Source organism: Magnolia sinica, chromosome 6 (genome assembly GCF_029962835.1).
Source record: "Magnolia sinica isolate HGM2019 chromosome 6, MsV1, whole genome shotgun sequence".
NCBI classification, from domain to species: Eukaryota; Viridiplantae; Streptophyta; class Magnoliopsida; order Magnoliales; family Magnoliaceae; genus Magnolia; species Magnolia sinica.
The window spans coordinates 5,228,874-5,299,678 of NC_080578.1; the positions used below are offsets into that span (position 1 = coordinate 5,228,874).

Below are 70,805 nucleotides of genomic sequence, written 5' to 3' on the forward strand. Positions count from 1 at the left end.
ACAGTGAGATCTTCTAGAGAAACGAATTTTAAAATAGTTTTCAGTTTGGACAAGTTGGACCCATGGTTGAATGATCTGAACCATTGGTATATTACGGTCCACCGTGTATGGACCTTTCCCTTAAAATTACCTCCTTAGGATGATCCCAAATAACAAATTCTCAATCTAATATGATTGTCCAATAGTTCCAAATTTTAGGATGTGCTCTATCCACAATGGGATCCATGGTTAGGACGGCCTGGATCGATGGATGCACATGCTGAGGTTGGATGAGGGAATTGGCACTGCATAACGACCGTGTAAGGTGGAAATTGGGAAATACACCATAGTGAACCCCATGTGGCTAAAATGCTTTAGTAGCACTCTTCTACTGGTTAAAAGAATCAGTGACTCAGATCGATTAGTTCGTTCCCAAAGTCGAGTTGGGACTCGCGAGAGCCGGGGCTGAATCCGCCCGACTCGATTGGAATTACTGGATCCGAGTCCATTTCGGCTTAGAGCTCAGGTGGGCCAGATAAAGCCAGGTTGCGCTTGGCAAAACATGGGTTGTTCTTGGACTCTGCAACTGGGCTGGGCCAGGAAGTAAGTATGGCCCTACATTCAGGATAGATTGTAAAACGGGCCGAACTAGTGCTTTTCCGTAAAAGCTATTTATATGGAGGCCCATCTAAGCCACATACAGGGAAGGAGAGTCTATGTTCAGAGCCGTGCATCTGTTGGGCCTCATTGAATATGGGCAGTGGTAGAAAAGTAGAAAATAATTTGACATTTTGATGAGCTAAGTGATGGCGACCCATGGCTTGGACCCGGGCCTGAATTTTACTTCATGGACTAGTATGGGCCAAGACTCTGTCCTCGGCTAATATGATGGGCTTGGACACAATTCAGACCGGCCCGGTTTGGTTATGATTCCTTGAGTGGATAGAAACCTAAAAGCCAATTGATTTGATTATGTTTAAGGGCTACGATGTTTCTTAATCTTTCCTTTGTGCCTTTTGGGCTTTGGTACATCCAGGGTGTGGTCCAGTTGATGGACCGTCCAGATCTTATCTTTCTGTGTGTGGAGAAATAAGTCCTCACATAGCTATGAAACCGTGGATTTAGCTACTCCGCGTTGGAGGGACGCGGATTAGATACCGACAGGTTGAGTAGCGAGTTGGCTACTGAAGTGACGTCACCAAGTTCTGTGGGCCCCACTATGATGTATGTGTTGTATCCACACCGTCCATCCATTTTGAGATATCATTTCAGGGCATGAGAGAAAGAATGAGGCAGATAAAAAGTTGCAGTGGAACCCAGCACAAAAACAGTGGGGAGAGTGATTACCACCGTTGAAACTATCCTAAGGCCCACCATAATGTTTATTTGAAATCCAAACAGCTCAAAAGTTAAAAAAGACATGAAATAAGGAAAACACAAATATCAGCTTGATCTAAAACTTTTATGACCTTTAGAAGATTTTAATGGTGGGGTCACTGTCCCCACTGTTTTCTGTGCTGCGGTCCATTGGAGCTTTGGATTTAACTCATTCTTTGGATATTTACCTAAAATAATCCCTCCAAGTGGATGGAAGGCGTGGATACATAACATACATCATGGTGGGGCCCACGAAACTTGGTGACGTCACTTCAGTAGCGAGTCTCGCTACTCAACCTGTCAGTAGCTAGCATGTCACGTAGCATTTATGAGTTGGTATAGGTCAATTTTGCCAGGCTAACCATGGCACGTGCCAATGCCGTATATGGTTTGTTCATTAGATGGGTACCCACCTCTCAAATGGCAGGCGCTTAAGGGATAAGTTCTCTTGTTTAGCAAAGTCAAGCTCTTGGGAAATATCCAGTGGGTCGCATTTCTTCTGGCACCTCCTTTCACACGCGGCGATTTGCTCATGTGCAAGATCCCCGCAGCCCATCAAGCGGCACCGGGCTGAAAAAATCAGGCCGATCATCCTTCCTGGGGGGCACCCATGTACGTAGATATAGGTATTCGCTGGCCGGTTATGCCGCCAACGCAGGGCCATCCGAACCGTCCATTTCTTTGCTACATGTGAAACCCAACTAATGGGACGCGGATTAGCTGCTGACAGATTCAGTAAGCGAGAATAGCTACTGAAGTGACGTCACCGTATTATGTGGGCCCGACCATGATGTATGTGTCGTATCAATACGTCCATCCATTTGGAGAGATCATTTTATGGCATGAAGCAAAGAATGAGGTAGATGGAAAGCTCGAGTGGAACCTACCACAGAAAACTGTGTGGAGAGTGACGCCCACCGTTGAAACCTTCTGAGGGTCCACCTTGATATTTCTTTGAGATCCAACCTGCTCATAAGTTAACAAGTACATGGAAAAAGGGAAATCATAAATATTATCTTAATGGAAAACTTTTGTGGACCGTTAAAGTTTTTAATGGTAGGCGTTCAATCTACACAGTTTTCTGTGGTGAGGTCCACTCGAGCTTTCGATCTGGCTCATGCCGATCTCTCCAAATGGATGGACGGTGGGGATACAGCACATACATCATGTTAGGTCCGACAGAACATGGTGACGTCACTTAATTAGGAGTCGCGCTACTCAAAAGTAGGTAATCCACGTCTCATCTAATGGTCACCTCAGCTTAAATTTTCTTTTTTCTTTACATTGATCTGCACAGTGGCACATGGTCACCGACAGGCTTGGATCTTGGAAATGCCGCTACATCGATTGAATATGCAGATGAAGGTCTACAGCTATAAATGCCACTTCGATTGGATGCATGTTTAACAGCTATAATCCTTTGCAACCAATTTTGGCTGCCCAACAAAACGAAGGATCGTTGAAAGAGAAAAGATCGGCTCTCCAAAATCAACGAGTAAATGGTTGACAGGTCCAATGTAATAAGCCGCGACGAAAGTGGTGCCAACAATGTAGACCGCTGATTCCTGTGGTGTGGTTCACTTGAGCCTTGTATCAGCCCTATAATTACTCTATTAATCTAAAATAATATGAAAAAAATGGATGAACGGTGTGGATAAAATCCATACGTAAAGGTGGCCCCTTGGTTGACCCTCATAGCCTCCGCCTGCCCCGAGCTTGGCACAGCCGGGGTGCCCCTTCGTATTTTGTATCCAGGGGCGACGAACCAAACAGGTTCATCCACCAAGAAGAGATGACCTCATCTTCTAATCATCACCACGTGTTGATGCTGAAACTGACCCTTCCTACTGTAGGGTCCATTGAGTTGCCATCTCATGAACGGATGATCCTGTCCATCCGATCAACTCCCTTCAATTTCACAAGTTAATGCTGGATTGACTGCAAAGCTTTTTAAGCTAGTCTTAACCGAAATGTGTAGGGCCACCGTGTTGGGCACAAAAAATCCAACCCGTCCACTTCTACGTGTCCAAAATTCAGGTCGATTCAAAACTCAGGTGGGCCACACCACAGGGAACAGTTGAGATAGGGAAAGCCCAGCATTGAAAAAGCCTTCCACATCATGTTTTTATCTACCATCAAACCCATTCAGCTAAACCAGTTTGAATAGACATCCCCAACATTAGGCCATTCCAAAACTGAGGTGAGCCAACCACATGATTGGAGAGGTTCTGGGCATGATTTTTCGTGGTGTGGTCAATCTGAGCTTGTATGGGCCTGATTTTTGGGTGCCAATTGGAACACGAGAGTGCGCACATGATGGACTGATCGATTGTCAAGCACACATTACGGTGGGCCCACACACCGTGATATGGGTTAACCTTAACCTACAATGCTTTGCAGTGGTTCCGGAAAATATAAAACGGTCAACGGATAATACACTAGGAATAATATCATCCGCGTAACTTTTTCACGTGCCCATTTTTGGTTAATTGCTTTCTCACCAAGATCGTTGACTACTCACCACGGCCTTTTATACATCCACTAATAATTAAAAGATAGACGACTACAGGCCGTTGAAAACGCGACACAATATAAAATAATAAATGGAAAAACAAAAAACAAAAAACCAAAGGCAAATGCGAATGCAAATGCAAATTTGAAAATTCCCACAGCCAAGCATACTTATATAAGGACCCTGCACTCCATCTTCCTCATTCCATTCCCATTCCTTCATTTGGGTCTTCTTCTTTAAATTTTTGTGCTTGTTTACCTCACCGAAAAGGAGCCATGGCACACGCATTTCAGGCTACACAGACTCTTGCCATTCTCCTTCTATTTCTTTTAAGCAACGCAGTCGCCGAGGAATTGCTCTTCAGTGGTGAGGGCCTCAACACAGGAGAGTTCCTCGAAAACGGGCCCTACCGGTTTATAATGCAGAATGATTGCAACCTGGTGTTGTACGTGAATCGCACGAGGGCGCTTTGGTCTTCCAGGACGAATGGAAGGGGAACGACGTGCCGCGCCACGCTGCAGAACAATGGCAACCTCGTCGTGTTGTCTGGGACAGATGTCGTGTGGACCAGCAACACGGCCCGTGGGTCGAACAATTACCGTCTCATCGTTCAAGGGGATGGGAATGTTGTGATCTATGGCGCAGCTCTGTGGGCCACCAACACTGTACAGAGCAATAGACGGTTGCTTTGAGGATTTGCAAGTGAGTCTTGTGTGATGGATGCAACATACAAGGAGGCATGTTGTTGCATCAGATTTATGTGTTAAATAACTTTAATTAAAGATCATCTCATTCTAGTGAGAGATTATGGTGTTTTTTCAATGGCCAATGGTCGCAAGAAATAAAATCAATCCAAGCTTGCTATCTCTCTCTCTCTCTCCATAAGTCTGGTCAGCTGGTGTGGACTTATTTATTTATTTATTTTCACACACGCACCCAACACACATCCACCCATGCGTAGTGGGATTTCGCCACCTATGGGTATCGAACCCAAGACCTCGTGTTGAAACTCCTCAGAGTCTACCACTGCGGTAAGGACTAGAACCTCAGCTGGTGTTGACTTCACGTCAATGCCATAATTTGCACTTATCAGGATCATGCGATGGATGTGTATTTTTCAGTCCGCATAATCCTCATTGTTTCATGTGTTGAGGTCCACTTGAGATTTCCATCTACCTCAGTTTTGGGCTCGTGCCTTAAAATGAGCTGGAAAAACGAATGGACAGCGTGGATAACATACATAAACCATGTTGGAGCCCACTGAGCTTTTACACAAGCTAGCTGGTTGTTGGGATGGCTCATGTACTGCTTTAAGCTTAAGCGGAAAAAAATAATAATAATGAAATCTCTGGTCTGATGATGCCCAAAAATTCACTCGACTGGATGGCCGGCCATAGATGTACCGGAACAGGATCGGACCCATCCATAACAAGGGTGCACTTCGATGGTTTGAGCGTTGGGATGCCCTTGGCACTGAACATGTTGGGCCTTAACATGCATGGCATATCCAAGACGCGTGCTAGATGGAGCTCCTGTGCAGATTCTCTATATACTGCTAAAATCAGGCTGGAGACACGGTTCAGACCGGCCCACTTGAATGGGTAGAAATCTAAAAGCCAATTGATTTATCAATGGTTAAGGGTTAGGATGTTTCCTAATTAATCTTTCCTTTGTGATTTTTGGGTTTTGGTTCATCTAGTGTGTTGTTCAGTCGATGGACCGTCCGGATCTTATCTTTCTGCATGTGGAGATGGAATTTGTCTGTACATAGCTATGAAACCATGGGGCAAGCTACTCCCTGTTGTATCATGTCATGAGGCATTTATGAGTTGGTATAGGTCAATTTTTCCAACCCAACCATGGCACATGGCAAAGGCATACACATGTTTGATCTATGGCCATTGATTAGATGGGACCCACCTCTGGCATCGTGGGCTCTTAAAGGATAAAGTTACCACCTTTCTGACGTGGCGATGTGATCATGTGCAACATCCATTCAACTCATCAAGCGAAACCGGATGAAAACAATCAGTCCGATCACCTTATCTTTTGGGGCACACATGTACGTAGATGTGGGTCTTTGTTAGCCGGCCACGCTACCAATGTAGGGTTATCCAAACCGTCCATTTCTTTGACATAAGGGCCTGTTTGGCCGGGATTAGATTAGGAGGGAAGGGATCTATTTTAAGGTAATGATAGCATGGTCAATGGATTGGTGTAAGATCCATGGTAATATTGGTGTATCCCGGACAAAAAAGGAACTCTGTTGGGGACGTTTGGCTTATCCCGGGATCACAAAAGCGTGTCCCGTTTGGCCGGGCATGGGATGACATGAAATTTCATGGTGTCAAACGAACATGATCATTTGGGCAGGTTGGGTGTGCGTGGGGTGGGATTGAAAGCTTCAATCTCATTGGCACAAATAACAGCTCGTCCGGGCAGGGCTCTGTGGGGCCTACAGTGATGTAATTATCTTATCCACGCCCGTTCATCGCTGTACTCAATTGATGTAAATATATTTGAAAAAAAATGAAGCAGGTCCATATCTCCAGTGGACCACACCAAAGGAAGGTGTGTTGATAATGAAAGCACCGTTGAAACCATTCCAGAAACTTCTGAGAGAGAACGTTTGATGGAGCACTTCAAATACAAGAGTGCGTTTCATCGAGCACTTCAAATGCATTACAGAGACTTCCGAGAGAGAGTGACAAAAACCTTCGAAAGTTTTTCAAATCTTAAAAAAAAAAAAAATAATAATAAATAAAAATAAAAATAAAAATAAATAAATAAATCTGTAAGCAGTTATTTACTCTCTTTTTAGATGAAGCATTAAATCTCATTTCCTGAAAAACTAAGTTCTCTTCCTTTCAAGAAAAAAAAAAAAAAGAGCTATTTAAATCTTGTTTCCTAAAAGCTATTTTTTCTTCCTTCCAAAAAAAAAAAAAAAGAAGCTATTTGAATCTTCTTTCCGTGTAAGAACTAGAAAGGCAATGCAGAGTGGATTGATGGAAGCAGCCAAGACTAACATGGTAGAAAAACAAGATGGTCGGAAGCATCGGAATCTCTTGCCCGATTCTGAATCAGAGCCTTCAGAAACATTCGCCTGGAAGTACTATTCCTCAGCGCAAAAAATCCGTCAGCTCGTGATGGTAATGCCCCTTCACTAAATCAGCTTCGTGACCAACATGCAACCTAAATAACATCCAATTTCGCAATGAAAAAATCGATCCTCGTCATCTCTCCCGCAAGCACGACGGTTGAGAAATCTCATCCTGCAGTCCGTACGATGAATTGTGGAGGGTAGAGGGATGGGCTCAATACGGGATCGGAGAAGGGCAATGAATCCAAGGAGGGATTTCGCAATCCCTCTGCATCTCGTCCTAATCCATTATAAGACGGAAGACATCTCTCATCCATCGCCACTCCAACAGGCCCTGTTTAAGGACATGAGGGATTTTACAATCATATCCCTTCTAATGCCGCGGGCCAAATTGATTTTTTGAGCTCGAAAATGAGTTCGAGCGGGCCTCAACTCGACTCGGATCGAATTGAACTTGGATTGAACCAGTTCGGTGACTTGATTACTTTCATATTAATGTTTCTCACCAAGTGTTTGATGAAATGACTCAACGAAGTATGGCTGGTGGCATTTTATGCCGAAAAAAATGTTTATTTTGTACCGCATTTTAAAATTTAGCAATTGTGGACATTCAATCCCTGACTAGTGTTTTAGGATGTATGTCATATGTGAATATTCAATCCCTAGCCCGTGTTCCAGGATGCAAGTTATTTTTTTTTAATGTAAGGTTAAGTAAATCTATATATTGGTGCTTTGCCCTGGCCAAGTCCACAAAGGGATTAGAAGTCATTTTGTTTTATTTGAGTTCTTTATTAGAATTTCAGTTGTTATTATTAAAATGTTAATATTCTCTTATATTTAGGTTGTGGATGCCTAAATAAAATTTTGGTATACACATTTATAGGCCACGATTCCCAATAGGTATGAGACTATTCGGAATCGGAAGTCTATCATCCTCGAATCATTTTGTGCGTTACGTATGGGACTAACATCAATTGTGGTCCTTGATGCGAGGCCCCTACTAGCCTGTGATACCATGCACTATGACTCGACCTTTTGGTATATTTTCTTTCGTAACATGCCTACTTATGATAAATCATGTTGACTTTATTTATTTTATCAAGCGATTCTTGATTCCAATATAGTATTTCCAACTTTGGGAATGATTTGACCCTACTGTCGTCACACTCACACCTCTGTAAATTGTTTTGCAGATATAAAGATGTAATAATGCAAGCAAGGTAGACAAGATGCTATTTTTATTTTTTAAGGATTAATTTGCATTTTGAAATAATTTATTTTTATTCCAATGTGATAAAGATTTGATGACGATTTAGTAAGCATGCAATTAATGAAAATGATTTATTATTTATTTTCTCTTTTAGTTTAAATCTAATTATCTTGAAAATGCATTGAAATTATGTGTATTGCATTGTATACTTTGTTCAAGTACAACTTATAGTCCTGAAATTGGAGTTCCCACCTAGCCAACTCAAGTACCGAATTTCGGGCGCAACATTGGATCTAGCTGATTATTTGTCTCATGCACTGAAATAATATCGGCATATGGATAGACAATCGGAAACATCATATATATCATGTTGGGCCTGACAGAACACGGTGATGTCACTTCATTACGTCTCCCGCAGTTCAACCAGTAAGTAGCTAATCCGCGTCCCATCTAATGGTCACCCCAGCTTGGTTTTTTTAGTTTTCCTTCTTCTGCCCCGTGGCACATGCTCACCAACAAGCTTAGATCTTGGAAATGCAGCTACTTTGATTGAATATGTCAGGTGAAGGTCGCCAGCTATAAATGCCACTTTAACAGGAAGAAAGTTTAACAGCTATAATCCTTAGCAACCAATTTTTGGGGCCTAACAAGACGAACTGTCGTTGAAAGAGAAAAGATCCGCTCTCCAAAATCAACGGGTAAATGATTGACAGGTCCAATGTAATAAGCCGCTTCCAAAGTGGTGCCAACAATGTAGACCGCTGGTTCCTGTGGTGTGGTCCACTTGAGCCTTGGATCAGCCCTATGTTTCGGCTACTAATCCGAGATAATACGGAAAAAAAAAAAAAAAAAAAAAAGCCATACATAAAGGTGGCCCCTCGTAGCCTCTTCCTGTCCTGAGTTCGGAACAGCCGGGGTAGTGCCTAATCCGCGCCCATTCGTATTTTGTATACAGGGGCGACAAACCAATCAAGTTCAGCCACCAATAAGAGATGACCTCATCTTCTGACCATTATCACGTGTTGGTGCTGAAATTGACCCTTCCTACTGTAAGGTCCAATGAGTTTTCATCTCATGAACATATGATCCTGTTCATCCGATCAACTCCCTTCGATTTGACAATTTAAAGCTGGATTGGCTGCAAAGCTTTTTAGGCAAGTCTTAACCGTAATGTGTAGGGCCACCGTGTTGGGCACGAAAAATCCAACCTGTCCACTTCTTCGCCCCCTCACGTTATGTTAGGTGTCCAAAATTCACGTAGATTCAAAACTCAGGTGGGCCACATCAAAGGGAACAGTCGATGGGAAAGCCCAACATTAAAAAAGCCTTCCACATCGTGAATGAGGCCATTGTGTTTTTATCTACCATCAAACCCATTCAACCAAACCAGTTTGAATAGAAATTCCCAACATCAGGCCATTCCAAAACTAAGGTGGGCCAACAACATGATTGTAGAGGTTCTAGGCATAATTTTTCATGGTGTGGTCAATCTAAGTTTATATGGGCCTGGTTTTTAGGTGCCAAATGGAACATGAGGTGCACATATGATGGACTGATCAATTGTCAAGCACACATTACGGTGGGCCCACACACCGTGATATTGGTTAACCTTAACCCACAAAGCTTTGCAGTGGTTCCCGAGAATAGAAAACGGTCAACGGATAATACACTAGGAATAATATCATCCGTGTAAAAGTTACACGGTGCCCATTTTTATTTAACTGCTTTCTCACCAAGATCGTTGACTAGTCATCATGGCATTTTATACATCCACCAATAATTAAAAGATAAAGACACAAAATAAAATAAAAAAATGGAAAAACAAAAAACAAAAAACCAAAGGCAAATGCAAATTTGAAAATTCCCACAGCCAAGCACACTTATATAGGGACCCTGCACTCCATCTTCCTCATTCCATTCCCATCCCTTCATTTGGGTCTTCTTCTTTGAATTTTTCTGCTAGTTTACCTCACCGAAAAAGGAGCCATGGCACACGCATTTCAGGCTACACAGACTCTTGCCATTCTCCTTCTCTTTCTTTTCGGCAATGCAGTTTCCGAGGAATTGCTCTTCAGTGGTGAGAGCCTCAACATGGGAGAGTTCCTCGAAAACGGACCCTACCGGTTTATAATGCAGAATGACTGCAACCTGGTGTTGTATGTGAATCGCACGAGGGCGCTTTGGTCTTCTAGGACGAATGGAAGGAGAACGACGTGCCGCGCCACACTGCAGAACAATGGCAACCTCGTCGTGTTGGCTGGGACAGATGTCGTGTGGACCAGCAACACGGCCCGTGGGTCGAACAATTACCGTCTCATCGTTCAAGGGGATGGCAATGTTGTGATCTATGGCGCAGCTCTGTGGGCTACCAACACTGTACAGAGCAATTGACGGTTGCTTTGAGGATTTGCAAGTGAGTCTTGTGTGATGGATGCAACATACAAGGAGGCATGTTGTTGCACCAGAGTTATGTGTTTAATAAGTTTAATTAAAGATAATCTCAATCTAGTGAGAGATTACGGTGTTTTTTCAATGGTCAATGGTCGCAAGAAATAAAATCAATCTAAGTTTGCTCTCTCTCTCTCTCTCCAGAAGTCCGGTCAGCTGGTGTGGACTTTTGATTATTATTATTATTATTATTATTATTATTTTTTTTTTTTACACACCACCCAACACACACCCACGCATGCGTAGTGGGATTTCACCACCGTTGGGTATCGAACCTAACCCAAGACCTCGTGTTGAAACTCCTCGGAGTCTACCACAGAGGTGAGGACTCGAACCCGAGCTGGTGTGGACTTTACGTCAATGCCATAATTTGCACTTATCAGGATCATGCGATGGATGTGTATTTTTCAGTCAGTATAATCCTCATTGTTTCATGTGGTGTGGTCCATCTACGTTAGTTTTGGGCTCGTGCCCTAAAATGAGCTGGAAAAACGAACGGACAGCGTGGATAACATACATAAACCATGTTGGAGCCCACTGAGCTTTGACACAAGCTAGCTGGCTGCTGGGATGGCTCATGTACTACTCTAAGCAAAGACTTGATTAGGGTAAAAAAATAATAATAACGAAATCTCTGGCAGCGTAATGCTTTGCACTCACACATGAGAAATTGTAAGATGACATACCTTCAACTTCAATCAGACTATCCAAATTGTCTCCTGCTTCGGATTGGAAATTAACACATTCTCAGAATTATATCAGCCGATGATGACAATTCAATGGACAGTTAAATGAATGATACCAACAACCAGAATAGAAACTAATCAACAGTAAGCATGCAACAAGAAAATGACCATTAATAGGCAGTTAACATAGTCAACATTTCCTTTTTCCATGATAACCTATCTAAATGGTCCGGTAGTTTGGATGCTTCGCCTTGAGTCGAAGCTTGCTGCTTGTGCAGATGGTGCGTCACGGGGGGACTGTTTATGCCAATTTTTTTTCTAACTAACGTGGACCAATGAAAAGCCACCACGTGTTGATACAATTAGAGTTAATACTGTCATAAATCTTACTTACAAGGCAGAATATCGTCATTTGATCTTTCTTCAGCATGATGCATTTCATCTATCATATATCTTCGGAAGAGTACAAATTGGTGGATGCCATGTGGCCACGTTCATTATGGCGTAGGCATTGGCCGCCTTTTATACCCTTAAATCCGTTCTTCCCATGTGAGAGATCTAACGTTTCTTGCTAGTACACTCACACTTTTTTAATGGACCTATGATCTAAAGATAACTTCAAATCCGGATGCATTCAAGCAATCCTCATACTTTTGTAATTAGTTCCCAATTCAGTGCAGGTGGGGTCCACATTTAAGGATATAGACCTTTGATCTGATGAACACTGCTATTATCTGATGTTGCCCAAAAATTCACTCGACTGGATGGACGGCCATAGGTGTACCGGAACAGGATCGGACCCATCCATAACAAGGGTGCACTTCGATGGTTTGAGCCTTGAGAGGCCCTTGGAACTGCACATGTGGCGCCGTAAAATGCATGGCAAATCCAAGACGCGCGCTAGATGGAGCTCCTCTGCAAATTCTCTATTGCTAAAATCAGGCTAGAGACACGGTTCAGACGGGCCCATGTGAATGGGTAGAAATCTAAAAGCCAATTGATTTGTCAATGGTTTAGGGTTAGGATGTTTCCTAATTAATCTTCTCTTTGTCATTTTTGAGCTTTGGTTCATCTAGTGTGTTGTTCAGTTGATGGACTGTCCGGATCTTATCTTCCTGTATGTGGAGATGGAATTTGTCGGCACATAGCTATGAAACCATGGAGCGAGCTACTCCCTGTTGTAGCATGTCATGTGGCATTTATGAGTTGGTATAGGTCATGAATTTTGCCAACCCAACCATGGCACTTGGCAATGGCATACACATGTTTGATATATTGCCCATTTATTAGATGGGACCCACCTCTCGCATCGTGGGTTCCTAAAGGATAAAGTTACCACCTTTCAGACGTGGTAACGTGCTCATGTGCAACATCCATTCAACTCATCAAGCGAAACCAGATGAAAACAATCAGGCCGATCATCTTATCTTTTGGGGCACACATGTACATAGACGTGGGTCTTTGCTAGCCGGCCATGCAACCAATGTAAGGTTATCCAAACCGTCAATTTCTTTGACATGAGGTATCTGCAAAGTGCTACATGCTCGAAGACAGGCTAGCTTGCATCTTCGACATGATCATGCGGCTACTTCGATTGGACACGCGAGATGAACCTCCGCAGCTATAAATTCCACTTTGACTGGATAAATGTCTAACAGCTATAATCCAAGCCAATCAATTCTTGCGGCAAATCAAAATGAAAAATCGTTGCAAAGGAAAAGATCAGATTTCAAAGTCAACGAGTAAATGGTTGACAGGTCGAATGGTATATGCCACGTCGAACCACTTGGATTGCCTGTGAATATGGTCCACCATCTTCGTATTGTGTATTGACCAGCTCAAACCAATCGGCTGGTTCATCCACTAAGAAGAGAAGACTCCGGATCATTACTACGTGTTGATGCTGACTTTGACACGTCCAACTGTAGGGTCCACTGAGTGGCCATCTCATGAACGGATGATCCTGCCATCCGATCAACAGCATTCAATTTAATAATTTGAGGCCAGATCGACTGGAAAACTTTCTACGCTAGTTAGTCTTAACTGACAATGCAATGTGTAGGGCCATCGTGATGGGCACAAAACATCCAACCCATCCACTTGTGCGGCCCCTCACGTTCTGTTTGGAGAGGCGGATTGCGTCCTACCCCACCCTTCTCTAGCCACGAATGGGCAGTTTTGTTGGCAGGCCCATTGTGATGTATCTGTTTATCCACGCAGTCCATCCCTTAGATCATTTTAATCCTAGGAGGACAAAAATGAAGTAGATCCCACGAACCAAATATGACTTTTGCATTTAATGCAACAAAGTATTTAATACTTTATGCATTTAATATAACCCAAGCTTATTATTTGGCGTGGTCCACTTGAGCGTTGGATCTACTTCATTTTTATGCACATGCTTAAAATGATACGATATAAGGGATGGATAAACAGATACATCACGGTGGGACTGCCAACAGAACTGCCGGTTCGTGGCTAGAGACGGGCTAGAAGCAATCCGCGCCCTCTTTTTATTGTCTAAAAATCGGGCGATTCAAAACTCAGGTGCGCCATTCCAAAGGAAATAGTTGAGATTGGGAAGCCCAAAAAATATCCTTTCAGGTCGTGCATGGGACCATTGTGTTTCTATCTACCTACAAATCCATTCAGTCCAACCAGTATGAATGGACACCCCAAACATCAGCCCATTTCAAGATTAAGGTGGGCCACACCACATGATTTTAGAGGTTCTAGGCATGATTTTTCGTGGTGTGGTCAATCTGAATTTGGATCGGCCAGATTGTTTGGTACCAAGGAGAACTCGAGGAAGCCCAGGTGATTGACGGATTGATTGTCTTGCACATTACTGTGCGTCTAACACCCTGTTGTCGGTTAACCTTTAACATACAGGATCCGGAAATTATTAAACGGGCAACGGATCATGCAGTAGGAATAATATCATCCGTGTATAACTTTTCCACAGTGCCTCACCGACGGTGGGGCCCAACCAATGTTCGGTCCCTATTATCTCAGCATGCATCCAAATGCCCGATGATTGTGGAGGCCAAAACAACGGTCCTCATCCGACGCTGAAAAAACCTCTGCGATCCCATTTTTATATAGCTGCTTAATTAATTTATCACCGAATCGTTGACTAGTCACCACGTTTTGCTACACCCACCAATAATTAAAAGATAGAAGACTACGGGCCGTTGAATACGCGACACAAAATAAAATAAAATAAAAAAACAAAATCAGTTACAAATTTGAATATTTCCACAGCCAAGCACATTTAAATAAGGACACTGCCCTCTTATCTTACTCATTCTATTCCTATTCCTTCAATTGTGTCTTCTTCTTTGAAATTTTGTACTTGTTTACCTCACCCAAAAAAGGCCATGGCACATGCATTGCAGGCTACACAGACTCTTGCCATTCTCCTTCTCTTTCTTATCGGCAATGCAGTCTCGGAGGAATTACTCTTCAGTGGTGAGAGCCTTAACACAGGAGAGTTCCTCGAGAATGGACCCTACCGGTTTATAATGCAGGCTGACTGCAACCTGGTGTTATATGTGAATCGCACGAGGGCGCTTTGGTCTTCTAGGACGAATGGAAGGGGCGCGACGTGCCGCGCCACACTGCAGAACAATGGCAACCTCGTCGTGTTGTCGGGGACAAATGTCGTGTGGACCAGCAACACGGCCCGTGGGTCGAACAATTACCGCCTAATCGTTCAAGGGGATGGGAATGTGGTGATCTATGGCGCAGCTATGTGGGCCACCAACACTGTACAGAGTAACAGACGGTTGCTTTGAGGATTTGCAAGTAAGCCTTGTGTGATGGATGTAACACACTAGGGGGCATGTTGTTGCATCAGATTTATGTGTTTAATAACTTTAATTAAAGATCATCTCATTCTAGTGAGAGATTATGGTGTTTTTTTAATAGTCAATGGTTACAAGAAATAAAATCAATATAAGTTTGCTCTCTCTCTCTCTCTCTCTCTCTCTCTCTCTCTCCAGAAGTCTGGTGAGCTGGTGTGGACTCTTCGTCAATGCCATAATTTGCACTTATAATCAGGTGGCTAGGATCATTCGATATGGATGTGTATTTTTCAGTCCGAATAATCCTCACTGTTTCATGTGGTGTGGTCCACTTGAACTTTCGGTCCGAATAATTAATCCTCACTGTTTCAAGTGGTGTGGCCCACTTAAACTTTCGATCTGCCTCAGTTTTGAGCTGTTGCCTTAAAATGAGCTGGAAAAATGAATAGACAACATGGATAAAACACATACACCATGGTGGAGCCCACAGAGCTTTGACACAAGTTGGCTGGTTGTTGTTGGGGTCACCAGCCAAACCGCGTTCGCCTTCCAAGGCACGAGAAAATGGATGGACCGCTCCTTTTGATAAATGACCCTGAACTGCTGTGCATGGATGGCTCTGTTACTGTTCCAAGCCAAGACTTTGTCAGGGAAAAAAAAAAATAATACTCTGGTAGCACAGTGCTTCGCAGTCGCGCATTGAGAAATTTTGTACAAGGCATATGTTCAACTTAAATCAGACCACGAAAATCGTCTCCTGCTTCAGATCGGAAATTAACACATTATTAGATTTATGTAGTGTTATAACTAGCCGATGATGACAATTAAATGAATGATATCAACAGCCAGGATAGAAACTAATCAAATGTAAGCGTGCAACAAGAAAATGGCCATTAATATGCAGTTAACATAGTCAATAAAATGTGGGGCCTACCTTAGGATTTAATAATGGATTGTGGTATGGAATATCCCCCTTCAAAAGGACGCGGATTGCCTATTGACAGCGTTGCCTATCGACAGCGTCGTAGCGATGTGGCATCTTGACGTATGTGTCCTATCAACGCATTTCATCCACCTTTTCAAGCGATTTTATTGCATCAGCCTGAAATAAGAAAGAGGTCATTGAACACTCCCTATTAAAAACTTTTTAGGAGTTATAAAAGTTTTAGATTAATCATGATTTGTGTGTTTTCTATTTATTAGTGTGCATGACATAACCAACAGGTGGAACACAAATAAACATTACAGTAAGTCCCAGGAAGTATTTAATAATGATGGCATTCAATAGCCACTATTTTGTTGTGATGTGGTCTACTGGAAATTTGGATCTCCCTCATTTTTCCGCTCATGCATTATTACGATATGTAGACGGCTTGGATAAAACACATATACTATGTGGGACCTATAGAGCATTGCAGTAACCGCCTGGCTACTGACACTGTCAGTGAGCAATCCACGTCCCCGTCGAAAGTGGTGCCGCGTAACGTAGACTGCTGGGATTGTACGTGAATACGGTCCACCATCTTCGTATTGTGTATTGACCGGATCGAACCAATCAGGTTCATCCACCAAGAAGAGAAGACCTCATCTTCAGATCATTACCACAGGTTGATGCTGACTTTGACACGTCCAACTGCAGGGTCCATTGAGTGGCCCTCTCATGAACGGATGATCCTGTCCATCCGATCAACCGGTCAATTTGACAATTTGAAGCCGGATGGACTGCAAAGCTTTCTAGGCTAGTCTTAACTGACAATGTAATGTGATGGGCATAAAACATCTAACCCGTTCACTCGTGCGCCCCTTACATTAGTTTTGGTGTCCAAAATTCAGGCCGATTCAAAACTCAGGTGGGCCACACTACAAGGAATAGTTGAGATGAGGAAGCCCAAAAAAAAAAAAAACTTGGAGATTGTGCATCGGGCCCATTGTGTTTTTATCCACCAACAAATCTATTCAGCCCAACCAGTATGAATGGACACTCGGAACATCAGGCCATTCCAAAATTAAGGTGGGCCACACCACATGATTTTAGAGGTTCTAGGCATGATTTTTCCTGGTACGGTCAATCTGAATTTGTATCGGCCAGATTTTTGGACAGATTGATTGTGGTGCACACATTACGGTTTGCCCCACACCGCGTTGTGAGTTAAGCTCAACTTACAGGATCCGATAAATATAAAACGGGCAACGGATCATGCACTAGGAATAATATCATCCGTGTAACTTATCCATAGTGCCTCACTGATGGTGGGGCCCAATGAATGTTCGGTCCCTATTATCTCAGCATGCATCCATATGGCCCGAAGATTGTGGTGCCAAAACAACGGTCCTCGTTCGACGCTAACAAATTCTCCGCGCCCCTATTTTTGGATAGCCGCTTTCTCACCGAGATCGTTGACAAGTCCTCGCAGCCTCTTCTACACCCACCGATAGAAGACTAGAGGCCGTTGAAAACGCGGCACAAAATAAAATAAAAAACAAAACCAAACGCAAATTTGAAAATTTCCACAGCCAAGCACACATAAATAAGGACCCTACCCTCCATGTTCCTCATTCCATTTCCCATTCCTTCATTTGGGTCTTCTTCTTCGAATTTTTGTGCTTGTTTACCTCACCCGAAAAAGGAGCCATGGCACGTGCAATTCAGGCCACACAGACTCTTGCCATTCTCCTTCTCTTTCTTATCGGCAATGCAGTCGCCGAGGAATTGCTCTTCAGTGGCGAGAGCCTCAACACAGGAGAGTTCCTCGAAAATGGGCCCTACAGGTTTATAATGCAGACGGACTGCAACCTGGTGTTGTATGTGAATCGCACGAGAGCGCTTTGGTCTTCTAGGACGAATGGAAGGGGCACGACGTGCCGTGCCACACTGCAGAACAATGGCAACCTCGTCGTGTTGTCTGGGACAGATGTCGTATGGACCAGCAACACAGCTGTTGGGTCAAACAATTACCGCCTCATCGTTCAAGGAGATGGGAATGTGGTGATCTACGGCGGAGCTATGTGGGCCACCAATACTGTACAGAGCAACAGACGGTTGCTTTGAGGATTTGCAAGTGAGTCTTGTGTGATGGATGCAACATACAAGGAGGCATGTTGTTGCACCAGATTTATGTGTTTAATAAGTTTAATTAAAGATTATCTCATTCTAATATGAGATTATGGTTTTTTTTTTTTTTAAATGGCCAATGGTCACAAGAAATAAAATCAATCTAAGTTTGCTCTCTCTCTCTCTCTCTCTCTCTCTCTCTCTCTCTCTCTCTCTCTCTATCTTTTCTCTTGAAGTCTGATCTCGATCTAATGGACAGTTAAATGAATAATATCAACAGCCAGAATAGAAACTAATCAACAGTAAGCATGCAACAAGAAAATGGCTATTTATCTGGGGTTAGCCTAGACAATATTTCCTTTTTAGATGATAATCGATCTAAAGTGGTCCACTAGTTCGGACGCTCTGCCTTGAGTGCCTTGTGTTGATAGTGGGTCATGTGGGGCCTACCCTTCAGAATCATAAAGGGATTGTGAACTACTTAATAAATTCTAGAACTACCTTACTAAGATGTGCTAAATAATTGTCGCATTAGAAATAGGGAAACTGAAGGTGAATGAATGGGTTACATCATGAAATGCAACACCCACTATTTAGAACCATAATGTCGATTATTTTTTTTTCCTCAGCAATAGCTCAGAATAATATCAATAAAATAAAAATGTTTTTAAATATTTTTATGAATTATTAAATAAAGTTTTGTGTGTGTGTGTGTGTGTGTGTGTGTGTATATTCCTTATTATTATTACTTTTTTATTCTTTTTTTATATAATAATATCATGATATTATCCAAATAGAAATGCAATATTTTAAAATTTGCTGAGATTCTGAAAATATAGCAATAATATCCATTTGGTGTGATTGTGACATCGTCGTCATCTAGATGATATTTAAAATGTATCCATTTTTTAAGAAGTCGGTGAGTTCCTGATGTATCCAGATTTCAAGCCCCATGTGACAGACCCAAAATCTCAGGTGGACCACATCACAAGAAATAATGCTGATTGAATGCCCACCATTAAAAACTTCTTGGGACCATCTAATGTTTATTTTCTATACAACCTGCCATTAATAAGGTCACAAAGACCTGGACGAATGTATCACAAAAATATCAACTTGATCTAAAACTTCACTTTTGTGGGCCCCAAGAAATTTTTATTGGTTAATTACCACTGTTTCTTGTGGTGTTATCCACCTAAGATTTAGATCTGCAGCATTTTCAGGCTCAGAGACTAAAATGAAATGGAAAACGGATGGACGGCACAGATATAATACAAATACATTAATGCGGGCCCCACAGTCAAGGAGCCACTCACCCGGGATCCAGTGAAGCTGGCCCATCAGCCACGCTAGCACATGTGGTGGCGTGGGCATTGGCTGCCTTGTATATCCTGGCGGTCTTAGTGCAATTCCCGTATTCCCATGTGAGTGTTCCGATCTTTCTAATTTCTACCCCTTCAATATGAGGCCCATTACCGCAACCGTATCTATGAGTGAAAGATAACTCCAATTCTAAATGTATTCTAAAACATGTAACAAAAAATGAGACAAATCCAAAGTCAAAGTGAATAGCAGTAGTAAGTGAGCGAGCACAGTATGGCCACATAATCTTTTCCCACTTTTCCCTATCACGTGGCCCATTTAAGTATTGGATATGTCTCATTTTTATTCTCATGTCTTAAAATAGTAAGTAAAAGCGGATGAGTATTGAGTGGGGTGGAGTTATCACAAACATCGCGGTGGGCCCACCTCGCTTCCCAGCGGAGGAACTTCCCACGGAAAGTTAAAAAATCCGCCTCCCCGCATGATACACAGAGGGAAAAATCAGGCCGATCATCTTATCCTGTGCGGCAAACATGTAGATGTGGCCGGCCTTTGCTGGCTGGTCATGCCGCCATCCAAACGGTCAATTTCTTTGCTACTTGTGCAGCCCATATGATCACAGTGGTACATGGTCGATAGCAGGCTTGGATCTTATCGACGATAGGCTTGAATCTTGTACATGACATGCAGCTTTGGCATATATTTATAAAGTAAGATCAAACTATTTTGGGAACGATTACAATCACTCACGTTTAATTAGAATCAATCAATCTAAAGGTTTATTAGCTGTACAAAATCTCAAATCTAAGTGGGTCGATCGACTTTTCATTCTGGCCATTCATTGGATGATCGGTCCATACCATCTACTACTTCAACACTGTAATACTAACCAACCAATTTTGGTGGCCCTTCAAAATGGTGGATCTTTGCCCAAAATTTACGAGTAAATGGTGGACAGGTCGGAAGGAACTGGAGGAGAAGTTTTGTGTTATATATGGTAATCGTATCCCAAGTTGATCCGAAACTTTCTATTTGTGAAGAAGGAGAGGAAAGACGGGTTGTTTAATATCACTCTTCTATTAGTTGATACGTCGGGTTCAACTGCTTCGAGGGTTACCAATAAGCTACCTGACTATTAACAACGTTCATAAAAAGGAGTGGAGAGAGTGAAGCTACGGTTTTCATCATTTGAGATGGATCCAAGGTTCAGCCTTTCACCGCGAGCCCATGTTTCCCATTCCCATTCCCATTCCCATTTCGGGGGGAATAGATCTACTAATTCTTTTATTCCATTTAGTTAAAGGATCTTGAACTAAGAAACAGACCCTGGAAGTTAAAAGAGGGTATAGTAAGCAATGATTTTCAAATTCAATTCTTTTATTCCATAGTTATTCAAAAACAATTTCATTTTTTAATAAAGATACGTGAAACCGTTCTTATTATTACTACTTTACGCACGAATTGCTCACATGGGGTCAAAATCAATATGTCCTAAGGAGAAATATTTAAATATCAATCCACTCGATCTTATCAGTAACATAGCAAATCCTGCGCTCGGTACAAAGCCGTGCCGACAATGGGAAGCGGATTGGCTGGTGTACCTCACACCGGCTATATAGCTGCTGTCCTGACGCTGGCAAGTTCTGTGAATCTGATAACGAGGTATGTGTTATATCCAAACAGTTCATCCATTTGGTGAGATCGTCTTAAGGCTTGGAAATAAAAATAAGACAGATCTAACTATCAAGTGGACCACACTACAAAAGCAGTGGGAGATTGAACGTCTACATTTTTGGGGTCATAGAAGTTTCGGATCAATATGAAATTTTATTTCCTCTTCATCCAGGTCTTTTTGATCTTATGAACATATTGGATGGAAAATAAACGTTATGGTGGGCCCTACGAATTTTTTAACGGTGAAAATCATAATCTCCTCTCCTATTTGTGGTGTGGCCCACTTGATCTTTGGATATGATTCGTTTTTTGAATAATGCTCTAAAATGATATCTAAAAATATATTAACGGTGTAGATATAATAAATACATAACTGTGGAGCCCATGTAACTTTGATCTCCTTTGAACCGTTGGTCCAACTCGCAGCTCGAGGAGCGTCGGTGCTCGTCTTCGCACGACAAATACCTACAGCAGCTATATAGCTGGTGTGAGGTAGCCAATCCGCTTCCCCGACAATGTAGACGGCTGGGATTGTCTATGAATGTGGTCCACCATCTTAGTGTTGTCTGTCGACTGGCGACGAACTAATCCGATTCATCCACCAAGAAGAGAATACCACATCTTCCGATCTCTTTATGCTGACTTTGAGCCGTCCAACAGTAGGATCCATTGAGTGGTTATTTCTTGAACGGATGATGATGTCCATCCGATCAACTGCCTTCAATTTGACAATTAGAGCGCGATCTACTGGACGGATTGTTTGTCATGCACCCATTACAGTGGGTCCACACACCATGTTGTGGGTTAAACGATAACCTACAAAGCCTTGTAGTGGATCCCGAAGATACATGCAGCTAGGATTAATATCATTCGTGTAACTTTTCCACAGTGACTCACCGATGGTGGCCCAACCAATATCCGTTCTGTATTATCTCAGCATACATCCATATGGCTCGAAGATCGTGGGGGCCCAAAACAACGTTCCTCATCGACGCTCCCCTTTTTTGTGTAGCCACTATCTGACGAAGATCTTTGACTAGTCAAAATAATCATGTATGGCCTTTTCCATACCCACCAATTATTGAAAGATAGAAGACTTTAGGCAGTTGAAAAGGCAGCGCAAAATAAAATAAAATAAAATAAAAAGAAAGAAAAAGAACAGAACCAAATGCAATTTAGAAAATTTCCACACCCAAATACACCTATAAAAGGACCCTGCACTCCATCTTCGTTTCTCATTCCATTCCCATTCCTTCATTTAGTTCTTCTTCATTGAAATTTCGTGCTTGTTGACCTCACCCAAAGAAAGGGCCATGGCACATGCATTTCAGGCTACACAGACTCTTGCCATTGTCCTTCTCTTTCTTATCGGCAATGCAGTCGCCGAGGAATTGCTCTTCAGTGGTGAGAGCCTTAACCCAGGAGAGTTCCTCGAGAATGGACCCTACCGGTTTATAATGCAGACGGACTGCAACCTGGTGTTGTATGCGAATCGCACGAGGGCGCTTTGGTCTTCTAGGACGAATGGAAGGGGCACGACGTGCCGTGCCACACTGCAAAACAATGGCAACCTCGTTGTGTTGTTGGGGACAGATGTTGTGTGGACAAGCAACACGGCCCGTGGGTCGAACAATTACCGCCTAATCGTTCAAGGGGATGGGAATGTGGTGATCTATGGCGCAGCTATGTGGGCCACAAACACTGTACAGAGCAACAGACGGTTGTTTTGAGGATTTAGAAGTGATTCTTGTGTGATTGATGCAACACACAAGGGGCATGTTGTTGCACCAGATTTATGTGTTTAATAACTTTAATTAAAGATCATCTCATTCTAATATGAGATTATGGTTTTTTTTTCTTTTTCTTTCTTTTTTTTTCCAATGGCCAATGGTCACAAGAAATAAAATCAGTCTCAGTTCTCTCTCTCTCTCTCTCTCTCTCTCTCTCTCTCTCTCTCTCTCTCTCTCTATCTATCTATCTATCTTTTCTCTTGAAGTCTGATCTCGATCTATTTGACAGATGAATAATATCAACAGCCAGAATAGAGACTAATCAACAGTAAGCATGCAACAAGAAAATGGCTATTTATCTGGGGTTAGCCTAGACAATATTTCCTTTTTAGATGATAATCGATCTAAAGTGGTCCACTAGTTCGGACGCTTTGCCGTTAAGAATCATTAAGGGACTGTGTTGATAGTGGATCATGTAGGGCCTACAGTTAAGAATCATTAAGGGATTGTGAACCACTTAATCAATTCTAGAACTATCTTACTAAGTTGTGTTAAATAATTGTCGCATTAGATATAGGGAAATTGAAGGTGAATGAATGGGTTACTTAGAAGCGAAAAAGCATATTTAAAAATGAACTGACATCATGAAATGCAGCACCCACTATTTAGAACCATAATGTCGATTTTTTATTTTTATTTTCTCGGCAATAGCTCAGAATAATAGCAAGAAAATAAAAATATTTTTAAATATTTTTATGCATTATTAAATAAAGTTGTGTGTGTAGATATATATATTCCTTATTACTATTACTTTTTTACTTTTATATATATATATATATATATATATATATATATATATATATATATATATATATATAATATCATGATATTATCCAAATAAAAATGCAATATTTTAAAATTTGCTGAGATTCTGAAAATATAGCAATAATATCCATTTGGTGTGATTGTGACATCGTCGTCATCTAGATGATATTTGTCACGCTGGTGGGAACCATCTTATGGATTAGAGCGGATTCGGTGAGGCACCGGAAGTCGGTGAGTTCCTGATGTATCCAGATTTCAAGCCCATGTGACAGACCCAAAATCTCAGGTGGACCACATCACAAGAAATAATGCTGATTGAACGTCCACCATTAAAAACTTCTTTGGGACCATTGCAATGTTTATTTGCTATACAACCTATTAATAAGGTCACAAAGACCTGGATGAATGTACCACACAAATATCAACTTGATCTAAAACTTCACTTTTGTGGGTCCCAAGAAGTTTTTATCGGTTAATTACCACTGTTTCCTGTGGTGTGGTCCACCTAAGATTTAGATCTGCAGCATTTTCAGGTTCAGACACTAAAATGATATGGAAAACGGATGGACGGCACGGATAGAATACAAATATATTAATGTGGCCCCACAGTCAGGGAGCCACTCACCCCGGATCCACTGAAGCTAGCCCATCAGCCACGCTAGCACATGTGGTGGCGTGTGCATTGGTTGCCTTGTATATCCTGGTGGTCTTAGCAAATCCCGTATTCCCATGTGAGAGTTCCGATCATTTTTTCAAGCCCACGGTTCAGAACGGCCCTGTCCATTTACGACGCCTTCGTTAGATAGAAACCTAAAAGTCAATTGATCTGATAATGGTCAAGGGTTGCGATGTTTCTTAATCTTCCCTCTGTGACTTTTGGGCTTTGGTTCATACAGGATGGCCGTCATGTTGATGGACGGTCCAGATCTTATCTTGCTGAGTGTGTGGAGAATATGTCAACGCGTAGCTATGAAACCGTGGAGCAAGCTGCTCCCTGTTGTAGCATGCCACATGGCATTTATGAGTAGGTATATGTCAATTTTTCCAGGCCAGCCATGGCACGTGCCAATGCCGTACACATGTTTGATATGTGTGCCATTCATCGGGTGGGGACCCATTCTCACATGTTGGGTGCATAAAGGGAAATTGACCGTACGGACCTCGATGTATGGTCAAATTCCGGAAACAAATTAAACCATTCAAATATTTCGACGGTGGCCTTCTAACAAGCTTCCAAAAATTACTTGGACCAAAATGCCCTTTGTACCCGGTTGAATAGTTATATGGTTTTTAATGAATAAGAAATTACATCGTATTTAATGAATTGCACGGAACCCATTTTTAGGTGTGGGCAAGGCCCAACTCGTGGGGCCCACGCCGATGTATGTGTGTAATCCATGCCGCCCATCTTTCTTGCCATGTCATTATAGGGCTAGGGCCTAAATATTAGCCTCCGTGCTTGTGAGGACCACATAATAGAAAATAACATTGACTGTTGAAACATTATAGGCTCACTGTGATGTTTGTGAGAAGTGGACACTGCTCAAGTCAAGACTTTTTGAGCCCACGTCTAGCTGGCCGACAAGGAGCATGGATTGGATCACCCCATTGTGAGCCTTAGGCTATGGTACCAAAGGTTAGGTAGTAAAGAAAGTGAACATACGTGGAAACCATGATCCATGACAACCACGACCCATATAACATGAAAACTACGACCCATGCAAACCACGATCCATATGGGCCTACATTGATGTACGTGTATAATTAATGCAGCCTATCCATTTTGTCGTATTATGTTAGGGCTAGGGCCCAAATATCAGCCTGATCTGGTATTCGTGTGGGCTACAAAATAGAAAATAATTATGACTGTTGAAACTTTCCAGGCTCACTGTGATGTTTGTTAGAAGTGGACATTGCCCAAGTCAGGGCTTTTTGGGCCCACGGCAAGTTGGGTGATAAAGTGGATGGATTAGATCATCCCATTATGGGCCATAAGCTATGGTAGCAATGGTTTAGTAGAAGAGGAAGTGAACACGGGCAAACCACGATCCATGCAACATGACAACCACGATTCACACAACATGACAACTACGACCCATGCAAACCACGACCTAAATGGGCCCACATTGATGTATGTGTAAAATACATGTCGCCTATTTTTTTTGTCGTGTCATTTTTACGCTAGGGTCCAAATATCGGCCTGATCCATTGCTCCTGTGGGCCACAAAATAGAAAATAATGGTGACTATTGAAACTTTCCAAACTCACCGTGATGGTTGTTAGAAGTAGGTACTGCCCAAGTCAGGACTTTTTGTGCCCACGGCGAGCTGGTCGACAAGGTGGATGGATCAGATCACCCCATTGTGGGCCTTAAGCTATGGTACCATTGGTTTGGTAGAAGAGGAAGTGAACACGTTGCAAACCATGAAAACCATGACCTATATAACATGACAACTACGACCCATGCAAACAACGACTCATATGGGTCTACATTGATGTATGTGTATAATCTATGTCGCCCTTCCTTTTTGCCTGTCATTTTAGGGGTAGGGCACAAATATCAACCTGATCCAGCTCTCGTGTGGGCCATAAAATAGAAAATATAAGTGACTTTTGAAACTTTCCAGGCTCATTGTGATGTTTGTTAGAAGTGGACACATTCAAGTCAGGACTTTTTAGGCCCACGGCAAGCTGGCCGATAAGGTGGATGGATCAGATTACACCATTGTGGGTCATAAGCTATGGTAACAATGGTTTGGTAGAAGCGGAAGTGAACACGTTGCAAACCACGGTCCATGCAACATGACAACCACGACCCATATAACATGACAATTATGACCCATGCAAACAAAGACTCATATGGGCACACATTGATGTATGTGTATAATCTATGCCGCCCATCCTTTTTGTCGTGTTATTTTAGGGGTAGGGCCCAAATATCAGCTTGATCGAGCGCTCGTGTGGGCCACAAAATAGAAAATATTGGTGACTGTTGAAATTTTTCAGGCTCACTGTGATGTTTGTTAGAAGTGGACACAGTCAGGACTTTTTGGGCACATGGCAAGCTGGCCGATAAGGTGGATGGATTAGATTGCCTCATTATGGGTCATAAGCTATGGTTCCAATAGTTTAGTAGAAGAAGAAGTGAACACATTGCAAACCACAATCCATGCAACATGACAACCACGACCCATATAACATGACATCTACGACCCATATGGGCCCACATTGATATATGTGTATAATCCATGCCGCCCGTCATTTTTGTCATGTTATTTTAGGGGTAGGGCTCAAATATCAGCTTGATCCTACGCTCATGTGGGTCACAAAATAGAAAATAATGGTGACTGTTGAAACTCTCCACGCTCATTGTGGTGTTTGTTAGAAGTGGACACTACCTAAGTCAAGACTTTTTGGACCCACGGCAAGCTGGCCGACAAGGTAGATAGATCAAATTACCCCATTGTGGGCCCATTTGGGTTGTGGTTTGCATGGGTCGTACTTGTCTTGTTGCATGGATTGTGGTAGTCATGTTGCATGGATCATGGTTTGCAATATGTTTACTTTCTCTTCTACTAATCCATTAGTACCATAGCTTATATCCCACAATGGGGTGATATGATCCATCCACCTTGACGACTAGCTTGCCATGGGCTCAAAAAGTTCTGACTTGGACAGTGTCCACTTCTAAGAAACATCACAGTGAGCTTGGAAAGTTTCAGCAGTCACCAATATTTTCTATTTTGTGGCCCCCACGAGCGCTGGATCAGGCTGATATTTAGGCCCTACACCTAAAATGACATGGTAAAAAGGATGGGCGGCATAGATTATACACATACATCAATGTGGGCCCATATGAGTCGTTGTTCGCATGGGTCGTAGTTGTCATATTATACGGGTTGTGGTTGTCATGTTACATGGATCGTGGTTTGCAATGTGTTCACTTCATCTTCTATCAAACCATTGGTACCATAGCTTATGACCCACAACGGTGTAATCTGATCCATCTACCTTGTCGACCAGCTTGCCGTGGGCCCAAAAAGTCGTAACTTGGCAGTGTCCACTTCTAACAAATATCACAGAGAGCCTGGAAAGTTTCAACAGTCACCCATATTTTCTATTTTGTGGCCCACATGAGCACTGGATTAGGCTGATATTTGGACCCTACCCCTAAAATGACACGGCAAAAAGGATAAGCGACATAGATTATACACATACGTCAATGTGGGCCCATATGAGTCATTGTTTACATGGGTCGTAGTTGTCATGTTATATGGGTCGTGGTTGTCATATTACATGGATCGTGGTTTGCAACGTGTTCACTTCCTCTTCTACCAAACCATTGGTACTATATCTTATGGCCCACAATGGTGTAATTTGATCCATCCACTTTGTTGGCCAACTTGTCATGGGCCCAAAAAGTCCTGACTTGGCAGTGTTCACTTCTAACAACTATCATAGAGAGCTTGAAATTTCAACAATCACCCATATTTTCTATTTTGTGGCCCACATGAGTGTTGGATCAGGTTGATATTTGTGCCCTACCCCTAAAATGACACGGTAAAAAGGATGGGCGACATAGATTATACACATATGGGTCGTTGTTTGCATAGGTCGTAGTTATCATGTTATATGGGTTATGGTTTTCATGTTGCATGGGTCGTGGTTTGCAACGTATTCACTTCCTCTTCTATCAAACCACTGGTATCATAGCTTAAGGCCCACAATGGGGTGATCCGATCCATCCACCTTGTCGGCCAGCTCATCGTGGGCACAAAAAGTCTTGACTTGAGCAGTGCCCACTTCTAACAAGCATCACGGTGAGCGTAGAAAGTTTCAACAGTCACCATTATTTTTTATTTTGTGGCCCACACAAGCACTAGATCAGGTTGATATTTGGGCCCTACCCTTAAAATGACATGGCAAAAAGGATGAGCGACATGAATTATACACATTCATCAATGTGGGCATATATGGGTCGTTGTATGTATGGGTCGTAGTTGTCATGTTATATGGGTCGTGGTTGTCTTGTTGCATGGATCGTGGTCTGCAACATGTTCACTTCCTCTTCTACCGAACCACTGGTACCATAGCTTAAGGCACACAATGGGGTGATATGATCCATCTACCTTGTCTGCCAGCTTGCGGTGGGCCTAAAAAGTCCTGACTTGGGCAATGTCCACTTCTAACAAACGTCATAGTGAGCCTGGAAAGTTTTAACAATCACCATTATTTTCTATTTTGTGGCCCACACAGCACCAGATTAGGCTCATATTTGGGCCCTAGCCCTAAAACGACACGACAAAAGGGATGGGTGGCATGGATTATACATATGCATCAATGTGGGCTCATATGGATCATGGTTTGCATGGGTTGTAGTTGTCATATATGGGTCGTGGTTGTCATATTCCATGGATCGTGGTTTTCCACATGTTCACTTCCTTTACTACCTAACCATTGGTACCATAGCCTAAGGCCCACAATGGGGTGATCTGATCTATCCACCTTGTTGGCCAACTAGACGTGGGCCAAAGAGTCCTGACTTGAGCAATGTCCACTTCTAACAATCATCAAAATGAGCTTACAATGTTTCAATAATCACTATTATTTTCTATTATGTGGGCCACACGAGCACTGGATTAGGCTGATATTTGGGCCCTAGCCCTAAAATGACATGGCAAGAAGGATGGGCGGCATGGATTATACACATATATCAGTGTGAGCCCCACGAGTTGGGCCTTGCCCATGCCCAAAAAAGGGTTCCGTACATGTCATTAAATACAACATTTGAAAAACCGTATAACTTTTGAACCGAGGACAAAGGGCTTTTTGGTCCAAGTAATTTTCGGAAGTTTGTCAGAAGGCCACCCTCGGAATATTTGAATGGTTGAATCTCTTTAGGGAATTTGACCATATGATGCTCTTGATAAACATTTGGTGGGCCGTACTTCTTCTTGCACAGCCTTTTACACATGGCAATGACCCATGCAAGGCTCGTCAAGCGGCACGGGGTGTGTGAGTGTGATGGACGCAGATTTCTTAGGAACGACTTTCATAAGAGGTTACTACGCTAGGAAGTTAGGTGGGGCTTAGCATGATGTTTGTGATAAATACACCTCTTTTATCCATTTTTCCTAGTATTTTAAAACATGTGACCAAAAATGGAACAAATCCAAAACTCAAAATGAATAACAGTAGGAATTGAGTGACCACCATTGAAATATTCATATGGCCACAAAACTTTAAGTATCATGCTAAGATTTTGGCAATTCATTCCAGTAGAAATGATCTCATAAACGGGTTAGATGACATATAAACATGAAGTTCGTTATAAGAAGGTTTCAACGGTGGGTATTTCTTTTCCCACTTTTCCCGATTGCGTGGCCCAATTAAGTATTGGATAAGCCTCATTTTTATTCTCTTGTCTTAAAATGATAAGTAAAAGCGGATAAGTGGTGTGAAGTTATCACAAACATCGCGGTGGGCTCACCTAGCTTCCCAGTGGAGGAACTTCCTGCGGAAAGTTAAAAAATCCGTCTCCCCGCGTGATGCACCAAATGGAAAAATCAGGCTGATTATCTTATCCTGTGCGGCACACATGTACGTAGATGTGGCCGGCCTTTGCTAGCCGGTCGTGCCGCCATCCAAACAGTCAATTTCTTTACTACATGTGTAGCCCATATGATCACAGTGGTACATGGTTGACAACTAGGGGTGTACACGAACTGAGCTAGCTTGGTTAGCTCACTCGAATCGACTCGAAAAAGCTCGATTCGACTCAGTTCAAAGCTGAGTTCGAGCCGAGTCGAGCTGATTTTTTAAGCTCGAAAATGAGTTCGAGTTGAGTTCGAGCAGGCCCCAGCTCGACTAAACTCCAATCGAATCCAGCTCAAATCGAACTCGGATCGAACCAGTTCGGTGACTTGATTACTTTGCCATTGATGTTGCTCACCAAGTGTTTAATAAAATGACTCAACGTAGGGTGGTTGGTGGCAAGGAAGGTATGTACATGAAACAAATACCTTTTTTTTTCGATTTTTCTTAGTTTTTTATGTTGCTTAGAAGGTGTTTGATAAAATACCTATAAAACCATTGCTTCTGTTTCACATACAGAGGGATTTTGAAGGTGCAGTACTCCAAGTGTTTGTGGAAATGCCTCAATGGTGAACTCAGCTCGATCTTGGCTCGAACTCGGCCCGAGCTGGCCCGAGTTGCTGACCGAACCGACCCGAGCTGGCCAGTCAGGCTCAAGGACCGAATGGAGCCGAGTTCAAGCTAAGGTCAGCCAGTGGTCGAGCTGAGCCGAGCAGAGGCCAGCTTGACTCGGTTTGACTAGATGTACACCCCTATCGACAACAGGCTTGGATCTTATCAACGATAGGCTTGAATCTTGCACATGACATGCAGCTTTGGTGTATATTTATAAAGTAAGATCAAACTATTTTGGGAACAATTACAATCACTCATGTTTAATTAGAATCAATCAATCTAAAGGTTTATTAGCTGTACAAAATCTCAAATCTAAAAGGGTCGACTTTTCATTTTGGCCATTCATTGGATGATCAGTCCAGACCATCTACTACTTTGACACTATAATACTAACCAACCAATTTTGGTGGCCCATCAAAATGATGGATCTTCGCCCAAAATTTATGAGTAAATGGTAGATAGGTCAGAAGGAACTGGAGGAGAAGTTTTGTGTTATATATGGTGATCCTTCTGGTATCCAAAGTTGATCCGGAACTTTCTATTTGTGAAAAAGGAGGGGGACGGGTTGTTTAATATCATTTTAGTAGTTGATATGTAGGTTCAATTGCTTCGAGGGTTACTAGTAAGTCACCCGACCATTAACAAAGTTCATAAAAAGGAGTGGAGAGAGTGAAGCTACGTTTTTCATCATTTGAGATGGATCTAAGGTTCAACCTTTCACCGCAAGCTCATGTTTCCCATTTCCATTTCCATTTCCATTTTGGGCAAAACAGATCTACTAATTCTTTTATTCCATTTAGTTAAAGGATCTTGAACTAAGAAATAGACCCAAGAAGCCAAAAGAGGGTATAGTAAGAGAGGATTTTCAAATCCAATTCTTTTATTCCATAGTTATTCAAAAACAATTTCATTTTTGAATGAAGTTACCCGAAACCGTTCTTATTATTATTACTTTACTCATGAGTTGCTCACATGGGGTCAAATCAATAGGTTCTAAGGAAAATTATTTAAATATCAATCCCCTCTATCTTATCGGTAACATAGCAAATCCCATCAATTGAATCAATTTCTCAAGAAATATGAGACATCAAGGAGTACCTACGCCAAGTCCAAAGCAGTGCCGACAATGTAGGCGGCTGGGATTGTCTATATATGAATGTGGTCCACCATCTTTGTGTTGCCTGTCGATTGGCGACGAACCAATCGGATTCATCCACCAAGAAGAGAATATCACATCTTCTGATCTCTTTATGCTGACTTTGAGCCGTCCAACAGTAGGGTCCATTGAGTGGTTATTTATTGAACGGATGATGATGTCCATCCGATCAACTGCCTTCAATTTGACAATTAGAGCCCGATCTACTGGACGGATTGTTTGTCATGCACCCATTACAGTGGGTCCACACCCAATGTTGTGGGTTAAACCATAACCTACAGAGCCTTGTAGTGGATCCCGAAGATACATGCAGCTAGGATTAATATCATTCGTGTAACTTTTCGACAGTGACTCACCGATGGTGGCCCAACCAATATCCGGTCTGTATTATCTCAGCATACATCCATATGGCTCGAAGATAGTGGGGCCCAAAACAACGTTCCTCATCGACGCTCCCCATTTTTGTGTAGCCACCATCTGACGAAGATCTTTGACTAGCCAAAATAATCATGCATGGCCTTTTCCATGGACGCGGATTGCGTTCTACCCCCGCCCGGACGGTAATCCGTCCAGGCAGGGCTCCGTGGGGACCACCATGATGTAAGTGTTTTACCCGAGCCTTTAATCGCTTTTCTCATATCATTTTAAGGCATGTAAGTAAAATTGAAACAGTTCCAGTGGACCACACCGGAGGAAGCTGCAGTGATAATGACACGCACCGTTGAAACCTTTCTAAAATAAAATAAAATAAAAAGAAAGAAAAAGAACAAAACCAAATGCAATTTAGGAAATTTCCCCACCCAAGCACACGTATAAAAGGACCCTGCACTCCATCTTCGTTTCTCGTTCCATTCCCATTCTTTCATTTAGTTCTTATTCTTTGAAATTTTGTGCTTTTTTACCTCACCCAAAAAAAGGGCCATGGCACATGCATTTCAGGCTACACAGACTCTTGCCATTCTCCTTCTCTTTCTTATCGGCAATGCAGTCGCCGAGGAATTGCTGTTCAGTGGTGAGAGACTTAACCCAGGAGAGTTCCTCGAGAATGGACCCTACCGGTTTATAATGCAGACGGACTGCAACCTCGTGTTGTATGTGAATCGCACGAGGGCACTTTGGTCTTCTGGGACGAATGGAAGGGGCACGACGTGCCGTGCCTCACTGCAGAACAATGGCAACCTCGTAGTGTTGTCAGGGACAGATGTCATGTGGTCTAGCAACACAGCTGTTGGAGCAAATAGTTACCGTCTCATCGTTCAAGGGGATGGGAATGTAGTGATCTATGGCGGAGCTATGTGGGCCACCAACACTGTACAGAGCAACAGACGGTTGTTCTGAGGATTTGGAAGTGATTCTTGCGTGATGGATGCAACACACAAGGGGGCATGTTGTTGCACCACGTTTATCTGCTTAATTACTTTGATTAGAGAATATCTTCTAAAGGGAGATTATGTGTTTTTTCTTTTGTCATGAGAAATAAAATCAATATAAGTTTGTTTGTTATCTCTCTCTCACTGCTGTTTCTTCTGGTGTGGTCCACCTGAGATTTGGATCTGTTTCAGTTTTGGGTCACCTCAAATGAGCTGCGAAAGCGGATGGACGGCTTGGATATACAACACATACACCAAGGTTGGCTCCGACCTGACTGAATCCGCTCGATCCCGTGCCATCGTTTGCATTTGACTGGTGGCTAGATCATGCGATCCGGATATGTATTTTTTGACCATTTTCCATCCAAGGTGCTCTGTGGGGGCCACCATGATGTATGGGTTTTATCCAACCCGTCCATCAATTTTTCTGGGTTATTGTAGAATGTGAACCCAAAAATGAGTAAGATCCAAGGCTCAAGTGGACCACACCACAAGAAGCAACAGTGATAATGGCGCCCAGATAGACCTGCATGAAAGGAAAGCCTAAATATCAATTTAATCAAAATTTTTGCGGCTCCCAAGAAGATTTTAACGGTGAGCGTTCAATTCCCAATGTGTTGTCCACTTAAGCTCGAATCTGACGCAATTTTGTGCTCATGACATAAAATGATTTGAAAAAACGGAGGAACAGTGGATAAAACACATGCATGACAGTGGTCTCACAGAGCCCCTGTCTGTACCGACTCTGTCCAGGCGGGGCCGGGACCGAATCCCTTCCGGCTCAGAGACTGCACCGACGCTTCATTACTGATCAGGGAAAAAAAAAATCAATACTCCGGTAGCACAATGCTACATACACACGCACCGAGAAATTGTATACATTACGGATGTTCAACTTAGATCAGACCGTTCAAATTGTCTCCTGCTTCAGATCGGAAATTAACACATTATTAGATTTATATGGTGTGGTAACTAGCTGATAATCATGATTTAATGGTCAGTTAAATGAATGATATCAACAAATAGAATAGAAACTAATCAACAATAAGCATGCGACAAGAAAATGGCCATTAATGTTAGATTATTAGGTCAGCATGGTCAATATTTCCTTTTGTAATGATAATCTATCTAAAATAGTCCCGGCTCGCTTTGCCTTTAATTCATGCATGCGGCTTGTGTAGATAAGTAGGTCATGTGGGGCCTACTGTTAGGAATTAATAATAGACTGTGGTCCACTTCATAAGTTCTAGAACTACCTTTATTAAGAGGAGTTTACCAGTTGTCATGTTAGAAATAGAAAAAGTGACAGTGAATGGTCCAGTGAAAAGGCCCATTGAAAAATGAACTGGCAACATGAAATTTAACACTGGCTAATGTAGCCCTCCTACTAAATGAACCTGATTTCTGATTTGTTATTAGATATAGGATATTTACCTCTTAAGAACCATAATGACAATGTCCTTCATAATTTCTAAGAAGAAATATTCAAAATTTGAGGTTTTTTATGAATATTATCAATAAAATATTACAGAAAAATAAATAAATATATATAGAGAGAAGACAGAGTCGTAGTCTCTTACGCACCGGTCCGCATAAGCCTTATTTACTGTCTTAAGATGTAGCCGGCTGAACTGAATTTCACAGTCATATTTAGTAAAATCCACTCCAATCATTAGGTGAGTCTTCCCATTTTAACTGTAGGAGCTAAGAATCAGCCCAGTCCATTATTCAAGTGGGCCATATTCAAATGAAACAAATAATTCTTAAAGCGTGGATGCTGTGGAAATTATAGGTATGCGTTTTTAAAGTACCTATAGCTCAAAAGTTCTGCCATGCATGCCTTGTAGAAACAGCCAGCTTGTTTAGGCCATGATTGTGGGCTTACCTCGATATACTGTTGCATATCCTTGGATTTTGCTAGCTCATTTTATGGTATGAGCCAAAAACCAAGCTGATCCAAATCTTACGTGGACTACACCACAATAATCTAATGCCCACCATTAAAACTTTCTAAGGCCCATTGTAATGTTTATTTGCCATCAAACCAGTTAGTAACGTCACAAAGAGACCTGGATAAACGGGAAATACAAATATAAGCTTGATCCAAAACTTTTGTGGCCCACAAGAAGTTTTTAATGGTCAATAACCGTTGTTTCTTGTAGTGCGGTGTACTTGAGATTTGCATTTGCTCCATTTTTTAGCACATGCCCTATAATGAGCTCTAAAAATGGATAGATGACATTAATATACAACAAAAACTACAGTGGGCTACAGTCTGGCCTTGTTACCTCTACCTGACCGAATTTCTTTTGTTGGACCGGTATTGCATGGGAGCCCAACACCAGTCGCCTACGTGGTGTGATGATAACTCTGTTGGCCCACTTTGATGTATATGCTTAATCTACATTGTCCATCTGTTTTGGAATCTCAATTTAGGGCATGAGCTCAAAATGAATGCCTATCTAAAGCTCAAGTGGACCACACCATAGGAAACATTGAGGATCGAAGACTCACCCAAATATCTAAGGCAGATCCAACACTCAAGTGGGCCACACTACTCAAAACAATAATATTAAACACCTACTGTTGAAATAGTTGTGAGGCCATAGTGACTTTTTGAAATATCCACCCATCCAACAGTTTTTTCATATGATTTTATGGGGTAGGAATGGCATTATAATTGGTTTGGATGGCTTATAAACAGCACAGTGGACCTCGGAAAAATTTCAACAATTGTCTTTAAATATCAGCCTCTTCCTTCAATGTGGCCCACTTAAGCGTTGGATCTCCATCATTTTTCGGTCCACTGATCACTTACATGAGATAGAAAACTGGATGGATGGGATGGATTTTGTGACATGGATAACAATGACCCCCTAGTTATATGAGGGGGTCAAGCAAAGGTTTCAATGGCAGGCATTGCCCTCCCTTGGGTCCTTACTCTTGCTACGGTGGTAGACTCTCAGGAGTTTGCTACGGTGGTAGACTCTCAGGAGTTTCAACACCTAGTCACAAGGGTTGAGTACTCATAGGTGGTGAAATCCCACTACGGCGTGAGTATGTGGGGTTGTGTGTGCGTGTGTTAAAAAAAAAATTAAAAAGCATTGCCCTCTCTTATACGTTCCATACCTCGTTACTTACTTAAGTTTTGGATCTGTCTCAATTTTGGACCTACCCCCTGTCATGATCCGGCAAGATGGACGGATGAGGTATATTTCTCAAAAGTCAAAAACATTTCTGTCCGATCATATGTACCTATATTGGGTCACCATATCGGCCCGGGAGCAAATTAGGCCGGGTAAGGAAGTGTTGGGCAGTATGCCCACCTTAATGTGTGTATTGTATATGCATGTTGTTAATCCATTTTGCCAGCTCATCTAAGGGCACTGACTAAAAATGAAGCAGATCCAAACCTAAGGTAGACCACACCATATGAAGCACTGGTCAATGACAATTAAAACTTGTTATGGCCCACAAAAGTCTTGGATCAAGATGATATTTATCTTTTCCTTTCATGGGTCTGTTTGACATTTCCAAGAGGTTGGATGGCAAATAAATGTTACAGTGGGCCCCAGGAAGTTAATGGCAGGCATTCAATCACCACTATTTGTTGTGGTGTGGTCCACCTGACATTTAGATCTTCATTTTTGGTTCATATAAATGCCCTAAAATGAGCTAGCAAAATGGATGCATGGTGTGGATATACAACTGAGGTGAGCCCAAAATCTATAAAAACCAGGTGTTTCAACAACGCACCATAAGAGATCTTTTCAGCTAGGTGTTTTAAAAACCCACATATTCTCTGCAACCATGCTTCTAGGATCACTTGTTCCCTTTCAATGGCCCAGCTAAATTACAGACTGGGCTGTTTTTGAGCCCTATAGTTAAAATAATGTAACTCATCTCATGATTAAGGTGAATTTCACTTAGATATCACAGAGAGGCCTATTTCAAGGGACTGCATCTTACAATTATAAATAAAGTTTTTGTGGACTTGTGTATCGGAGACCATGACTCTTTCTCTCCACGGCCTTTTCTGCTCTCAGAAACGGATTGCGTTCTGCCTCTCCCTGAATGGACTCAGTCCAGGCAGGGCGTCCATGGGCCGTGATGTATGAGTTTTATCAGGCTGTCCATGGCCATTTTCACACATCATTTTATTTTATGAGGGAAAAAAAAGCAGATCCAAGGCTCAAGCCTCCTATACTGTTCGACTTGAAAGCTCACCGTTAAAAATTTCTTAGGAGCCACGGAAGTTTTGATGTAAGTTGATATTTGTGTTTTCCCTTCATCCAGGTCCATGTGGCCTTATGAACAGGTTGGATGGAATATAAACGTCACGGTGGGATTTAAGAAGGTTTCAACGGTGGGCATTATTATCACCGCTGCTTCCTGTAGTGTGGTCCTTCTAAGTCTTAGATCTGCCTTATTTTCTGGTTCGTAGTGTAAAATGATCTGGAAAAATGGGTGGACGGCTTGGATAAAACCCATACATAACGGTGGGTACCACAAAGCCCCTGCCTGGACTGAGTCCTTTAGGGCGGAGCAAGAAGCAATCCGCTTCCCCAATAATAATAATAATACAGAAAGAATTCAAACCGTTGAAAGAGCAACACGAAATAAAATAAAAATTGAAGGAAAAAGGAAAAAAATAATAATAATAACCAAGCCAAATGCAATTTTGAAAATTTCCACGTCCAAACATACCTATATAAGGACTCTGAACTCCATCTTCCTTTCTCATTCCATTCCCATTCCTTCATTTGGGTTTTATCCTTAGAAATTTTGTGCTTGTTTACCTCACGAACCAAAGGGCTATGGCACATACATTTCAGGCCATGCAGACTCTTGCAGTAATCCTTCTCTTTCTCTTTGGCAATGCGGTGGTCGCAGAGGACATACTCATCAATGATGAGAGCCTCAACACAGGAGAGTTCCTTGAAAACGGGCCCTACCGGTTTATAATGCAGGCCGACTGCAACCTGGTGTTGTATGTGAACACCACGCGGGCACTTTGGTCTTCTAGGACGAATGGAAGGGGCACATCTTGCCGCGCCACACTGCAGAACAATGGCAACCTCGTCGTGTTGTCTGGGTCGGATGTCGTGTGGACGAGCAACACAGCCGTTGGAGCAAATAATTACCGCCTCATTGTTCAAGGGGATGGGAATGTGGTGATCTATGGCGCAGCTATGTGGGCCACCAACACTGTACAGAGCAACAGACGGTTGCTTTGAGGATTTGCAAGTGAGCCTTCTGTGATGGATGAGGCATGTTGTTGCGCCAGATTTATGTGTTTAATAAGTTTAATTAAAGATCATCTCATTCTTGTGAGAGATTATGGTGTTTTTTCAATGGCCAATGGTCACAAGAAATAAAATCAATCTAAGTTTGCTCTCCCTCTCTATCTCTCACTGCTGTTTCCTTTGGTATGTTCTGCCTAACATTTGGATCTGCTTCAGTTTTGGGGCCTCCCAGTAAAATGACCTGAAAAACGGATAGAAGGGGTGGATATACAACACATACACACAAGCGGGCCCTTCGGTCAGGCCCTCCTGACCTAACTGAATCCGCTCCCGTGCCATCGCTTGCACTTTGTCTAGCTAGTAGCTAGGATCATGCGATGGATATGTATTTTTGACCATTTGCCATCCAGGGAGTTCTGTGGGGGGACCACCGTGATGTATGTGTTTTATCTAAGCCATTCATCCATTTTTCAGATTATTGTAGAGTATGAGCTCGAAAATGAGGCAGATCTAAGGCTCAGGTGGAACACACCACAGGAATGTAGGAAGCAACAGAGACAACGACCCAAAAAAGGAAAAAAGAAAAAAAAGAAAGAGACAATGACACCCACCGTTGAAACCTTCTTAATGCCCACCGTGATGTTTTTTTTTCATCCAACCTATTCATAAGGACACATGGGCATGGATGAAGGTAAAACACAAATATCAGCTTGATCAAAACTTCTGTTGCCCCCAAAAGGTGTTGACTGTAAGCATTCAATTCCCACTGTGTGGTTCACTTAAGCCTTGGATCTGTCTTATTTTTTGTCTCATAATATAAAATGATCTGAAAAAATAAAATAAAATTGAACAGTGTGGATAAAAGCCACACATCACTGTGGGCCCCACAGAGCCCCTGCCTGGACCGAGTCTGTTCATGCGGGGCCAGGACGCAATCCGCTTCTGGCTCTCAGACTGCACCGATACGAGGCTTGGTAAGGAATTTTCTTTTTAAAAATAATAATAATAAAAAGAAATAAAAAAGTCATTACTCCAGAAGCGGAATGCTACGTACCCAAGCTGCGAAATCCTATGCATGAAATATATTCAACTTAAATCTGATAATCCAAATTACCCCCTGTTTCAGATAGGAAAACACATTAATTATTAGATAGGTTATTAACACCCAGATCCATAGCTCAACTGGTAGAATGAGCGGAGATACCTCGTTTCAACACTTGAGGTCTTGGTATCGATCCCTAGTTGGGGTGGCTAACATGGAGTGTGTGTACTAACAAGCTAACTCCAAAAAAAAAAAAGAAAAAAGAAAAAAAAAAAAGAAGAAAAAGAAAGAAGAAGAAGAAAGAAAGATAGGTTATGATTGTCATGCACGGTATGTCGAGATTGACAAGGTACTAGGTAATGGTAGGTAATGGTTAAGACTGTCATCCATAATAGGTTGGGATTGATAAGGAGTTAGGTAAGGGTCGAGATTATTATTCTCAATAAATTGGAATTGACAATAAGTTAGTTATTGTGTTTTTATCTATCGGTAAAGCCATTCAGCCCAACCAATAAGAACGGACACCCCCAAAGAATGGGACATTTCAAAACTAAGGTGGGCCACGACACATGAGTTTAGAGGCTCTGGGCATTATTTTTCCTGCTGTGGTCAATCTGAATTTGGATTGGCCTATTTTGAGTGCCAATGAAAATACGATAGAGGCACATGATGGGCGAATTGTTTATCATGCACACATCACGGTGGGCCCACACACCGCCTTGTGGGTTAACCTTATCCTACAAAGCTTTGTAAATTGTAGTGGATCCAAAAAGGTCAACGGATAATGCAGCAAGCTGCGAATGATAACATCCTTATAACTTTTCCACAGTGCCTCACCGATGATGGGCCCAACCAATATATGGTCCGTATCAACTCCACGTTGATCCATGTGGCCCGATGATTTGGATCCAAAACACTGCACATCCGACGCAGGGGCTCTGAGGGACCACCATGATGTGTGGCTTGCATCCATGCTGTCCATCCATTTTGACAAATCATTTTAGGTTATTGGCCCAAAAATGATTCAGATGCAAGGCTCAAGTTGCCCACATAGTTGGAATTGAACGCTTACCATTAAAAAATTCCAAGGATCCGCACTAGTTATGATCAAGCTGATATTTATGTTTTACCTTCGTTGAGGTTTATGTGGCCTTATAAACATGTTGGATGGAATATAAACATCACATTGGCATTAAGAAGGTTTCAACTGTGGACGTCATTTTCACCACTGCTCCCACGTGGTGTGGTCCACTTGAACGTTGGAACTGCCTCATTTTTTATTTAAATCCTAAATTGATGTGGATATTGAATGGACAGCTTGGATAAAACCCATAGATCACGGTGAGCCCCACGGAGCCCTTGCGTGGACAGAGTCCGGCAACGCGCAGCAGGGAGCAATCAGTCTTCCTCGATAATCATAATGTAGAGGACTTCATACCGTTGAAAAGGCAACACAAAATAAAATAAAAATTGAAAAAATAATTATAAACAAAACCAAATGCAAATTTGAAAATTTCCACGTCCAAAGACACCTATATAAGGACCCTGCTCTCCATCTTCCTTTCTCATTCCTTCATTTTGCTCCTCTCCTCTGAACTTTTGTGCTTGTTTACTTCACCCAGAAAAGGGCCATGGCACATACATTTCAGGCCGCACAGACTCTTGCCATTGTCATTCTCTTTCTCTTCAGCAATGCCGTCGTAGAGGACATACTCTTCCATGATGAGAGCCTCAACACAGGAGAGTTTCTTGAAAACGGGCCCTACCGGTTTATAATGCAGGCTGACTGCAACCTGGTGTTGTATGTGAATGGCACGAGGGCGCTTTGGTCTTCTAGGACGAATGGAAGGGGCACATCTTGCCGTGCTACACTGCAGAACAATGGCAACCTGGTCGTGTTGTCGGGGACGGATGTCGTGTGGACGAGCAACACGGCCGTTGGAGCAAATAATTATCGTCTCATTGTTCAAGGGGATGGGAATGTGGTGATCTACGGCGGAGCTATGTGGGCCACCAACACTGTACAGAGTAACAGACGGTTGCTTTGAGGACTTGCAAGTGAGCCCTTGTGTGATGGATGTAACACACAAGGGGGTATGTTGTTGCACCGCGTTTTTCTGCTTAATAACTTTGAATTAGAGATTATCTTCTAAAGAGAGATCATGTGTTTTTTCATTTGTCATAAGAAATAAAATCAATGTAAGTTTGTTTGTTATCTCTCTCTCACAGCTGTTTCTTCTTGTGTGGTTCACCTGAGATTTGGATATATTTCAATTTTGGTGCCACCTTCTAAAATGAGCTGGAAAAACAGATGGACGGCTTAGATATACAACACATACATGAAGGTGGACCCTGCTCCTGTGCCATCATTTGTACTTGTCTGGTAGCTAGGATCATGCGATGGATATGTATTTTTGACCATTTGCTATCCAAGAAGCTATTTAGGGCTGCCGTGATGCATGGGTTTTATCCAAGCCGTCCATTCATTTTTTTTCATATTATATTCTAGCACATTCATTTTTTTCATATTATGTTTTAACATGAGTTAAAAAATGAGACAGATCTAAATGTAAGTGAACTACACCACAGGAAACAGCATTAATGGCGCCAATAGTGATTATTATTTTCCTTCCAACCTATTCATAAGGTACATGGTTCTTGATGAATTGAAAACACAAATATCACTTTGAAATTCCTGCGGCTTGAAGAAGGTTTTAATTGTGAGCATTCAATTCCCACAGTAGCGTTCACTTAAGCTTTGAATCTGCCACATTTTTAGACTCATGACATAAAATGATTTGAAAAAATAAATAAGCGTACAGGAAACAAAACCCATACTTTACGGTGGCCCCACATAGTCCACGCCCGTACAGAGTCCATCCAGGCGGGCAGGTCCCGCAATCCGCTTCGAACTCTGAGACCGCGCCAATCCAAGGCTCGATAAGGGAAAAATGGTCGAATATTTTTTAATTATATTTCAATCTCTTCTTAAAACAATCTGGTGACGTGGATTGCCTACTGATGCTGTCAGTAGCCAATATCTACCTGACAGTGCTTCGTGTACCCCACCATCATGTGCATATTTTATCCACACCGTCCCTTCATTTTTCAGATTATTTTGGGCTCCCAAAAATGAGGCAGGCCAGGTCTCACATTGACCACACCATAGGAATTAGTAGTGACTGAATGACCACCGTTAAAAACTTCATGGAACCCACAAAAGTTTTGGATGAAGCAGAAATTTGTGTTTTCCCTTTATCCAGGCCTGTGTGACCTATGGAAAATAAATATTACAGTGGGCTATAGGAAGTATTTTACGTTAGCCATCCAATCACTGCTATTTTCTTGTGGGGTGGTCCACTGGAGATTTGGTTATGCATAGTTTTTGAGCTCATGCCCTAAAATAATCTGGAAAAATAGATGGGCTGTATGGATAAAACACATACTCATGGTGGGCCCACAGAGGATGGTCCAGTGGCTGCTTGGGTATTGGCAGCGTCAGTAGGCAATCTGTGTCCATCCCTTGGGGCTATATATTAAAGTTTGTGCCAGGGTGGTATTGGTTATATGGAAAGGACATCCTCTCATGACAGGAAGGAGAAAAAAAAAACGAAAAATATAAAACTTCTCCACTCTAATTTTTTTTACCAAGCATAAAGGCCCTCTTATTGCATGTTTGGATGTTGGGTTCATCAGTGGCCAGTGCACATCATAGATAACCAGGCCGGATGTCATATACTAGAAGTAGCACATCTAGAAGCCTATTATACCAAAGGGCACCAACTTCTCCAAAAAAGAAAATGAATCTGCATCTCGTTTTGAATGAAATATTTCAATTTTACTTCCTTTTTACAAACATCCTCAGCAATTGTAAGGTTCCTTTTTTTTTTACCCTTTTACCTTAGATGTATCAGAACATGATGGGACCCTTCCTGCTGACATAACAAGGAATGCTCCAGAGTTCAAGCCTTGAGATGCCCTTGGCACTGTACATGTGGAACCTTAAGGCGCATGGGAATTCAAGATGCTCACCAGGTGAAGCTCCTGTGAAAATTCTCTATTCCTAAAATTAATCAGGTTGAAAATGTCATTGGACTCCAAACCGTAGGAAAAAAAAATAAAAAATTGGATGATTAAAGGGTGGATACGATTCAGAAACCTAAAAGTCAATTGATCTAATAATGGTTAAGTATTACGATATTTCTTAATCTTTTATTTGTCATTTTTGGGCTTTGGTTCATCCAAAGGTGGTGTGGTCATGTTGATGGACCGTCTGATCTTATCTTGCTGAGTGTATGGAGAATCTGTCCACGCATAGCTATGAGGCGGCGGAGCAAGTTGCTCCGTGTTGTAGCATGTCACGTGGCATTTATGAGTTGGTATGGGTCAATTTTGACAGGCCAATGGCACGTGCCAATGCCGTACACATGTTTCACATATGGTTCATTATCAGATGGGACCACCTCGTGTTTGACAATGTCAAGCTGTTGAGAAATATTTGCTGGGTTGCACTTCTTCTACCGTCGTCATTCACACACGTGCTGATGTGCTCACGTGTGCAGGATCCAAGCTCATGAAGTGGCACCGGGTGTGTGATGCGCCGTATGAAAATAGATCAGCCCAATCATCTTATCTTGTGGGGCACACGTGTGCCTAGATTTGGGTCTTTTCTGGCCATCAATATTGTAGGGCCATCCAAACCGTCCAATTCTTTGCCAGATGTGCAGCCCATGTGATGGTCACCTCAGCTCAGGTCGATTTTTTACAAAAGGAATCTGCCGTGTTACATGCTCGATGATGAACTTGACACGTATTTACTTGGACTGGATAAATGTCTACCAGCTACGTGAGAAAACTCAAAGAGAATGAAAGGGAAAGCGGAGAAGAGGAGGTAGGTCGACAGTAAGTCCTGGAGCTTTCTTTTCTTCCCTTATATATATATATATATATATATAGCTTTGGCGTATCTTTATACAGTAAAATCAAATTATTTTGACACTAAATCCAATTAGAATCAATCAAACTAGGGTTTATTAGTTGCACAAAATTTAAAATCTAAGAGAGATCAAGTATTTATTTTGGCCATTCATTGGATGAATGTTCCAGGCCATCTATTGCTTCAATAGTCTCCTTTTAAGTTGGAATAGTGATATAAGATCTCTTCTCATATGCTATGAAATGATCAGAGATATTCAATAAATTTCTCATCTCCCATACTTAATTTTGAGATATCTTGTTAAAGTTGATAGATTTGATAATAATTTTATTTTTTTGAAAAAAAATCATGCAGATAAGTTCAAATTTCACAAGCTGTTTGAAGAAAGAAGAAATCTTTAGGCACGTACCAGTCCACGAAATTGAACTATGACATGACAAGATGATGTGTTGATTCCAAATCAGGATAATTGAGGTCACTTTCATCTGGGCTGGAGTCTAAACGATGACGTATACTAGTTCAACTTCTCCACTAATGAAATGTTTAGCTGAGTGAGAGTAGGCAAGAAAATTATTCTGATTGAATTTCAGTGTGTAATCTGGATACAAGAGTTTTCTCGGGCAAAATGACTACTTTTGTGGTTTTCTATACTTTCAAGAAATCAGCCATAGGGGAATGAAATAAGATGACAAATTAAAACTTGTATCATTGTCAATACTCAAGATTTATTAAGAACTCAAAGATAACAAGGCAAAGAGCACCCTTAATGCGGCTAAAAAAGCTAATTCCGCCGCCTCGATAGCTTTAACACGGCCAAGGCCGCACATGCCAGTTACACTAGCTAATGCGAGTTTGTGGATCCAGAGTCAAGCCCCAACGGCACAGTATATTCCTTTAGCCCATAAGTTTAGAATTTGGTGTGTTTTCTCCACAGATCATAGTGGGCGAAAATCAGTGTCATGGATAGCCTGAACAACGCTGCTGGAAAACAAGGATCTGATTTGGGTTAGCGAGTGTACTTGCATGTGTGAAGATTGGAAGGGTCATCGAGTGCAGCAACGAGTACTTGAGGTTGGCCGGATCTGGTCACCACTTGTGGCAGCGAGTCAGGACAGGCTGAATCTGATTGTTGCTCGCAACGGGTGACTTAAATTAAGCAGGCCGAATCTCATTTCTGCTCAGCGATTCGAGTAGCCGGTTAAGTATGCTTACTAAAAGACAGGGTAGAACAACAATGGGTTTGGGTGACCATGATGGTGATTATGATGGTGGTGGTTTTAGGGTTTAGAGATGAGGATGAGAGGATGGAACAAGCATGGTTTGATGGGGAAACCACTGGAGAAGAAGCACTGCTGGATTTGGAACAGGAGGTTGATGGATGCTGGGGTCCCTCCTCATGTGGAGGTGGGACCCACATGTATGGGCTAAGTAAGCAATTTTTTAGCACATGCATATGTGGGTATTTTAGTCTTTTGGCCAAGCAAAGTAAGAGGGAAAAAAAGTCTTTTGCTTTAGAGTGAATTCTAGTAATATTTTGAGATTATTTTTATTTATTTTTTTGGAAAAAAAAAAAAAAAGAAAACAAAGAAAAAGAGAAAAAGATTTTGAAGAAGAAAAATATCAAGAGACTTCTATCACCAAATTTCCACATCTGAGTTTATGAGGCTCCATGCACAATGTCAGTTTCTTCGGTTGTCTTTTTCAAGTGCTGTTTTAAAGGTTTTTTTATAATCCCCCATTAGTGAGAAATTTATTTATTTTCATTGTTCGTTAAAATTCATATGTGATGTAATTTGGGTATTCAAGAGAAGTTTTGTTTATGATTATACTTTCATTATTTTTATTATAGTAAATTTATGTTAGATTAGGTCCTGTGTTTTTTTCTTTCATATTTGAAGTTTTCCATCTAAAATTTTTTAGGATCACATGCACATTACATGTTTAATGAATTGCAAGCTTATGTTGAAAGTGATTACCATCTTTAAAATTTTATATATGATTAATTCCATTGATTTGTACATGAAAACAAAAAGATATGGTTTCATAACAATATGGACAACAGCTAGTGGCAAGGAGATGCGCTGCTGCTGGGTTTGGAATAGGGAGTTGTGTTAGACAACACCTAGCAGCAGTGAGATGAGAATCAATGGTTTAGGTAAAGACATGCTATACCATGAGAAAACTAAAATGAGAAGAAGGAGAGGACTAAAGTACTATGTCATGGAGGAGATTTCTTTTCAATACTTTTTTATTTTCTCCTGTACATATCTCATTAGCTTTGATGTATATTTATACATTAAGATCAAACCATTCTGGGAACATTTACAATTACTCAAAGTTAATTAGAATAATTTAATCTAAGGCTTCTTATTACAAAATCCCAAATCTAATAGAGGTCAACTATTCATTCTGGTCATTGATTAGATGAACGGTCCAGACCATCCAATGCTTCAACACTGTCATAACTAACCAATTTTGTTGACCCATCGAAATGATAAATCGTCGTAGAAGGAAAGATCAGCTGCCCTAATTCAATAAATGATTGACAGTTCAAATGGCCTACACCCGGTCCAAAGTGGTGCACACAGTGTAGACCGCTGGAATTGTCTATCAATATGGTCCACCATCTTCATATTGTCTGTTGACTAGTTCATCTCCCAAGAAGAGAAGACCTCATCTTCGTATCATTGCTTTGTCTTGATGCTGACTTTGACCCGTCCAACTGTAGGGCCCTTTTAGTTGCCCTTTTAGTTGCCATTTCATTAACGGATGATCCTGTCCATCCGACCAACAGCTTTCAATTTGACAATTTGAGGCCGGATTCACTGCAAAGCTTTCTAAGCGACTCTTAACCTACACTGCAATGTGCAGGGCCACCGTGATGGGCACAAAACATCCAATCTGTCCACAAAACATCCTATTCGTAGACATGTGTCTCCTCTCAAGTTATGTTTGGTGTCCAAAATTCAGGCTTATCCAAAAACTCAGTTGGGCCACACCATAGGTAACAGTAGAGATGGGAAACTCAGCAATTGAAAAAAAAAAAACTTTCAGATTGTGCATGGGGTTATACTGTGTTTATCTACCATTAAAGCCATTCAGCCCAAGCAATATGAATGGACACGCCAAACAATGGGACATTTCAAAACTAAGGTGGGCCACACCACATGATTTTAGAGGTTTTAGGCGTGATTTTTCCTGCTGTGGTCAATCTGAATTTGGATTTTGGGTGTCAAAGAAAACACGAAGGTGACACGTGATGGGCAGATTGATTATCATGCACGTATTACGGTGGTCCCCACAGAGCCCTTGCGTGGACCGAGTCCGTCCGTGCGGCAGCAGGAAGCAATCCGTGTTCCCCGATAATCATAATATAGAAGACTTAATACCGTTGAAGGCAACCCAAATAAAATAAAAATTGAAAAAATAAAAAATAAATAACAAAACCAAATGCAAATTGGAAAATTTCCACGTCCAAACACAACTATATAAGGGACCCTGCTCTCCATCTTCCTTTCTCATTCCATTCTCATTCCTTCATTTTGCTCTTCTCCTTTGTACTTTGTGCTTGTTTACCTCAACAAGAAAAGGGCAATGGCACATACATTTCAGGCCACACAGACTCTTGCCATTCTCCTTCTCTTTCTCTTCGGCAATGCCATCGCAGAGGATATACTCTTCCATGATGAGAGCCTCAACACAGGAGAGTTCCTTGAAAACGGGCCCTACCGGTTTATAATGCAGGCCGACTGCAACCTGGTGTTGTATGTGAACACCACGCGGGCACTTTGGTCTTCTAGGACGAATGGGAGGGGGACATCGTGCCGCGCCACACTGCAGAACAATGGCAACCTCGTCGTGTTGTCGGGGACGGATGTTGTGTGGACGAGCAACACAGCCGTTGGAGCAAATAATTACCGCCTCATTGTTCAAGGGGATGGGAATGTGGTGATCTATGGCGCAGCTATGTGGGCCACCAACACTGTACAGAGCAACAGACGGTTGCTTTGAGGATTTGCAAGTGATTCTTGTGTGATGGATGTAACTCACAAGGGGTCATGTTATTGAACCACGCTTTTCTGCTTAATAACTTTGATTAGAGATTATCTTCTAAAGAGAGATTATGTGTTTTTTCATTTGTTATAAGAAATAAAATCATTATAGTTTGTTTGTTAACTCTCTCTCTCTCTCTCACTGTTGTTTCTTCTGGTGTGGTCCACCAAAGATTTGGATCTATTTCAGTTTTGGGGCCAACTTTTAAAATGAGCTGCAAAATCAGATGAACGGAATGGATATACAACACAGACACCAAGGCGGGCCCTGACCTGACTGAATCCCCTCCGGTGGCATCGTTTGCATTTGTCTGGTAGCTAGGTCATGCCATGGATATGTATTTTTGAACATGTGCCATCCTAGGTGCTCTGTGGGGACCAGCGTGATATGTATGGGTTTTATCCAACCCGGCCATCCATTTTTCTGGATTATTGTAGGGTATGAATCCAAAAATGAAGCAGATATAAAGCTCAAGTGGACCACACCACAGGAAGCTGCATTGATAATGGCGCCCACATAGACCTGGATGAAGGGAAAACATAAATATCAATTTTATCAAAAAATTTGTGGCTACCAAAAGGTTTTTAACGGTGAACGTTCAATTCCCACCTTGTGGTCCACTTAAGTGATGTAGAGCAGGTCGCAGACAGTTTCATGGCCAAAATGGATCAAAAAAGGCCGGTTGACGATAGAAGTGATCTGGATCGTCAGACCTTAAATCCGGCGTATTTCACAATATAGAATGAGTTATCAGATATAAAATATATGATTTTGAGGTTAGAAGGAGCTACTTTAGCCACCCAACCCTGCTATGCCAGGTTGCGCAAGACAGATTTACGAAATACCACTAGATCAACGATCAACGGTTGTTTCCCTATTTTAATTCTATTTTCACTATAAATAGTAAGTTTTAGTTTGATTATAACTTTTCATCCGTTGGACTTTAGGAGTTGCGCTCAAAGCAAAAAAGTGCTTAGAATAATTAGGAGAATAGCATGGTGAAGCCAAATGGGACACTTACTATTTTTGGCCAAAAAAACCTTGCGCACTAGTAGACATCACGACCGTCTATAAATAGTAAGTTTACTATTTATAGTAAGTTACGAATTCTATGAGTTTTAGTCGTAATATGATTCTGAAATTTCTCTCATTGCTTCGTATCCCTATATAAAGGGTTGTGAGCTCGTTTATTTCATTTGTCAATCAAATTACAAATTTTATAGAATTTATTTCCATTCTTTTTGCTTTCTTTCCTCGTGGATTTGAGAAGTCTTTGTATCTCTGTGAAGAGTCCAAAGAAGCTTTGTAGATTCAAAGTACTTATCCTTGAGGAAGACGGTGATCGACCTCATCACGTTCACCCCTGCGTAACATATAATGATTTGAAAAGTTGGAGGAACGGTTCATAAAACACATACATCACGGTGGTCCTACAAAGCCCCTTCCTACACCGAGTCCATGTAAGCGGAGGCAGGATCGATTCCGCTTCCGGCTCAGAGAATGCACTCATCTGAGGCTTGATTACTAATTTTTTTTTTTTTTTTTTAAAAGACAGTACTCCAGTAGCACAATGCTATATACACATCCAGAAATTATATCCATGAGGTATGTTCAACTTTGATTTATATGGTGCCGTAACTAGCTGATAATCATGATCTAATGGGCAGTAATTAAATGAATGATATCAATAAACAGAATAGAAACTAATCAACAATATTAAGCATGAGACAAGAAAAAGGCCATTAATATTAGTTCAGCGTGGTGAATATTTCCTTTTCCAATGATGATCGATCTAAAATAGTCCGGTATTTGGACGCTTTGCCTTTAGTTGATGCATGCGGGCTTGTGTAGATAATAGGTCATGTGGGGCCTAGTGTTACGAATTAATAATAGACTGTGGTCCACCTGATAAATTCTAGAACTACCTTTGCTAAGAGGAGTTTATGAGTTGTCATGCTAGAAATAGGAAAACTGACAGTGAATGGTCTACTAAGGTATGGATGACATTTAAACATCAATGTCCACTCCAAGGAGGTTTCTAACGGTGGGAATTTCGCTAACCACCTTTTTCCTTTAATTGGGCACTTGAGTTTTGGATTCTGTTAACTTTTGCTCTCGAGTTCTAAAATGAGCTCACAAAACGGTTGGACGGGGTGAATTTCTCGTAAGCATGGTGATGGCCCCACGTAGGTTTCCAGCGAACTTACCATGGGAGAAATCCGCCTCCCTGGAAGGGTTACTACCCTCATAATAGATAAAAACATAAAAGTCAATTGATATAATAATGGTCAAGTGTTACTATATTTCTTAATCTTCCCTTTTGTCACCTTTGGCCTTTGGTTCATCCAGGGTGGTGGTCGTGTTGATGGACCGTCTGGATTTTATCTTGCTGAGTGTGGAGAATCTGTCTACGCATGGCTATGAGAGTGCGGAGCAAGCTGCTCCGTGTTTTATCATGTCACGGGGCATTTATGAGTTGGTATGGGTCAATTTTGGCAGGCCATTTGTACGTGTCGATGCTGTATACATGCTTCACATATGGGTCATTCATAGATGGGGACCACCTCGTGTCTGACAATGTCATGCTGTTGAGAAATATTTGCTGGGTCGCACTTCTTCTTACATCAACTTTCACACGTGCTGATGTGCTGATGTGTGCAATAACCATACAGGTCATCAAGTGGCACCAGGTGTGTGATGCACCGGATGAAAATAGATCAGCCGAATCATCCTATATATCTTAGTTATGAAAAATGTTTTGATTAAAAATATTTTAAATAAAAAATTATATATATATATATATATATATATATATATATATATATATATATAAAATATTTGTGAAAAAATCTTGGTTTTTATGTTTGGGAATAGTCCCATGTTGAAAAGGAGAGAATTTTTTCTCTCTTAATAAGTAGGCTGTGGAGTACCTCACGGTTAATGGGTGAATCAAAGGAGCATCGAGACTTGCATGTATTAGTGCACATGTGCATGGGATTGGAGTTGGGGTCGATTACAGTCTTGGGCTCGGTGTGAGCATATGGACATGTGACACGGTATGGCTGACCATGCAGAAACAACTACATGTAGCTAACCCAACAGTCATAAACAGCTAGCATGCGGCTGGTTTCTCACATGCAAAACGGTCAGAAACTGCCAAATAACAGTTAGTTTCTCACCAACACTATGAAATAGTCAATTGTAGTTATGACGTTGGATCAAAATGTCCAGCCACCTTTGCCTATATAAATTGTGCTTGGCTAGTTCATTTCAACGACACAAGCTATTTGACTTATCTCCTCATATGAACAATAAAGCCCTATGTGTTTTTTTATCAAGCCAATAAGTTAAATATGAACCTTAGCTAAGTAGTTCGCAAGAACCAAACCAGTGTGGTGGTCTAAGCCCGTAAAAACCAAAACAATGTAGTGGTCTAATCTAACAAAGCTAAATCTCACTTTCTATCTTTATTTTTTATTTGGAAATTTTTCTTTAGTTTTTATCTGTTAGCAAAATTGTATTTACAGAGTTTCACAAGTAATTCTTTTATATACGTTTGCTGAACGCTGAACCACACACAGGCTTATCGTATCTTGGAAGCAATTTGCTTGCAACCTAGCCGTGATATCAATAAGAATTGACACCCCAACCAATATGAATGGACACCCCCAAACAATGGGACATTTCAAAACTAAGGCGGGCCATGACACATGAGTTTAGAGGCTCTAGGCATGATTTTTTCCTGGTGTAGTCAATCTGAATTTTGATTGGCCTATTTTGGGTGTTAAAGAAAACACGAGTGAGGCATGAATTACAGTGGGCTAACACACCGCCTTGTGGGTTCACCTTATCCTTACAAAGCTTTGCAAGGGATCCAAATGTTAGAAATATATGTGTTTCTTGTACACAACGGAGGATAGAAGAAAACGATAACAAAAAGATCAGATTTATCAGGTTCAAGGCTCGACTTGAATAGTTAATTTCTCAAGACAGATTTACTGCCCATTTTCTGAAAGTTCCAACAAGTGCAAACAAAGGAAATCTACAAATTGTCTTCAGGATACAATGAACTCTCGTTCCAATTTTCAACATGAAAATTTGCACATTTAGTGTTAAACAGATCTTTAGTTTGACACCGATATGCCTTAAGACATTCAGAAAAAACTCAGTAAGAGATTAGATCGAGAGTAATTGCACAGAAGATGATATAATCTTAAGGATTAAGAGTATCTTCTTTTAGATTATAGTATCCATGATTTATATCAATTGAAAGGTTATGGATTTCTTCTTAAAGAAGTGTTAAAGAGCCTCTTCAAGAAATCTACACTCATTCACAACAAATAATTCTTTCCATGACAGGACATGACTCTTTGTCCTATGGTAGTCATTTCTATACCTATTCTGACAGGAGCAATTATCCAACAGGAAAAATTGTATCCACATGAGCGACACGTGGCATAGGTGCCACATGTATAATCATGTCACAATTACTCTCAATCATAAAAAAGGTAATAAAACATCGAGGTAGACTCTGATTCAATACCAGTTGAACCTCATGCTTAGTGCACCTAATAAAGCACCAAAAAGCGCCTAAACAGCCCTACAGCCCATGTCGCGCGCGCATGCGTGGACGGTGCAAACTCGAGGAGATTTGAACCCTGGTTGCATAAGCAAAAACCCCTTCTCTTACCGACTGGCTATACACACTATTTATGAAAAGTTTAAATAATTAATATATTTATTTACTTTCTAAAAATAACTTTTATTTTTAAAATTTATTTTTATTCTAAAAAATACAACAATCCCCCACAATTTCAAAAATAAAATCAGATTCTAGAACGAATGACATATCAGTATAAATAGGTATATAAGTAAAGGTATCTTTTGGATTTGAACATTTACTTTAGTGTATACGTATCAAAGTTATGCCAGGTACTTAGTAACTCATTAGTCTTGAACTAATGACCTTATATGACTCACCGGACACATAATACACATCTATTCATATATAACTAGAGATCTAAAAGTTTATACATTTCTGGCCTTGTGCATATCCTTATTTCATGAGTATTCTAGAGACGATCTCATTCTCTTCAAAAGCGGCCTCACTTCTCTACTCATATAAATAGATCTATCAAAGTTGATTTTGCTTCATTTCAGCAAAGTCTGCTTATAGATCTATTAAGAGTTAGTACTCAGCCTTTTATGAAATGCAGAAACCAAACACTAGACTTTTAGGAATGAGACTTAAATTTTCTTTTTCTAGTGTATGTTTCAGTCACATACTTGACTTATTTGTCTCTTTGAACCTAGTCTATATTTTAAAATATAGGTAGGGTTCCCATCAAGAGTAAAAGTTACATCTTTATGAATCTTAGTCTCACTCCTTTACTGGTTCTTCTTATTTGATCTTTTGATAAACCTTTTGTCAAGGGATCTGCTAAGTTCAGGATAGATTTAACATATTCCACTGTGATTACTCCATCTCTGAGCAATTCTTTAACAAAGTTATACCTTAGACCTATATTTCTAGACTTACCATTATAAGTCTTACTCATTGTACGACAAAGAGTAGCCTGACTATCACAAAAGATAGATATAGTAGGAGTAGGTTTTGGTCAATATGGGATTTCTAGCAGTAAGTATCTTAGCCATCCACCTTCTTTACAAGCAGCACCAAGTGCAATAAACTCACTTTCCATTGTACAGTGAGATATGCACGTTTATTTATTAGATGCCCATGATATTGCTCCTCCTCCAAGAGTGAATATCCAGTCACTTGTAGATTTAGATTTTATGTTATTTACATTCCAGCTTGCATCGTTATACCCTTCAAGTATAGCAGGATATGATTTGTAATGCAGTATATAGTCTATGGTTCTTCTTAGATACTTTAAAATTCTCGAAATCGCATTCCAGTGTACTTGTCCTGGATTACGGGTATACCTGCTTAGCATTCCTACTGTGAATGTTATATCGAGTCTAGTACAATTCATTGCATACATTAAACTTCCAATGGCACTCGCATATTCTTGTTGTGCTTTACATCTATCAGTATTTTTAACCAATTTAATACTTGGATCTAATGAGGTTGAAACCGGTTTATTATTATAATGATTAAACTTCTTTAACACTTTCTCTAGGTAATGAGATTGTTTTAAGGCTATTCCATCATTAAGATTATAAATCTTAATACCTAATATTACATCGGTTTTACCCATATCCTTCATGTCGAAGTTGGTACTTAGAAACTTTTTAGTTTCTTTCACATAGTCCTCATTTGGTCCAAATATTAACATATCATTTACGTATAGGCAGATAATGATTTGACTTTTAATACATATGCACTTATCTACTTGGTTTACTCTAAAACCATTAGATTGTACTACTTGATCAAACTTCTCATGCCATTACTTATGAGCTTGCTTGAGCCCATAGAGAGATTTGACCAGTTTACACACTTTCTTCTCTTGCCTGGGTTGAACAAACCCTTCAGGTTGTTCCATATAGACTTCCTCATCTAGATCACCATTTAAGAATGCTGTTTTAACATCCATTTGATGGATTACTGGGTGGTGAATTGCTGTAAGTGCAATTAAATTCCTAATGGTAGATATTCGAGCAACATGAGCATATGTATCGAAAAAATTGATACCTTCCTTTTATCTAAATTCTTTGGCTACCAATCGAGCTTTAAACTTATTTATGGTTCCATAAGGATTGAACTTTCTTTTAAAAATCTACTTACATCATATAGACTTTGAACTTGGTGGAAGATCGACCAAACACCATGTGTTATTGGAGACTATGGAATCCATTTCATCGTTGATGGCTTCCCTCTAAAACTTTACATTAGGAGATGAGAGATCTTCACTAAGTGTTTATGAATCACTTTCAATACTTAGTGGTAGAGTAATCTCCTTTCTTATTTCATTTTTATCCCCTTCTATAAGGAATATATAGAAATCTGGGTCAAAAGATGTTTCTTTTCTTTCCCTTTTTGATCCCCTTAGTTCATTTCCTTCTGGATGAGTGTTAAGTTTATCACGAAAGTTGTTAGGCTCTTCGTTCATTGATTCTATTATATTTTCATCAACCTGCCTTTTGTATGATTATTCATATAGTCTTTGTATACTGTATTTTCAAAAAATATAGCATCCATAGACTCTATAATCATGTTTTTGTCAGCAAAAGAAGTTTGTTTTAGAACCAGGAATCTATATACGGGACTATGAATCCCATAACCCACAAAAGCACACCTGATTCCTCTAGGACCTAACTTTACTCTCTTAGAATCAATAATCCTGACTTCTTTTATACTTCCCCACTTTGAAGTAATGAAGATATGGTTTTCCATAATTCATATGGGGAGATATTCAATTTTTTGTGTGGGATAACATTTAGAATACAGTTTGCTGTTAATAATGTTCCCCCCTACAAATTCAGTGGTAATCTAGAATTTAATATCATATAATTGATCATCTTAACTACTGTCCTATTTTGCGTTCCGCTAGGCCATTTTGCTGAGGTGTGTAAGGTGCCGTAAATTTATGGATTATACCATTTGATTCACAGAAGTCGTTGAATTCATTAGAAGAGTACTCACCCCCTCTATCACTTCTGAGAGCTTTAATCTTTACATTCAACTGATTTTCCACTTCGACCTTATAAAGCTAAAACTTTTCAAAGACTCCATCTTTAGATTTTATCAAGTATACATAGGAAAATCTAGTGAAGTCATTGATAAATGTAATAAAATACTTTTTTTCCTCCACGAGTTAAGGTATTATTTAAATCACAGATATCGGAATGAATTAACTCCAAAGGTTGTGATTTTCTCATGCCAGTCCCAAATGGTTTTCTGGTTATTTTAGAATGGGCACACACATTACATTTTCCTTCTTGTTGAATTTCATGATTTGGTATAAGGCTTGGATCATCATTCTTTTCATTGAATGATAATTCACATGACCTAGTCTAGCATACCATAAAGATACAGAATCCACTATATAAACGGAAACATCATCATTATTATTAATATTTAGTTTAATCATACAAGTACATAAATATCTTTTTCCTACAAACATACCATTCTTGGTGATAACCAACTTATCAGACTCAATCACTATTTTGAATCCTCTCTTATTGAGAAGATCGCCTGACACTAGATTTTTAGACATATCAGGTACATGCAATATATTTGTTAGTATCAGTCTTTTGCCTGATGTAAACTGAAGCTCTACTATTCTTTTTCCAACAACGTTCGCACGAACGTTATTACTCATTTTTACTTCTTGTCCAATTGTTATACCTTCATAAGTCTTGAAGATGTTTCGATCCTTCGATATATGAATGGTTGCACCAGTATCTAGCCACCATCTACCATCGGATATTACTGTGTTAACTTCAGTAACTATTGCTACAAGTTGGTCTTCTGCCATGTTAGCCTGAGCTTTCAGTTGTTTTTTCCTGTGTCGACATTCCTTTATGTAGTGTCCATGCTTATTGCAAAAGTGACACTTGCCCTTTTTCTTTTTCTTTTTCTTAAACTCTATATCTTTCTTTGGGGGAATAGATTTGGAGTTCTGAGATTTTGGCTTATCGTCTTCTACTATATTTGCTTTGGAATGATTTTCCGAAGCGCTTTTTTTCTTGTCTCGGTTTCTTGACTCTTCTTCTATACGAAGATGTCGTTGAAGCCCTTCAAGAGTGTACTTCCTTTCATCATGTTTCAGTTTCCTTTTATAATCAAACCATGATAAGGGTAATTTTGTAATTACTGCACCGACCAGGAATTCTTCAAGAAGATCTATCCCACTAATCTTCAATTCATCAACCAAGTTCTGTAGTTCGGTTACTTGGGAGAGAATTGGTTAATCATGTTTAAATTTAAAGTGGACATAATTGTCGATCAAAAATTTCTGAGTACTGATCTCTTCAGTTTTATATTTTTTATCCAATTTTGTCCATAGATCTTTAGCAAAGGATATTTTACGGTACGAATTATAAATAGAATTAGAGAGGGCATTTAGGATATGACCTTTACATAGAAAATCAGCCTCCTTCCTTTTCTTCTGTTCTTCCTTTACTTGATCTGAGTCGTCTTCTTTTAGCTCGGGTAGAGAAGACAGATCATCATCTAGAATGTAAGATAACTTGAGAGTAGTCAGAAAGAAAAGCATCTTCTGCTGCCATCTTGAGAAGAATTGACCGTCGAAACGATCCAGTCGTATAAAGTCTTGGTTCATAACTTGAATGGAATAAATTGCCTCCATTATGAAAAGATAAACAATTTGTCTTGAATGTTAGAAATGTATGTGCTTCTTTTACACAATGGAGGATAGAAGAAAATGATAACGAAACGATCAGATCTATCGGGTTCAAGGCTCGACTTGAATAGTCAATTTCTCAAGACAGATTTGCTGCCATTTTTCTGGATGTTTCAGCAAGTGCAAACGAAGAAAATTTACAAATTGTCTTCAGGATACAATGAACTCTTAATCCGATTTTTAACACAAAAATTTACACATTTAAGAGTTGAACAGATATCTAGTTTTGACACCGATATGCCTTAAGACGTTCAAAAAAAACTTAGCAAGAGATTAGATCGAGAGTAATTGCACAAAAGATGATATAATCTTAAGGATTAAGAGTATCTTCTTCTGGATTATAGTATCCAGGATTTATATTAATTGAAAGGTTATGGCTTTCTTCCTAAAGAGATGTTAAAGAGCCTCTTCAAGAAATCCATACCCATTCACAGCAAATAATTGTCTTTTCATGAAAGGACATGACTCTTTGTCCTATGACGGTTATTTCTATACCTATTCAGACAGGAGCAGTTATCCAACAAGAAAAACAGTATCCACATAAGCGCTAAGTGCGCCTAATAAAGCACCAAAAAGCGCCCAAGCACCTACAGCTCACGCCGTGAGCGTGTGGGGATAATTAGAACACCGTCATCGAGGAGATTTGAACCCTAGTTGCATAAGTAAAAAATCCATTTTCTTACCGACTGGATATACACACCATTCATGAAGAGTTTAAATAATTAATATATTTATTTATTTTTAAAAAATATTAACTTTTATTTTTAAAATTTATTTTTATTCTAAAAAACTACAGCACCAAAAAGGCCAACGGATCATGCAGCTAGCTCGGGATGATACCGTCCGTATAACTTTTCCAGAGTGCCTCACCGATGATGGGGCGCAACATTTATATGGTCCGTATCATCTCAACGTGCCAGACAAAACCTCCACGTCCCTAATTTGTATAGCCGCTTTCATGCGAGGATTTGTAACTGGTCAAAATAATCGACCGCGGCCTTTTCTAGGCTCACTGATGATACTCGGAAGCGGATTGCGTCCTACCCGGCTGCCTGAACGGACTCGGTCAGGGAGGGGCCCACCGTGATGTGTGGGTTTCATCCACGCCGTCCATCTAATTTGAAAGATCATTTAAGATTATTAGCCCAAAAATGAGGAAGATGTAAGGCTCCAGTCGCCCACAAAGTTGGAATTGAACGCTTACCGATACAAACTTTTAAGGATCCGCATAAGTTTTGATCAAGCTGATATTTGTATTTTTCCTTAATTGTGTGTATGCGACCTTATAAACATGTAGGATGGAATATAAGCATCACATTGGCCCTAAGAAGATTTCAACGGTGGTTGTCATTTTCACCGCTGCTCCCATGTGGTGTGGTATACTTGAACGTTGGGTCTGCTTCATTTTTGGGTTACTAACTAAAATGATCTGGAAATTGAATGGACGGTTTGGATAAAATCCTTACATCACAGCGAGCCCCACAGAGCCCTGGCGTGGACCGAGTCCGTCCGGGCGGTAGCAGGGATAATCAGAATATGGAAGACTTCGTACCGTTGAAAAGGAAAATAAACAAAAATTGAAAAAATAATTATAAACAAAACCAAATGCAAATTTGAAAATTCCCACGTCCAAACACACCTATATAAGGACCCTGCACTCCGTCTTCCTTTCTCATTCCATTCTCAACTTTTGTGCTTGTTTACCTGACCAAGAAAAGGGCCATGACACATACATTTCAGGCCACACTGAGTCTTGCCATTCTCCTTATCTCTCTCTTCGGCAATGCCATCGCAGAGGACATACTCTTCCATGATGAGAGCCTCAACACAGGAGAGTTTCTTGAAAACGGGCCCTACCGGTTTATAATGCAGGCCGACTGCAACCTGGTGTTGTATGTGAACACCACGCGGGCGCTTTGGTCTTCCAGGACGAGCGGAAGGGGCACGTCGTGCCGTGCCACGCTGCAGAACAATGGCAACCTTGTCGTGTTGTCGGGGACAGATATCGTGTGGACAAGTAACACAGCCGTTGGAGCAAATAATTACCGCCTCATCGTTCAAGGGGATGGGAATGTGGTGATCTATGGCGCAGCTATGTGGGCCACCAACACTGTACAGAGCAACAGACGGTTGCTTTGAGGATTTGCATGTGATTCTTGTGTGATGGATGTAACTCACAAGGGGGCATGTTGTTGAACCACGTTTTTCTTCTTAATAACTTTGATTAGTGATTATCTTCTAAAGAGAGATTATGTGTTTTTTCATTTGTCATAAGAAATAAAATCAATATAAGTTTGTTTGTTATCTCTCTCTCTCTCTCTCTCGCTGCCGTTTCTTCTCTCTCTTACTGCTGTTTCTTCTGGTGTGGTCCACCTGAGATTTGGGTCTGTTTCAGTTTTGAGGCCACCTCCTGAATAAGCGGATGGGCGGCTTGGATATACAACACATACACCAAGGTGGGCTCCGACCTCACTGAATCGGTTCGCATTGCATCTTTTGCACTTTTCTGGTAGCTAGTATCATGCAATGGATATGTATTTTTGACCATTTGCCATTTAAGGAGCTCTGTGGGGGCCACCGTGATGTATGGGCTTTATCCAAGCCGTCCATTCAATTTTTTTTCAGATTTTTTTAATTATAAGCCCAAAAATGAGTCAGATCTAAGGCTCAAGTGCACCACACCATGGGAAACAGCAGTGATAATGTCACCCACGGTGATTTTTATTTTCCATCCAACCTATTCATAAGGCGACGTGGACCTGGAGGAAGGGGAAACACAAATATCAGTTTGAAATTTCTGCGGCTCCAAGGAGTTTTTAACTGTGAGCGTTCAATTCCCACCATGGGTCCACTTAATCCTTGAATCTGCCACATTTTTGATCTGGAAACATGGAAGGACAATGGATAAAACCCATGGATAGAGCGCGTGCCTAAACCATCTTTACGAAGCAGCGATAGGAGACGCAATCCACATCCGCCTCCGGGTAGCGGATTATGTTACCCGTGTAACACTACCCTTACCATGGCGCCCACCTCCGTAATGTGTTGTATATCCATGCCGTCCATCCGTTTTTTCAACCCGTTTTAGTTCATGATCCCAAAAATTATGTATATCCAAATCTCAGGGGGACCACAACACAAGAAACGTTGGTGATTGAACACTTTATGGGGCCATTGCAAGGATTTCCTAATGTTTATTTGCCAGCGAAACTTTTGATAATGTCAACCAGTCTTGGATGGAGGGAAAATACAAAGTTCATCTTGATTCAAGACTTTTGTTGTGATCATTTACCATTGTGTGGAGTGGTATGATTCACATAAGATTTGCATTTACTAAAGGTTTAGGATCATGTCCGCGAAGGTTTTACCGAGGTAACACCTGATAAAAAAAAAAAAAAAAAACAAAACAATACTTTTACTCACACATTGAGAAATCATATGCAAGGCATATGTTCAACTTAAATTAGACCATCCAAAATGTAAATTAATACATGATTAGATTCTATGGCTTGTTGGTTTTGATTTCAGTCCATGTGTGTAATGTGTTGGTGTGCTAGGTATGCCAGAGTCAATGATAGACTTGAATTGAATGCTATATAACCTAAGTACAAAAAATAATCAAATTAAGAGCGTATTTGTGAAAATCGGCCTAACTATTCAGCTACCACTTATACAAAATCAAGTGGCTTGCAAGAGGAAGGATTTTTCCTTCTAATGAGTTCTTTATAGCTTTGAAGATTAGATTTTAATTAAGCGCCTATTGGCTTACATTATTTAATATGAGAGAATATAACAAAAAAAAACTAATCTAAAGTTAATTAATTAAATAAATGAGTCTTAATTATACTCAGTTGAAAAAATAAATATTAAAAAAATACGATAACCAATAAAAATTTGTTCATAACAATACAGTCGCCGAAAATGACTGTCTATTTATAGGGAGAAGGTCATCAACAGGGGTCCACATTTAAGGATCCAGACCTTTTGATTTGATGGGCATTATCGTCATCAGATAACGCCCAAAAACTAACTTGAGTGGATGGCTGGCCATAGATGCATTAGAACTAGATCGGACACTTCCTACCATAACAAGTAGGCCTGTCAATGGGCTGGGCTAGCTTGACGGGCTTCTAGGCTTGGCTTCCTCAGGCTGAGTTTGGGGCTAAAACTTGATCCTAACTTACCTGTCCAAAAGCCCATTAGCTCGGCCCGTCCTATTATCTCCTTTCGCTCTTTATCTGATTATCTCTCACCTCTAAGCCGAACTTACTTGTCCAAAAGCCCATTAGTTGGGCAGCCTGATTTTCTATGAAGAGCATATAAAACCGTGGGCCATAATGATGAATGGACTGAATTTTGTACGTATTTGCCACGTTGGCACGTGCAAATTGCACTCGTGGGAGAGCACCTGGCATGTCCCATCGCCAACTTTCCTGTGTCCCCGGGCTAAGGGAACCTCATAGGCGGATGCTTTGTGGGGTGCACCGTGACGTCCGTGAAGAATCCACTCCGTTCATCAGTTTGGCCAGATTACATCAGCCGCTGAAACTGATGGACGGAGTGGATGTCTCACGGACATCACAGTGGGCCTCACATTGCTTCCGTCAACAGGAATTTCATGTAGCGGGGCACGGGACATTTGCGTCCGGTGGATGATACCCGAAAGTACGATTGCAAACGAGATGATGAAGAGATTCGCGCTAGTATAGATTGAAAGATCATCGCGACACGCTTGCAAATACGTGATACTTTCCTAAGATGCTTCGCAATAATTAAGTGGTCATACCTTAATTACTTCATTTTATATACAAAACCTATGAGAAAAAATGACGGATTAAAACCATAAACGGTGTATATTCTAAACACAGTTATGGCCCATTAGATTCTCTACCATTCCTCCTTCATAGAAGGCATTAAAGCTTTTATTGACACAAGGTAAACGATCCGGATCTTACTTTATATTTTTTACTTGGCCAGTGTACCGCGATTCACCACATCAATCTCTACTCGCGCGGATCGCTATATGATTTGAAAACCCGGAATATCCGTGGGTGCACAAAGCTGGAAGGGAGAAAATGACAACTTTACCCGTGCCTTATCCGAAACCCCAAGGGCAGGAATGGTCTTTTTCTCCCAAACACTGACCTATTAGCTCCCTTGGCGAAAATATTATCGTCTTCTTGTAATTCTCTGACTGTCGCCAATGGCATTGGCAGCATCAGCAGCTCTCTCCTTACTCTCTCCCAAGCGCTCTCCTTGTTTAATAAAACTTCACATTTCCATTTCTACCCCTTGTCTTTCTCTCCATTCCCCCTTCTGTCATATTCCTCATCTAAACCTCTCCAAAATCCCAAACAGATTCCTCCGTTTCCAGCAATTCTCTGCAACGCAGGAAATCGCGGTGGAAGAGAAGCCTCTAGAGGAAATTCAAGATGACAAAAGGCGGAAGCTCTATGTCTTCAACATACCTTGGAATTTCCCTGCACCCGACATCAGAAATCTCTTCTCTGCATGCGGAACCGTCAAAGATATCGAGGTAATCTCTCTCTCATTCACTCACTCTCTCCTTGCCCTTTTTTTTTTTGGAGGGGGTTCCTTGAAACTCTTTTATCTTTTGTTTTCTGAATTGGATTCTTTTCTGTTTATGTTTTTTTCTTTCTTGAATTTCTTGTTTTAGATCATAAAGCTGAAGGATGGTAGAAACAGAGGCTTCGCTTTCATCACAATGGCTTCCGGAGAAGAAGCCCGTGCTGCTGTTGAGAAATTCAATTCATTTGTGAGCAGCAATTCTTTTGGTTTTGGTGTTTCTGTCAAAATGTGTGTGCGTGTTTTTTTTTTTTCCGAATTAGGTTTTCGTTGCTTGTAGATGGACTATTGAATTGAACTGAAATTACTGGTCTAATGGAGTCGAAGTAACTGAGCTGTCTGTAGTTTCCTTAGTATCCATATTGAGGTCTGAGCTCCAAATTGCAATTAAACTACTGAGCTCTACTTTCCTTAGTATCCATGTTGAGGTCTGAGCTCCAAAATGCAATTACACTACTTCCAAGTTGGAGTTGAAAGGAATGTAACTGCAATTGGAAGGCTATTTCCTCATTGCGAAAGTTTGGAAGATACTTGGTTTTTGTTGCTTTCTGTCAAAATGTGTGTGCGCGTGTTTTTTTTTTTTTTCGAATTAGGATTTCGTTGCTTGTAGATGGACTATTGAATTGAACTGAAATTACTGGTCTAATGGAGTCGAAGTAACTGAGCTGTCTGTAGTTTCCTTAGGATCCATATTGAGGTCTGAGCTCCAAATTGCAATTACACTACTGAGCTCTAGTTTCCTTAGTATCCATGTTGAGGTCTGAGCTCCAAATTGCAATTACACTACTTCCAAGTTGGAGTTGAAAGGAATGTAACTGCAATTGGAAGGCTACTTCCTCATTGCGAGTGTTTGGAAGATACTTGGTTTTTGTTGCTTTCTTTTGATTTAACTAAATGCTTGCAATTCAATTCACTCGTGCATTAAAATGCGGTGTTAGTGTTTTCCTGAGAAGGTTTTGCATACAAATTAATGTTATAGTGCAGGATTCGGAATTATGGGGTACTGTGGTTGAATTGAATCTTATTTCTTCTTCTTCTTCTTCTTCTTCTTCTTTTCCCTCTCTTTCGCTGTTTCTTCAGTGTTTTGTTTCCCAGTTTTGGTTAGGGCAGCGCAGGAATCGAAGCTGAGCGTCATCTCAATTTAAGTTTTGGGTGGTTCAGGAATTGAAACAGCGGGTTTGTTTGATTGAATTGAATCTTGTTTTGTGAATCTTCTTCTCTTCTTGTGGTGTTTTCTTGGGATGGGTATTTGTTCAAATTCAGTTTAATTAGTGCAGGAATCTGGCAGAAGGATAATTAGACCTGGATTAAAGACCTTTATGCTGTCCCTTGGCATTTCATATTCAAGTAGGTCTCTGCTGAATTTGGATTTTGGTGTAGGAATTGCAGGGAAGGATTATACGGGTTGAATTTGCAAAGAGTATGAAGAAACCTTCTCCTCCACCTCCCGAGGGTTCCACTGGTGGGGAAACACGGCATAAGATTTACATCTCCAATCTCGCATGGAAAGCGAGGTCAAGCAATCTCAGAGAATTCTTTGCTGCCAGCTGTAACCCAGTGTCTGCCAGGGTGGTTTTTGAAAGTCCATCTGGGAGGTCCGCAGGGTATGGGTTTGTCTCTTTCGCCACAAAGGAGGAAGCGGAAGCTGCTATTTCTACATTGGATGGGAGGGTGAGTTCAAATCTCTTGTTGTTCTCGACATTGAATGCTCTTGATAAGTTTGTCCTAAACTTGTTTGAAGAGAATGCTGATTCATGGCATGGATGTCTAGGAGTGTTTAGATACATCTAAGGATTTGGTTCTGTTTGTTGTGTGAATATTTGATTATGTTTTTATTGATGATTCAGTTATTGATTTCTTGGTCAATAGGTAGATACTTGATTTGGGTTTGTTGGATAATTCTGGAATAGCTTCCTTGTTGGCTGATCAGACATTATTTGAGTTTGTTTGGACTCTAGGGAAGTTGGCATTAAGGTAGTAAACAATAGTATCGACTCTCCTTCCCATTTGAGATCATTGCCTTAAGGGAGTAGAGACTTGACTGCACCCTCCCTTTCCTCAACAGATTAGTTTTTGGACTCAGCATCCTCAAAATGGATGTTGAGGTGTTCATCCTGGAGAGTTTAACTTCATCCCTGCTTTGAAATGACTTAAGAGGGCCTGCGAGATATATATATATATATATAGGGAAATGGTTCTATGCGGTCGACCTCATGGGAACTTCCCATGAGGTTGAGCTGTGTGGGCCCCACCGTAATGCATATCGAAAATCAACACCGTGCATTTGATGGGTCCCCTTTAAATTATGGGATATGCCAAAAATCAGCCATATAAGGAACTCAGGTGGGCCATACCATCTAAAATCATGTGAAGATATGCCTAAAACATATAAAAGCACTTGGTGGGGCCCACCTAAAATTTGGATGCATCTTAAACTTGGTTTGACCCCTCATACAAGTGGGACACACATAATGGATGGGCTGGATTTGTGAACCATATCTCAGTGGGCCCAACAAATGATTATGAATGTTTTAATGGGAGGGTAACCCCTCTCAACTGTTGTATGCAGTGTGGCCAACATAAGTCATGGATTCACTTGATTTTTAAGCCCGTGGCCCACCATGGAATGGTGCATCTGACTGATGGGGTAGATGTTCGACGAACATCACGGTGGGGCCCACACAACTCGACCTCATGGGAAGTTCCATTGAGGTCGACCTCATAGAACCATTTCCCATATATATATATATAATGACAACAGGGTGTCCCCGCCCCTTTTAACCGCAAACCACGTGCATTGGGTAAAGCACGGGGAGGGGAATTGAACTCGCGTCTGTGGGGAGGATACCCACGATGCTAGCCGTTCGCCCAAACCCCGGGCAGGTCTGCTAGATGGATATATCACTTCCTAAACTGAATAAAGTTTTTTTTTTTGTTTTGTTTTTTTGTTTTTTTGTTTTTTTTTGGCTTTTTGATACATTATCCGGGCTTGAACCCACAGACCTCAATGTTGAAACATGCCCTGTCAACTATTGAGCTACGAGCTCAAACCCTACTGGTTTCTTGAGGTTGTACATGTGTCTAATGCTAAACTATATCATTACTTCTTCTTCTTTCCTATCGATGTGAATTAGAGGGTGATGCTAAACTAAATACTGCCACCTCATGTAAAATTTAAAATAGTTTTGACTTAAATTGGGTATGGAGATGGTATCTTGGAGGTATCAGTACCTTAAAGTGTTGGACGTCGGTATGATACCCATTTTACAATGCCCTTTACTAATTTGGGAAAGTTTTCTATTTCGAGTCAAATTAGGGTTGCTGGTTTCTTTTGTTTAAATAAGCACATTAGATTTATTGTAGGCAGAATATTTTTTCAACAATATCAATTTTATCTTTCATTTTTAGAGATTTCTCTCTCCTTGTGGATTCAAGAGTTATTCTTGTGGAGAAGACGGTGATCTCCTCTCTTTAGCCACACACCCACTATGTTAGCATTTGTAATGTAAGAGAGACAAGGAATACCCATGGCTGTTCAGTTAGTTGTTTCTCATTCCATAGGCGGATGTCATAGATGCCTGTGATCTTTTACTCGACAGTCATGTTGTGGTTACTGCTTTGGTGATTCACACAGGCTAGGTGTATGCGACCCACAAGCTGAGGCATAACGAACAAGTTCCCCTAGCTATGCCAAGTTCTTAACCATTGTAGGACAATGCTGAATCAATCAAACCAAGCATGGCCAATTTACTCGAGCCCACATTGGGCCTTTTGAACTTTGAAGACAACTGACACGAGGAGTGTATGAGGTATGACGATTAGGAGAGTATATAGACTTCTTCATGTATATCCTTGAGTGGGTTAAGTTTATATAGCCTAAAACCATGAGGGAAATGGAAGAACTCGAGGATTTTTTGTATTTTTCTCATTGATACACTTGAATAAATAAATAAATCACATACGACCTGTCAAAATAGAAAAGAAGTGGAACAAAAACACACAAATATATCATACTTCAACTGTTATGTCATGTTTAGATAAGGTTGCGAATTTTCAATGTACTGATTTTTGAGATACTGCTTCTGGGGTTCTATCCCACAATTTCCGTCTACCATTTGGAGTTTGTTCCCCATCCTTTAATCTTTCTCATATAAATTTTTTGTGGGTTTTCTCCTTCTGCAGTCTCAACTCATTAATCGCATATAAGGTTGGGATAAAAGAGATTATCTGACCTTGAAAGTCTCTGTGCTGTAGGAATTGATGGGAAGACCCATTCGTCTGAAGATGAGTGAAAAGAATGTTGATGAATCTGGAAGCGAATCAAATGAGGAAGACAGTAGCGAAGGACAGATAGAAGAGTCTTCAGTTTGAGAGTACAGATGGCCATTATGATTACCAGGTTTCTTGAGTGAGAGGGAGAATGTTGCACACATGGACCATTCAACCACATCCAATATGCACTTTTATCTCCAGGGAGAGTGAATGGAAGGAGGAAATTCTCCAGGTTCTGTATATTGTTTATATTTATTGCCATCTTTTTTTCTTCTTCTTCTTTTTTTTCAAGCATATTCAGTTTTCCCCAACCAGTACCTTAGCATTCAAGTTCCCATCTTTGCTTATTTTCGTTTATTTATAGAAATCAATTGAGGGAAATTCTGTGCAAGATAGGTCTCTGCTTGACCCGTGGGGCTTCTAGATAATGTTAGCATTAGCCCATATACGTGGGTACATATGGCATATGTGTCCGGACAAGGGGTTTGAATGGTCTGAATCATCCAAATGAGCAACTGGTGGGACCAACAAAAATGTGGTCGAACGCTTAATTGTAAGAGCTCAGAGTACCATACTCTTACCAAAATAGGAGTAAGAAAGGTATAGGCTTCTCTCTTGTACGAGAGGTGCGGAGAGGAAGGTTGTCATTTCCATTGATGGGTAGGAAACAACTCCAATGTCAATATATTAGGGTTCTCGGTCCCCAATCCAAGACAACACACAACTAAGCAAGAGGAAATCCCACTGTTCCTGCATCAGGGAGTGGCTGGAGAGGAAGATAGAAGGCTTGTTCGCTGTTCATATTCTTTATTGAGCTTCAAGTCGGCACTAATAACAGATCACACAGGTATGGTTTTCGCTTCTCCTTTCTTCATCATTCTGCGAATTGGATCCTTGGGATTGGAAAACTACATTAATAACAAAAACTTGTGATTTTGTTGCACTATTTTCCTATAGAGAACTTCAATTTTCTTTTATGCCACGGGTAAACCAATTAGTACAAAGATTTGGTCTGTGTTCGGATGCTCAATTGAACTGAATGCAATAATCCAATTTGATAGTACAATGACCAGTCCATCTGGCACCATTTTAATTCATGCTAGCCAGACCCATAATTGCAATTCCATGTGTTTCAAATTGGACCCAAAATCCAAATCTTTTTAATAAATGCTCCTTTTGTCCATAATACAATGAGGAGAATGAGATAACTATTTTTTCACTGTTGTGGGCTAGCCAGTGAGATTTTAAACTGGAGAAATGATATTATCTTTGACCCAGGGATAGGTGTGCTTTCATTGGACTAGAGGGATCCATGGTTCAGGGATCTGGACCGTTGGTCTGTTGGATCCTGTCATGAGCCCATCACGCCAGGTTGATACATCATTGCTACTAATCTTGAGCCTTTTTTTTAAAAAAAAAAGTTGATTATGGATCATTGCTGCATTTCTCTTCTTAACCATCTATTCCCATGCTAGAATTTGGAGAATTAGGATTATCCTATTGATGAGAATTTTGGGGCATGGTTCATCCATGGTTTGACCCAACAGACCATTGGTCTGGATCAGCTGAGCCATTCATGCCTGGCCTCAGTCCTTAGGCCTAGTTAGTGGCCCAAGCCTAGCCCTAATTTTGATTTAATCAACATGTTCCCTTTTTTCATGTGAATTTTTTATTATTTAGTTATGAATTATTAAAATTATATGCATGAAACACAATCTACTAATTGATCTATTTCAGATACCTTACTATATCATAGTCTCACCCACTAGTATTTATAAATACCTCAGGAGCTAATGAGAACTGTTTTAATTCTCGAGTGATCACTGCAAAAACCTGAGTTCCTATTGGATTTCCTTCTTGATTAATGACAACTGCTGCATTGTCATCATATTGTATTATCATACCATTGTCATGTGTGAGTTCTTTACATGTATGTTACATATAATTACAGCTCTGATCACATCTGATCTTTCGAGAGGCATATTGGGCACTGCTTTGATTACAACAACAATAATGTCACCAATATGAGCATTTCTGTGATTACTAGCTCTTATGATTCGAATACACATCAATTCTTGAGCTCCATTGTTGTCTGCTACATTCAAATGAGTTTGAGGTTGAATCATATCATTTTTTTAAATTTTTTTTGAATTTGTTCTTTCAATGCAAAGTGGGTTTCCATTTTTAAGTTCATGCTGTGCATGGCTATTATGGGCTACTTTTTGGTCTGGGCTTGGCCAAGGTTTCTACTTTTCGGGCCAGGTTTGAAGGACCACCCAGCATGTTGACAGCCCAACTGGCAAACTGTCCATTAAAATTGCATGGATTAGACTATTGTACCTGTCAGAGTCATGGACATTGCGGTTTGATAAACTGAAAATTAAGCCCTGAAAATAATAAGTTGGATTTACCAAACGATCTGAATTAGTGAAAATCACTGAAAATATCAAATTTCAGCGGTAATTGCTGAAAATAGGTTTTATCAAACAGTAAATATATCTGGATCATGGACCTATTTGATGAACTCCTTCCAGATTAAGACAACTAAAAAATACCGGCACTTGCAGGAGAAGATCGTAAATTCTGTATAGAGTGATTTTGACTGTCGACCTGGTTGGTGCAACTATAGATGGACCCTATATGATCTTAATTCCACAACCACCGGACATGGAGATGGACCATTAAAAAGAGAAAGGGCCGATGGATGGGCGTCAATCCATATCATTGTTTGAAGTATCCCCTGATATTATCGAAATATCCCCAGTATTATCCGTATCTCCATCTCGGCAATACTGATAACACTAGTAGTGATGCCGATAACACTGGTAATATCAGAAATTCCAGGTTTCAGCGATGTATCACCAATACAAGTATTGTCAATATT

At 40.8% G+C, this 70,805-nt stretch overlaps 11 protein-coding genes and 1 long non-coding RNA gene across 12 annotated transcripts; all 12 read left to right on the plus strand.

Annotated features, from left to right (window-relative positions):
- The first annotated feature begins 4,059 nt into the window (after nt 1-4,059).
- On the plus strand, nt 4,060-4,690 carry LOC131249831 (mannose-specific lectin-like). The gene has a single exon (XM_058250581.1). It carries the CDS (start codon nt 4,144-4,146, stop codon nt 4,558-4,560), a length of 417 nt encoding a protein of 138 aa, XP_058106564.1. The 5' UTR covers nt 4,060-4,143; the 3' UTR covers nt 4,561-4,690.
- A 5,393-nt stretch (nt 4,691-10,083) lies between these two features.
- LOC131249832 (mannose-specific lectin-like) lies at nt 10,084-10,762 on the plus strand. Its single transcript, XM_058250582.1, has one exon. The coding sequence runs from the start codon at nt 10,165-10,167 to the stop codon at nt 10,567-10,569; it is 405 nt and encodes a 134-aa protein (XP_058106565.1). The 5' UTR covers nt 10,084-10,164; the 3' UTR covers nt 10,570-10,762.
- A 3,851-nt stretch (nt 10,763-14,613) lies between these two features.
- LOC131249833 (mannose-specific lectin-like) lies at nt 14,614-15,283 on the plus strand. Its single transcript, XM_058250583.1, has one exon. It carries the CDS (start codon nt 14,693-14,695, stop codon nt 15,107-15,109), a length of 417 nt encoding a protein of 138 aa, XP_058106566.1. The 5' UTR covers nt 14,614-14,692; the 3' UTR covers nt 15,110-15,283.
- Nucleotides 15,284-17,667: 2,384 nt separating this feature from the next.
- On the plus strand, nt 17,668-18,347 carry LOC131249835 (mannose-specific lectin-like). The gene has a single exon (XM_058250584.1). It carries the CDS (start codon nt 17,751-17,753, stop codon nt 18,165-18,167), a length of 417 nt encoding a protein of 138 aa, XP_058106567.1. The 5' UTR covers nt 17,668-17,750; the 3' UTR covers nt 18,168-18,347.
- Nucleotides 18,348-22,382: 4,035 nt separating this feature from the next.
- Nucleotides 22,383-23,018, plus strand: LOC131248031 (mannose-specific lectin-like). The gene has a single exon (XM_058248071.1). It carries the CDS (start codon nt 22,481-22,483, stop codon nt 22,895-22,897), a length of 417 nt encoding a protein of 138 aa, XP_058104054.1. The 5' UTR covers nt 22,383-22,480; the 3' UTR covers nt 22,898-23,018.
- Nucleotides 23,019-32,920: 9,902 nt separating this feature from the next.
- On the plus strand, nt 32,921-33,590 carry LOC131248032 (mannose-specific lectin-like). Its single transcript, XM_058248072.1, has one exon. The coding sequence runs from the start codon at nt 33,009-33,011 to the stop codon at nt 33,423-33,425; it is 417 nt and encodes a 138-aa protein (XP_058104055.1). The 5' UTR covers nt 32,921-33,008; the 3' UTR covers nt 33,426-33,590.
- A 4,114-nt stretch (nt 33,591-37,704) lies between these two features.
- LOC131248030 (mannose-specific lectin-like) lies at nt 37,705-38,856 on the plus strand. Its single transcript, XM_058248070.1, has one exon. The coding sequence runs from the start codon at nt 38,275-38,277 to the stop codon at nt 38,692-38,694; it is 420 nt and encodes a 139-aa protein (XP_058104053.1). The 5' UTR covers nt 37,705-38,274; the 3' UTR covers nt 38,695-38,856.
- A 2,301-nt stretch (nt 38,857-41,157) lies between these two features.
- On the plus strand, nt 41,158-41,953 carry LOC131249836 (mannose-specific lectin-like). The gene has a single exon (XM_058250585.1). It carries the CDS (start codon nt 41,377-41,379, stop codon nt 41,791-41,793), a length of 417 nt encoding a protein of 138 aa, XP_058106568.1. The 5' UTR covers nt 41,158-41,376; the 3' UTR covers nt 41,794-41,953.
- Nucleotides 41,954-48,250: 6,297 nt separating this feature from the next.
- On the plus strand, nt 48,251-48,794 carry LOC131249837 (mannose-specific lectin-like). The gene has a single exon (XM_058250586.1). It carries the CDS (start codon nt 48,276-48,278, stop codon nt 48,690-48,692), a length of 417 nt encoding a protein of 138 aa, XP_058106569.1. The 5' UTR covers nt 48,251-48,275; the 3' UTR covers nt 48,693-48,794.
- Nucleotides 48,795-59,769: 10,975 nt separating this feature from the next.
- On the plus strand, nt 59,770-60,361 carry LOC131249838 (mannose-specific lectin-like). The gene has a single exon (XM_058250587.1). The coding sequence runs from the start codon at nt 59,786-59,788 to the stop codon at nt 60,200-60,202; it is 417 nt and encodes a 138-aa protein (XP_058106570.1). The 5' UTR covers nt 59,770-59,785; the 3' UTR covers nt 60,203-60,361.
- A 2,862-nt stretch (nt 60,362-63,223) lies between these two features.
- LOC131248033 (30 kDa ribonucleoprotein, chloroplastic-like) lies at nt 63,224-68,312 on the plus strand. The gene is made up of 4 exons (XM_058248073.1): nt 63,224-63,599; nt 63,741-63,839; nt 65,030-65,320; nt 67,904-68,312. The coding sequence occupies exons 1-4, from the start codon at nt 63,267-63,269 to the stop codon at nt 68,018-68,020; spliced, it is 840 nt and encodes a 279-aa protein (XP_058104056.1). The 5' UTR covers nt 63,224-63,266; the 3' UTR covers nt 68,021-68,312.
- On the plus strand, nt 63,899-64,685 carry LOC131248034 (uncharacterized). Its single transcript, XR_009172123.1, has 3 exons — nt 63,899-64,016; nt 64,078-64,346; nt 64,408-64,685. It is a non-coding gene; the product is annotated as an uncharacterized LOC131248034 (long non-coding RNA).
- Nucleotides 68,313-70,805: the final 2,493 nt, after the last annotated feature.

What these genes read in the sequence shown, in the direction of transcription:
- LOC131248033 (XM_058248073.1), top strand. Translation starts at nt 63,267, where the DNA reads ATGGCATTGGCAGCATCAGCAGCTCTCTCCTTACTCTCTCCCAAGCGC. An exon ending in GAACCGTCAAAGATATCGAG is followed by an intron (nt 63,600 to 63,740) that starts GTAATCTCTCTC and finishes TTCTTGTTTTAG; the next exon opens with ATCATAAAGCTGAAGGATGG. An exon ending in TTTCTACATTGGATGGGAGG is followed by an intron (nt 65,321 to 67,903) that starts GTGAGTTCAAAT and finishes TCTGTGCTGTAG; the next exon opens with GAATTGATGGGAAGACCCAT.
- LOC131249836 (XM_058250585.1), top strand. Translation starts at nt 41,377, where the DNA reads ATGGCACATACATTTCAGGCCGCACAGACTCTTGCCATTGTCATTCTC.
- LOC131248032 (XM_058248072.1), top strand. Translation starts at nt 33,009, where the DNA reads ATGGCACATGCATTTCAGGCTACACAGACTCTTGCCATTCTCCTTCTC.
- LOC131249832 (XM_058250582.1), top strand. Translation starts at nt 10,165, where the DNA reads ATGGCACACGCATTTCAGGCTACACAGACTCTTGCCATTCTCCTTCTC.
- LOC131249831 (XM_058250581.1), top strand. Translation starts at nt 4,144, where the DNA reads ATGGCACACGCATTTCAGGCTACACAGACTCTTGCCATTCTCCTTCTA.
- LOC131248031 (XM_058248071.1), top strand. Translation starts at nt 22,481, where the DNA reads ATGGCACATGCATTTCAGGCTACACAGACTCTTGCCATTGTCCTTCTC.
- LOC131249833 (XM_058250583.1), top strand. Translation starts at nt 14,693, where the DNA reads ATGGCACATGCATTGCAGGCTACACAGACTCTTGCCATTCTCCTTCTC.
- LOC131249838 (XM_058250587.1), top strand. Translation starts at nt 59,786, where the DNA reads ATGACACATACATTTCAGGCCACACTGAGTCTTGCCATTCTCCTTATC.
- LOC131249835 (XM_058250584.1), top strand. Translation starts at nt 17,751, where the DNA reads ATGGCACGTGCAATTCAGGCCACACAGACTCTTGCCATTCTCCTTCTC.
- LOC131249837 (XM_058250586.1), top strand. Translation starts at nt 48,276, where the DNA reads ATGGCACATACATTTCAGGCCACACAGACTCTTGCCATTCTCCTTCTC.
- LOC131248030 (XM_058248070.1), top strand. Translation starts at nt 38,275, where the DNA reads ATGGCACATACATTTCAGGCCATGCAGACTCTTGCAGTAATCCTTCTC.